This window comes from Bos taurus, chromosome 3 (assembly GCF_002263795.3).
Source record: "Bos taurus isolate L1 Dominette 01449 registration number 42190680 breed Hereford chromosome 3, ARS-UCD2.0, whole genome shotgun sequence".
NCBI classification, from domain to species: Eukaryota; Metazoa; Chordata; class Mammalia; order Artiodactyla; family Bovidae; genus Bos; species Bos taurus.
The window spans coordinates 13486867-13558955 of record NC_037330.1 but is presented as its reverse complement, the minus strand read 5'-3'; the positions used below and the strand labels follow the sequence as shown (position 1 = coordinate 13558955).

General features: G+C 40.1%; 1 protein-coding gene across 3 annotated transcripts; it reads right to left on the bottom strand.

Moving 5' to 3' along the window:
• Nucleotides 1-30360: 30360 nt before the first annotated feature.
• On the bottom strand, nt 30361-58662 carry LOC101906408 (SLAM family member 5). 3 transcript variants are annotated; one of them, XM_024989918.2, is made up of 7 exons: nt 58545-58662; nt 56385-56464; nt 52904-53299; nt 35279-35575; nt 33543-33671; nt 33261-33343; nt 30361-32987 (listed from the first exon to the last, which is right to left on the bottom strand). In XM_024989918.2, exons 2-7 carry the CDS (start codon nt 56413-56415, stop codon nt 32895-32897), a joined length of 1029 nt encoding a protein of 342 aa, XP_024845686.1. In that variant the 5' UTR covers nt 56416-56464; nt 58545-58662; the 3' UTR covers nt 30361-32894. The 3 variants fall into 3 exon arrangements, with proteins under 3 accessions (XP_024845686.1, XP_024845684.1, XP_024845685.1); XM_024989916.2 differs by lacking the exon at nt 56385-56464; XM_024989917.2 differs by lacking the exon at nt 56385-56464 and having other exon boundaries at nt 33543-33635.
• Between the last annotated feature and the right edge of the window lie 13427 nt (nt 58663-72089).

The following is a 72089-nucleotide window of genomic DNA, read 5'->3' as shown; positions in this document are numbered from 1 at the left end:
GGGCTTGATCTCTTTCAGATAGGATATTTCAGAGAAGACCTTTTATTTACCCCAAATCAATGTTTGTTTGTTTGTTTGTTTGTTTTTTAACAGAGAACCTACATCTGTATGTCTGTGTGGTCTGTGAGCTTCTTGAAGTCTACTCTTCCTCTCTCTCTCTCTCATATAAAGAAACTTATTAAACTATTTCTCATAAGCTACAGAAACAATTCTTTACCACGACAGGGAGATGGAGTTCTAATTTACAGCCAAAATGAGAAAACATTTGATGCTGGAATCTGTATAAGATCCAAGTTGTTTCCAATTTTTTTTTCTCTCACTGCACTTATGGAACCCACAAAAGATACAGGAAGAGGACCGAATCTGAGAATGACCGAAAGTCTGGGTAATAGGTAAGGTCATTTCCATCTCTCATGTATACCAGCACATCCTGTGTACCTGCCTTGAGGACACATGCAAATATGTGTCCATAAGATTTTTTCCTTGTAAACTTTTAAGGAACTAAGAGTAAATATAATGATTTAATGCAGTATGCTTTAAAGTTTTAAAACTTGTTCTTTTATAAAAGACAGTTGTATCTCCTTCCCTGAAGGACTTCTGGCCATCACTGGTTGTTGGGTAACCAATAGCACACAGAGAGCTGCTGAAATCAGAGGTGGTTTCCTGGGCACCCTTTGCCCTGCCACCTACACAGCTCTCAGAGAATGATGACAAATGATATAATAGTGGTACTGTGGAAGTGCTCTGGTAGCACAGAGGAGAGCCAGCCTAAATGTAAACAGCAACTCAATGGAAAAAAAAAAAAAAAGAAAACCCATTCAGGTTTCCTGGAACTACTCACCGATCCTTTAAACTCCATGACACTGGCCAGAAAATGATAGCATTTGTTGAGCAGAAAAAGGAACAGGAATACAGATAGGAAAAAGACTCAGGGGGTGGCTGTTTCCCTACTGAGATAATTTTCGTAGAAACTGGGATGGAAAGGGAAGGCCAGAAGTTGTGAGAGGAACTAATTAAAATAATGCACATTCTGACTTCTCTGATATAGGGACACAAATTACTTATGTATGTATTATACTTTTCTGTTTTGATAAAAAAACTTGCAAGTAAAAGATGAAAAATGGGGTTTTCTTGTTTCATAACTGATACTTTTTTCATGATTCACAGTTTAAAAACAGAAAAAGCTTTCTTCTGGGAATAGAATGGATATCAGTAACACACAGATTACACACTTTCCTATGTTCTCTAGCCCCTTCCACCTCCTCTATAATAGTGAACATTGTGGAAACTTCTAGAAAAGTCAGTTCTCCCTCACAAATCAGTAATGTTTATCAGGAGAGGAATCTGAAGCTCAGAGGGGTAAAGCCGCTTGTTTTATGGTATATACGAGTTGCCCAAGACTTTCTAGCCAATAATGGGAGAACCAGAAATTGAGACCCACTGTCTGACTGCAGAGTTCAGTCCTTCTTTCCAACATAAGGAAATTCTGGGGACAAGGACGGGGCAGGGTCACCATGTTGAAGCCTGTTTCACATGAGGCAGCATCTGGAGTATACCAGCCTCCCTCCATAGAGAGTGTGTAAACAGCTTGAAATCACAGAGGTCACCAGCCACAGGCTGCAGGGATCCCAGTGCGCCTTCTCTCCTGTGTCTGCAGGTGGCGCTATAGCTCAGCTGTCCCTGAATGATGGGACAATGGAGGGCTGTTCTGCCTTCATACTCACTCTGCATGTTCTTCTCAGCCTGGGAGTAGAAGAAGGAAGGAGTTTGAGGGGTAAATACTGGGTGGAGAGAAGGGCCTCAGGTTGTGGACACTGTACTCCCAAGAAACAGGAAACTGGAAGATAAGACACCACTCTTAAGACTGAAAACAAGAATTTAAGATGGCAGCTGCAGTAGCTGATAGAGCAGGACAAACATTTGCCTTTTGAAATTTAATGGTGATTTTCCTATTCTGAGGGCTGGAATAGCCTGACCTGTTACTCACCAAACACGAGGCTGATTTAGAACATGAGGGTCTAGGTGGGGAATCAGCTGCTGCAGAAAGAACTATGAAAAGTCTCTCCTTGCTTGATGGGCTAAAGGACAAATATATATATGTATATTCTCGGAGAAGGCAATGGCACCCCACTCCAGTACTCTTGCCTGGAAAATCCCATGGATGGAGGAGCCTGGTGGGCTGCAGTCCATGGGGTCGCTAAGAGTCAGACACGGCTGAGCGACTTCACTTTCACTTTTCACTTTCATGCGTTGGAGAAGGACATGGCAACACAGTGCAGTGTTCTTGCCTGGAGAATCCCAGGGACGGGGGAACCTGGTGGGCTGCCATCTATGGGGTTGCACAAAGTCGGACACGACTGAAGCGACTTAGTAGGAGTAGCAGCATCTATATCTATATCTATATCTATATCTATATCTATATCTATATCTATATCTATATATATCTACACACACACACATACACACACACACACACACACACACACACACACTCTTTGATGATTTGAAAGAGATTTACTTTTCATGGACAGAGGAGCCTGGCAGGCGACAGTCCATGGGGTCACGAAGAGTTGGACATAACTGAGTGACTTTCACTTTCAAGGAGGAGCCCTGTGACACTATTTTTCATAGTTCTGGAGGTTAGAAGTTCAAGAGCATGATGTTGGCAGGTTTGGTTTTTTCTGAGAACTCTCCTCTTGGCTTGCAGATGGCCAACTTCTTGCTAAGTTCTCATATGGTCTTGTGGGCATATATACTTGATGTCTCTTTGAGTATCCAAATTTCCCCTTCTTCTAAGTACACATTCATATTGGATTAGCACAAGCATTAAGGCCTCATTTTCATCTAATTTACTTTAGTACCCTTAAAAGATCAAAAGTTTAGATATAAATCTAACAAAGTAGGTACCAGATCTATATGAGGAAAATTATAGAAGTCTGATGAATTAAAGAAGAACTAAATAAACAGAGAGATATTCCATGTTCATGGATAGGATTCAACACCCCAGGATGTCAGTTCTTCACAACTTGATCTATAGATTCATTGCAATTCCAATTAAAATCCCAGAAAAATACTTTGTGAATACTGATAAACAAATTCTAAAGTTTATTTGGAAAAATAAACACCCAGGATAACCAACACAATATTGAAAGTGAGCAAAGGTGAAGGACTAACACTACTTAACTTGGTGACTTAAACAAAGCTATAGTAATCAAGACAGTACGGCAGTGGCAAAACAATACACAAATGGATCAATGAAAATAGACTAGAGAGCCCAGAAATAGTCAGCTTATCTTTGACAAAGAAGCAAAGGTAACACGGTAGAGCAATGACAATCTTCTCTACAAATAGTGCCAGGACAGGGGGGCGGTCCTAAGATGGTGGAGGAATAGGACGGGGAGACCACTTTCTCCCCCAGAAATTCATCAAAAGGACATTTGAATGCTGAGAAAATTCCAGAAAACAACTTCTGAATGCTGGCAGAGGACATCAGACACCCCAAAAGGCAGCCCGTTGTCTTTGAAAGGAGGTAGGACAAAATATAAAAGATAAAAAGAGAGACAAAAGAGTTAGGGATGGAGACCCGTCCCAGGAAGGGAGTCTTAAAAGAGACGAAGTTTCCAAACACCAGGAAACCTTCTCACCATCGGGTCTGTGGGGAGTTCTGGAATCTCAGAAGGCAACATAACTGTTAGGAAAAATAAATAAATAAATAAAACCCACAGATTACATGCCTAATGGCAACTCCCAGCAGAAAAGTAGCCCAGACGCTTGCATCTGCCACCAGCAAGCGGGGGCTGAACAGGGAGGCGCGGGCTGCATTGCTTAGGGTAAGGACTGGGCCTGAATGCCTTGAGGGCAATCTGAGGGAGCTAAGTGAGAGCAACCCAAACTGTGGGATAGCCAGAGAGGGAGAGAGAGAGAGAGAGAGAGAGAGAGAGAAACTATCCTGCGAAAAGCCCAGTGTCAGACTTTATTTTTTTGGGATCCAAAATCACTGCAGATGGTGACTGCAGCCATGAAATTAAAAGCTGCTTACTCTTTGGAAGAAAAGTTATGATCAACCTAGATAGCATATTCAAAAGCAGAGACATGATTTTGCCAACTAAGGTCCATCTAGTCAAGGCTATGGTTTTTCCTGTGGTCATGTATGGATGTGAGAGTTGGACTGTGAAGAAGGCTGAGCACTGAAGAATTGCTGCTTTTGCAGTGTGGTGTTGGAGAAGACTCTTGAGAGTCCCTTGGACTGCAAGGAGATCCAACCAGTCCATTCTGAAGGAGATCAGCCCTGGGATTTCTTTGGACGGAATGATGCTAAAGCTGAAACTCCAGTACTTTGGCCACCTCATGCGAAGAGTTGACTCATTGGAAAAGACTCTGATGCTGGGAGGGATTGGGGGCAGGAGGAGAAGGAGACGACAGAGGATGAGATGGCTGGATGGCATCACTGACTCGATGGACGTGAGTCTGAGTGAACTCCGGGAGTTTGTGATGGACAGGGAGGCCTGGCGTGCTGCGATTCATGGGATCGCAAAGAGTTGGAAACGACTGAGTGACTGAACTGAAGTGAACTGAAGGCACTGCTGGGCCACTCACAGAACAAAGGACTGAGCAAACACCAGAGGAGAGCTAGCCGGCAGCAGACTGGCCAATCCTCCGCTGGAGGCAGGGAGGTGGGGAGGCAGGTGGGTGGCAGACAGAGCTGGAAAGGGGCAATCTTGGCCCCGGAGACGGCATCCTCTACCAAACTTCAATCAGGCTCCCACTTGCTAACCAAGACTTCCTGGGATTCTGGATGGATTACATCTGCTGGGAGGGTCGCAGCCAGAGATCAGTTTCCCAGAAGAGACATGTGGCACACCTGAGACGGGGCGCCCACCGCACACCCAGGAAACTGAGCAGCTGGCGTAGGGGAGGTGATAAGACACTCCCCCACCTCCAACCTGGGGAGAGTGCCCTTGCCAAGCACCTGGTGGCCTGAGCTGCTTGGACCTGGGAAGGGCACAAAACGCAGGTCCAACCATATCTGTGCCTTTGTGGAGTACCTGAGAACCTGAACCTGAGAGGCTTAGACCTGAGAAGTGCACACAACCCAGGGCCCGCTTTAGATAGTTCCCCTGAAGAGCAACCCGGAGCATGAGTAGTGTAGTGTGGGAAAGCACACACGCTGTGAGTGGGGGAAAACCCATTGTGGCCGAGACACTGAGAGCACTCCTTACACACACCAATGATATTTGTTTGCAGTGTTCCTCCCTCCCCACAGCACGACTGAACAAGTGAGCCTAAATAAGTGACCACCTTTGCCCCATTGTGTCAGGGCAGAAATTAGACACTGAAGAGACCTGCAAACATAAGAACCCCAAATAAACAGAAGGAACCGCTTTGGAAGTGACAGGTGCAAGAGATTAAAACCCTATGGTTAGCACTGACTACATTGGAAGGGACCTATGGATCTTGAGAAGTATAGGCTGGAACAAGGAGCTATCTGAAACTGAACTGACCCCACATTGCCCGCAACAGCTCCAGAGAAATTCCTGGATATATTTTTACCATTATCATTTTATAAAGTTTTAAAATTAAAAAAAATTTTAAGTCCTATATTAGTCCTTTAATTTTCATTTTTATAACCTATTACCTTGCAAAAAAAGACTCTATTTTAAAAGCAAACTTCATATATATTTTTAATAATTTTTGTCATTTTTTTTTAATATTGTATTTTTGAGAGTCTAACCTCTACTCTGGGAGAAGGCAATGGCACCCCACTCCAGTACTCTTGCCTGGAAAATCCCATGGATGGAGGAGCCTGGTAGGCTGCAGTCCATGGGGTCGCTAAGAGTCGGATGCGATTGAGCGACTTCCCTTTCACTTTTCACTTTCATGCATTGGAGAAGGAAATGGCAACCCACTCCAGTGTTCTTGCCTGGAGAATCCCAGGGACAGTGGGGCCTGGTGGGCTGCCGTCTATGGGGTCGCACAGAGTCAGACACGACTGAAGTGACTTAGCAGCAGCAGCTGCAACCTCTACTCTAGATTTTTAATCTTTGCTATTTGGTATTTGTTATCAATTTTGTACCTTTAAGAATCCAATCATCAGTACCCATTTTTACTTAGGAGTGTAATTACTGGCTTGATTACTCTGTCTGCCTTTTGACTCTCCTTTTTCTCCCCCGGGTCACCTCTATCTCCTCCCTCCCCCTTCTCTTCTCTACCCAACTCTGTGAATCTCTTTGTGTGTTCTGGGATGTGGAGAACACTTAGGGAATTGATTACTGGCTAGATCTGTCTCTCTCCTTTTGATTCCCCCCTTTTCTCCTCCTGGTCACCTCTGTCTCCTTCCTCCTTCATCTCTTCTCTATGTAACTCTGTGAAACTCTCTGAGGGTTCCAGACTGTGAAGAGCATATAGGGAATTGATTACTGGCTAGATTGCTCGCTCCATTTTTGATCCCCACTCTTCTCCTCCTGGTCACCTCTGTCTCTCTTCTCCCTCTTCTCTTCTCCATGCCACTCTATGAACCACTCTGGGTGTCCCTCATTGTGGAGAATCTTTTCACTATTAACCTAGATGTTTTATCATCAGCGCTGTATGGATGGAGAAGTCTTGAGGCTACTTTAAGAATAAGATGAAAACCAGAGGCAGGAGGCTTAAATCCAAAACCTGAGAACACCAGAGAACTCCTGACTCCAGGGAGCATTAACTGATAAGAGATCATTCAAAAGTCTCCATAGCTACACGGAAACCAAGCACCACCCAAGAGCCAACAAGTTCCAGAGCAAGACATACAATGCAAATTCTCCAGCAACACAGGAACATAGCCCTGAGCTTTAATATACAGGCTGCCCAAAGTGATACCAAACCCACAGACATCTCAAAACTCACTACTGCACACTTTATTGCACTCCAGAGAGAAGAAATCCAGCTCCACCCACCAGGACATCGACACAAGCTTCCCTAACTAGGAAACATTGACAAGCCACTCATCCAACCCTACCCACAGGGAGGAACCTCCACAATAAAGAGGAACCACAAACTACAGAATACAGAAAGGTCAAACACAGCAATCTAAACAAGATGAAAAGGCAGAGAAATACTCAGCAGGTAAAGGAACATGATAAATGCCCACCAAACAAAAGAGGAGGATGTAGGGAGTCTACTTGAAAAAGAATTCAGAATAATGATAGTAAAAATGATTCAAAATCTTTTTTTAAAATTTTTATTTTATTTTAAAACTTTATATAATTGTATTAGTTTTGCCAAATATCAAAATGAATCCGCCACAGGTATACATGTGTTCCCCATCCTGGACCCTCCTCCCTCCTCCCTCCCCATACCATCCCTCTGGGTCATCCCACTGCACTAGCCCCAAGCATCCAGTATCGTGCATCGAACCTGGACTGGCATCTCATTTCTTACATGATATTTTATGTGTTTCAATGTCATTCTCCCAAATCTTCCCACCCTCTCCCTCTCCCACAGAGTCCATAAGACTGTTCTATACATCAGTGTCTCTTTTGCTGTCTCGTACACCGGGTTATTGTTACCATCTTTCTAAATTCCATATATATGCGTTAGTATACTGTATTGATGTTTTTCCTTCTGGCTTACTTCACTCTGTATAATAGGCTCCAGTTTCATCCACTTCATTAGAACTGATTCAAATGTATTCTTTTTAATGGCTGAGTAATACTCCATTGTGTATATGTACCACTGCTTTCTTATCCATTCATCTGCTGATGGAGATCTAGGTTGCTTCCATGTCCTGGCTATTATAAACAGTGCTGCGATGAACACTGGGGTACACGTGTCTCTTTCCCTTCTGGTTTCCTCAGTGTGTATGCCCAGCAGTGGGATTGCTGGATCATAAGGCAGTTCTATTTCCAGTTTTTTAAGGAATCTCCACACTGTTCTCCATTGTGGCTGTACTAATTTGCATTCCCACCAACAGTGTAAGAGGGTTCCCTTTTCTCCACACCCTCTCCAGCATTTATTATTTGTAGACTTCTGGATCGCAGCCATTCTGACTGGTGTGAAATGGTACCTCATAATGGTTTTGATTTGCATTTCTCTGATAATGAGTGATGTTGAGCATCTTTTCATGTGTTTGTTAGCCATCTGTATGTCTTCTTTGGAGAAATGTCTATTTAGTTCTTTGGCCCATTTTTTGATTGGGTCATTTATTTTTCTGGAGTTGATTTTTTTTTATTTTTTATTTTTTTAATTAATTTTATTTTATTTTTAAACCTTACATAATTGTATTAGTTTTGCCAAATATCAAAATGAATCCACCACAGGTATACATGTGTTCCCCATCCTGACCCCTCCTCCCTCCTCCCTCCCCATACCATCCCTCTGGGTCGTCCCAGTGCACCAGCCCCAAGCATCCAGCATCGTGCATTGAACCTGGACTGGCATCTCGTTTCATACATGACATTTCACATGTTTCAATGCCATTCTCCCAAATCTTCCCACCCTCTCCCTCTCCCACAGAGTCCATAAGACTGTTCTATACATCAGTGTCTCTTTTGCTGTCTCGTATACAGGGTTATCGTTACCATCTTTCTAAATTTCATATATATGCGTTAGTATACTGTATTGGTGTTGAGCTGTAGGAGTTGCTTGTATATTTTTGAGATTAGTTGTTTGTCAGTTGCTTCATTTGCTATTATTTTCTCCCATTCTGAAGGCTGTCTTTTCACCTTGCTAACAGTTTCCTTTGATGTGCAGAAGCTTTTAAGGTTAATTAGGTCCCATTTGTTTATTTTTGCTTTTATTTCCAATATTCTGGGAGGTGGGTCATAGAGGATCCTGCTGTGATGTATGTCAGAGAGTGTTTTGCCTGTGTTCTCCTCTAGGAGTTTTATAGTGTCTGGTCTTATGTTTAGATCTTTAATCCATTTTGAGTTTATTTTTGTGTATGGTGTTAGAAAGTGTTCTAGTTTCATTCTTTTACAAGTGATTGACCAGATTTCCCAGCACCACTTGTTAAAGAGATTGTCTTTAATCCATTGTATATTCTTGCCTCCTTTGTCAAAGATAAGGTGTCCATATGTGGGTGGATTTATCTCTGGACTTTCTATTTTGTTCCATTGATCTATATTTCTGTCTTTGTGCCAGTACCATACTGTCTTGATAACTGTGGCTTTGTAGTAGAGCCTGAAGTCAGGTAGGTTGATTCCTCCAGTTCCATTCTTCTTTCTCAAGATCGCTTTGGCTATTAGAGGTTTTTTGTATTTCCATACAAATTGTGAAATTATTTGTTCTAGCTCTGTGAAGAATACTGTTGGTAGCTTGATAGGGATTGCATTGAATCTATAAATTGCTTTGGGTAGTATACTCCTTTTCACTATATTGATTCTTCCAATCCATGAACATGGTATATTTCTCCATCTATTAGTGTCCTCTTTGATTTCTTTCACCAGTGTTTTATAGTTTTCTATATATAGGTCTTTAGTTTCTTTAGGTAGATATATTCCTAAGTATTTTATTCTTTCCGTTGCAATGGTGAATGGAATTGTTTCCTTAATTTCTCTTTCTGTTTTCTCATTATTAGTGTATAAGAATGCAAGGGATTTCTGTGTGTTGATTTTATATCCTGCAACTTTACTATAGTCATTGATTAGTTCTAGTAATTTTCTGGTGGAGTCTTTAGGGTTTTCTATGTCGAGGATCATGTCATCTGCAAATAGTGAGAGTTTTACTTCTTCTTTTCCAATTTGGATTCCTTTTATTTCTTTTTCTGCTCTGATTGCTGTGGCCAAAACTTCCAAAACTATGTTGAATAGTAATGGTGAAAGTGGGCACCCTTGTCTTGTTCCTGACTTTAGAGGAAATGCTTTCAATTTTTCACCATTGAGGATAATGTTTGCTGTGGGTTTGTCATATATAGCTTTTATTATGTTGAGGTATGTTCCTTCTATTCCTGCTTTTTGGAGAGTTTTTATCATAAATGGGTGTTGAATTTTGTCAAAGGCTTTCTCTGCATCTATTGAGATAATCATATGGTTTTTATTTTTCAATTTGTTAATGTGGTGATTTGTGGATATTGAAGAATCCTTGCATCTCTGGGATAAAGCCAACTTGGTCATGGTGTATGATCTTTTTAATGTGTTGTTGGATTCTGATTGCTAGAATTTTGTTAAGGATTTTTGCATCTATGTTCATCAGTGATATTGGCCTGTAGTATTCTTTTTTTGTGGGATCTTTGTCAGGTTTTGGTATTAGGGTGATGGTGGCCTCATAGAATGAGTTTGGAAGTTTACCTTCCTCTGCAATTTTCTGGAAGAGTTTGAGCGGATAGGTGTTAGTTCTTCTCTAAATTTTTGGTAGAATTCAGCTGTGAAGCCGTCTGGACCTGGGCTTTTGTTTGCTGGAAGATTTTTGATTACAGTTTCAATTTCCGTGCTTGTGATGGGTCTGTTAAGATTTTCTATTTCTTCCTGGTCGAGTTTGGAAAGTTGTACTTTTCTAAGAATTTGTCCATTACTTCCAAGTTGTCCATTTTATTGGCATATAATTGTTGATAATAGTCTCTTATGATCCTTTGTATTTCTGTGTTGTCTGTTGTGATCTCTCCATTTTCGTTTCTAATTTTATTGATTTGATTTTTCTCCCTTTGTTTCTTGATGAGTCTGGCTAATGGTTTGTCAATTTTATTTATCCTTTCAAAGAACCAGCTTTTGGTTTTGTTGATTTTTGCTATGGCCTCTTTTGTTTCTTTTGCATTTATTTCTGCTCTAATTTTTAAGATTTCTTTCCTTCTACTAACCCTGGGGTTCTTCATTTCTTCCTTTTCTAGTTGCTTTAGGTGTAGAGTTAGGTTATTTATTTGACTTTTTTCTTGTTTCTTGAGGTGTGCCTCTATTGCTATGAACTTTCCCCTTAGGACTGCTTTTACCGTGTCCCACAGGTTTTGGGTTGTTGTGTTTTCATTTTCATTCGTTTCTATGCAAATTTTGATTTCTTTTTTGATTTCTTCTGTGATTTGTTGGTTATTCAGCAGTGTGTTGTTCATCCTCCATATGTTGGAATTTTTAATCGTTTTTCTCCTGTAATTGAGATCTAATCTTACTGCATTGTGGTCAGAAAAGATGCTTGGAATGATTTCTATTTTTTTGAATTTACCAAGGCTAGCTTTATGGCCCAGGATGTGATCTATCCTGGAGAAGGTTCCATGTGCGCTTGAGAAAAAGGTGAAATTCATTGTTTTGGGATGAAATGTCCTATAGATATCAATTAGGTCTAACTGGTCTATTGTATCATTTAAAGTTTGTGTTTCCTTGTTAATTTTCTGTTTAGTTGATCTATCCATAGGTGTGAGTGGGGTATTAAGGTCTCCCACTATTATTGTGTTATTGTTAATTTCTCCTTTCATACTTGTTAGCATTTGTCTTACGTACTGTGGTGCTCCCATGTTGGGTGCATATATATTTATAATTGTTATATCTTCTTCTTGGATTGATCCTTTGATCATTATGTAGTGACCTTCTTTGTCTCTTTTCACAGCCTTTGTTTTAAAGTCTATTTTATCTGATATGAGTATTGCTACTCCTGCTTTCTTTTGGTCCCTATTTGCATGGAAAATCTTTTTCCAGCCCTTCACTTTCAGACTGTATGTGTCCCCTGTTTTGACGTGGGTCTCTTATAGACAACATATATAGGGGTCTTGTTTTTGTATCCATTCAGCCAGTCTTTGTCTTTTGGTTGGGGCATTCAACCCATTTACGTTTAAGGTAATTACTGATAAGTATGATCCCGTTGCCATTTACTTTATTGTTTTGGGTTCGAGTTTATACACCGTTTTTGTGTTTCCTGTCTAGAGAATATCCTTTAGTATTTGTTGGAGAGCTGGTTTGGTGGTGCAGAATTCTCTCAGCTTTTGCTTGTCTGAAAAGCTTTTGATTTCTCCTTCATACTTGAATGAAATCCTTGTTGCGTACAATAATCTGGGCTGTAGGTTATTTTCTTTCATCATTTTAAGTATGTCTTGCCATTCCTTCCTGGCTTGAAGAGTTTCTATTGAAAGATCAGCTGTTATCCTTATGGGAATTGCCTTGTGTGTTATTTGTTGTTTTTCCCTTGCTGCTTTTAATATTTGTTCTTTGTGTTTGATCTTTGTTAATTTGATTAATATGTGTCTTGAGGTGTTTCGCCTTGGGTTTATCCTGTTTGGGACTCTCTGGGTTTCTTGGACTTGGGTGATTATTTCCTTCCCCATTTTAGGGAAGTTTTCAACTATTATCTCCTCAAGTATTTTCTCATGGTCTTTCTTTTTGTCTTCTTCTTCTGGAACCCCTATGATTTGAATGTTGTAGCGTTTAATATTGTCCTGGAGGTCTCTGAGATTGTCCTCATTTCTTCTAATTGGTTTTTCTTTTATCCTCCCTGATTCATTTATTTCTACCATTCTATCTTCTGATTCACTAATCCTATATTCTGCCTCTGTTATTCTACTATTTGTTGCCTCCAGAGTGTTTTTAATTTCATTTATTGCATTATTCATTATATATTGACTCTTTTTTATTTCTTCTAGGTCCTTGTTAAACCTTTCTTGCATCTTCTCAATCCTTGTCTCCAGGCTATTTATGTGTGATTCTATTTTAATTTCAAGATTTTGGATCAATTTCACTATCATTATTCGGAATTCTTTATCAGGTAGATTCCCTATCTCTTCCTCTTTTGTTTGGTTTGGTGGGCATTTATCCTGTTCCTTTATCTGCTGGGTATTCCTCTGTCTCTTCATCTTGTTTAAATTGCTGAGTTTGGGAGTCCTTTCTGTATTCTGGCAGTTTGTGGAGTTCTCTTTATTGTGGTGTTTCCTCGCTGTGTGTAGGTTTGTACAGGTGGCTTGTCAAGGTTTCCTGGTTAGGGAAGCTTGTGTCAGTGTTCTGGTGGGTGGAGCTGTATTTCTTCTCTTTGTTCAGTCGCGCTCCTTTCGAAGAGTTGGGGTGCTTTTCTGGGTGCCTGATGTCCTCTGCCGGCATTCAGAAGTAGTTTTGTGGAATTTACTCAACGTTTAAATGCTCTTTTGATGAATTTGTGGGATTTGTGGGGGAGAAAGTGTTCTCCCCGTCCTACTCCTCCGCCATCTTGGCTCCTCCGATTCAAAATCTTGAAAACAAAATGGAGTTACAGATAAATAGCCTGGAGACAAGGATTGAGCAGATGCAAGAAATGTTTAACAAGGACCTATAAGAAATAAAAAAGAGTAGATATATAATGAATATTGCAATAAATGAGACAAAAAAACACTCTGGAAGGAGCCAACAGTAGAATAATGGAAGCAGAAGATAGGATAAGTGAGGTAGAAGGTAGAATGGTAGAAATAAATGAAGCAGAGAGGAAAAAAGAAAAAAAGAATTAAATGAGCACAACCTCAGAGACCTCTGGGACAATGTTAAATGCCCCAATATTCGAATCATGGAGAAGGCAATGGCACCCCACTCCAGAACTCTTGCCTGGAAAATCCCATGGATGGAGGAGCCTGGTAGGCTGCAGTCCATGGAGTCGCTAAGAGTCGGACACGACTGAGCGACTTCACTTTCACTTTTCACTTTCATGCATTGGAGAAGGAAATGGCACCCCAATCTAGTGTTCTTCCTTGGAGAATCCCAGTGGCAGGAGAGCCTGGTGGGCTGACGCCTATGGGGTCACACAGAGTCGGACACGATTAAAGTGACTTAGCAGCAGCAGCAGCAGCAGGAGCCCCAGAAGAAGAACAAAAAGGAAGGCCATGAGAAAATACTTGAAGAGATAATAGTTGAAAATTTCCATAAAATGGGGAAGGAAATAGCCACCCAAGTCCAAGAAACCCAGAGAGTCCCAAACAGGATAAACCCAAGGTGAAACACCCCAAAGACACATGTTAATCAAATGAACAAAGATCAAACACAAAGAACAAATATTAAAAGCAGCAAGGGAAAAACAACAAATAACACACAAGGGGATCCCCATAAGGATAACAGCTGATCTTTCAATAGAAACTCTTCAGGCCAGAAAGGAATGGCAGGACATACTTAAAATAATGAAAGAGAAAAACCTACAGCCCAGATTACTGTACCCAGCAAAGATCTCATTCAAATATGAAGGAGAAATCAAAAGCTTTACAGACAAGCAAAAGCTGAGAGAATTCAGCATCACCAAACCAGCTCTTCAACAAATACAAAAGGATCTTCTCTAGACAGGAAACACAGAAAGGGTGTAGAAACTCGAACCCAAAACAACAAAGTAAATGGCAATGGGATCATACTTATCAATAATTACCTTAAATGTAACTGGGTTGAATGCGCCAACCAAAAGGCAAAGACTGGCTGAATGGATACAAAAACAAGACCCCTATATATGTTGTCTACAAGAGACCCACCTCAAAACAAGGGACACATATAGACTGAAAGTGAAGGGTTGGAAAAAGATATTTCTTGCAAATGGATACCAAAAGAAAGCAGGAGTAGCAATAGTCATATTAGATAAAATAGACTTTAAAAGAAAGGCTGTGAAAAGAGACAAAGAAGGACACTACACAATGACCAAAGGATCAATCCAAGAAGAAGATATAACAATTATATATGCACCCAACATAGGAGCATCGCAACATGTAAGGCAAATGCTAACAAGTATGAAAGGGGAAATTAACAATAACACAAAAATAGTGGGAGACTTTAATACCCCACTCACACCTATGGATAGGTCAACTAAACAGAAAGTTAACAAGGAAACACAAACTTTAAATGATACAATGGACCAGTTAGACCTGATTGATATCTATAGGACATTTCATCCCAAAACAATGAATTTCACCTTTTTCTCAAGTGCACATGGAATCTCCAGGATAGATCACATCATGCGCCATAAATCTTGTCTTGGTAAATTAAAAAAAATGAAATCATTCCAAGCATTTTTTCTGACCACAGTGAAGTAAAATTAGATGTCAATTACTGGGAAAAAAAAAAAAACTATAAAAAATGCCAACATATGAAGCCTGAACAACGTGCTTCTGAATAACCAAAAAATCACATAAGAAATCAAAATGTGCATAGAAATGAATGAAAATGAAAACACAACAACCCAAAACCTATGGGGCACTGTAAAAGCAGTGCTGGGGGAGGGTTCATAGCAATACAGGCTTACCTCAAGAAACAATAAAAAAGTAAAATAAATAACCTAACTCTACACCTAAAGCAACTAGAAAAGGAAGAAATGAAGAACCTCAGGGTTAGTAGAAGGAAAGAAATCTTAAAAATTAGGGGAGAAATAAGTGTAAAAGAAATAAAAGAGACCATATCAAAAATCAACAAAGCTAAAAGCTGGTTCTTTGAGGATATAAATAAAATTGACAAACCATTAGCCAGACTCATCAAGAAACAAAGGGAGAAGAATCAAATCAACAAAATTAGAAATAAAAATGGAGAAATCACAACAGACAACACAATACAAAGTATCATAAAAGACTACTCTCAGCAACTATATGCCAATAAAATGGACAACTTGTAAGAAATGGACAAATTCTTAGAAAAGTATAACTTTCCAAAACTGAACTAGGAAGAAATAGAAAATCTTAACAGACCCATCACAAGCACGGAAATTGTAACTGAAATCAGAAATCTTCCAGCAAACAAATGCCCGGGACCAGATGGCTTCAGAGCTGAATTCTACCGAAAATTTAGAGAACAGCTAACACCTATCCTACTCAAACTCTTCCAGAAATTGCAGAGGAAGGTAAACTTCCAAACTCATTCTATGAGGCCACCATCACCCTAATACCAAAACCAGATATGCCACAAAAAAAGAAAACTACAGGCTAATATCACTGATGAACATAGAAGCAAAAATCCTTAACAAAATTCTAGCAAACAGAACCCAACAACATATTAAAAAGATCATACATAGTGACCAAATGAGCTTTATCCCAGGGATGCAAGGATTCTTCCATATTCTCAAATCAATCAATGTGATATACCACATTAACAAATTGAAAGATAAAAACCATATGATTATCTCAATAGATGCAGAGAAAGCCTTTGACAAAATTCAACATCCATTTATGATAAAAACCCTCCAGAAAGCAGGCACAGAAGGAACATACCCAAACATAATAAAAGCAATATATGATAAACTCACAGCAAACATTATCCTCAATGGTGAAAAATTGAAAGCATTTTCCCTAAACTCAGGAACAAGACAAGGGTGCCCACTCTCACCACTACTATTCAACATAGTTTTGGAAGTTTTAGCCACAACAATCAGAGCAGAAAAAGAAATAAAAGGAATCCAGGTTGGAAAAGAAGAAGTAAAACTCTAACTGTTTGCATATGACATGATCCTCTACATAGAAAACCTTAAAGACGCCATCAGAAAATTACTAGAGCTAATCAATCCGGTCCCACCACTTCATGGGAAATAGATGGGGAAACAGTGGAAACAGTGTCAGACTTTATTTTTCTGGGCTCCAAAATCACTACAGATGGTGACTGCAGCCATGAAATTAAAAGACGCTTACTCCTTGGAAGGAAAGTTATGACCAACCTAGATAGCATATTGAAAAGCAGAGACATTACTTTGCCAACAAAGGTTCGTCTAGTCAAGGCTATGGTTTTTCCTGTGGTCATGTATGCATGTGAGAGTTGGACTGTGAAGAAGGCTGAGTGCCGAAGAATTGCTGCTTTTGCAGTGTGGTGTTGGAGAAGACTCTTGAGAGTCCCTTGGACTGCAAGGAGATCCAACCAGTCCATTCTGAAGGAGATCAGCCCTGGGATATCTTTGGAAGGACTGATGCTAAAGCTGAAACTCCAGTACTTTGGCCACCTCATGCGGGGAGTTGACTCATCGGAAAGGACTTTGATGCTGGGAGGGATTGGGGGCAGGAGGAGAAGGGGACAACAGAGGATGAGATGGCTGGATGGCATCACTGACTCGATGGACGTGAGTTTGAGTGAACTCCGGGAGTTTGTGATGGACAGGGAGGCCTGGTGTGCTGCGATTCATGGGGTCGCAAAGAGTCAGACACGACTGAGCGGCTGATCTGATCTGATCTGAATCAATGAATATAGTAAAGTGGCAAGATATAAAATTAACACACAGAAATCCCTCGCATTCCTATACACTGAGAAAGCAGAAAGAGAAATTAAGGAAACAATTTCATTCACCATTGCAAGGAAAAGAATAAAATACTTAGGCATATATCTACCTAAAGAAACAAAAGACCTATACACGTGTCTTTCCATTCTGGTTTCCTCCGTGTGTATGCCCAGCAGTGGCATTGCTGGGTCATATGGTAGTTCTATTTCCAGTTTTTTAAGGAATCTCCACACTGTTCTCCATAGTGGCTGTACTAGTTTGCATTACCACCAACAGTGGAAGAGGGTTCCCTTTTCTCCACACCCTCTCCAGCATTTATTGCTTGTAGACTTTTGGATAGCAACCATTCTGACTGGAGTGAAATGGTACCTCATTGTGGTTTTGATTTGCATTTCTCTGATAATGAGTGATGTTGAGCATCTTTTCCTGTGTTTGTTAGCCATCTGTATGTCTTCTCTGGAGAAATGTCTGTTTAGTTCTTTGGCCCATTTTTTTATTGGGTCGTTTATTTTTCTGGAATTGAGCTGTAGGAGTTGCTTGTATATTTTTGAGATTAATTCTTTGTCAGTTGCTTCATTTGCTATTGTTTTTTCCCATCTGAAGGCTGTCTTCACCTTACTTACAGTTTCCTTTGTTGTGCAAAAGCTTTTAAGTTTTATTAGGTCCCATTTGTTTATTTTTGCTTTTATTTCCATTACTTTGGGAGGTGGATCATAGAGGATCCTGCTGTGATTTATGTCGGAGAGTGTTTTGCCTATGTTCTCCTCTAGCTGAGTGCCGAAGAATTGATGCTTTTGAACTGTGGTGTTGGAGAAGACTATTGAGAGTCCCTTGGACTGCAAGGAGATCCAACCAGTCCATTCTAAAGAGATCAGTCCTGGGTGTTCTTCAGAAGGAATGATGCTAAAGCTGAAACTCCAGTACTTTGGCCACCTCATGAGAAGAGTTGACTCATTGGAAAAGACTCTGATGCTGGGAGGGATTGGGGGCAGGAGGAGAAGGGGATGATAGAGGATGAGATGGCTGGATGGCATCACTGACCTGATGGACGTGAGTTTGAGTGAACTCCGGGAGTTGGTAATGGACAGGGAGGCCTGGCATGCTGCTATTCATGGGGTCGCAAATAGTCGGACAGGACTGAGCGACTGAACTGAACTGAACGCGTATATATGGAATTTAGAAAGATGGTAATGATAACCTTATATGTGCGACAGCAAAAGAGACACAGATGTATAGAACAGTCTTTTGGACCCTGTGGGAGAAGGCGAAGGTGGGATGATTTAAGAGAATAGCATTGAAACATGCATATTATCATATGTGAAACAGATCGCCAGTCCAGGTTTGATGCATGAGACAGGATCCTCAGGGCTGGTGCACTGAGATGACCCAGAGGGATGGGATAGGGTCTGAGGTGGAAGGAGGGTCCAGGGTGGGGAACACATGTACACCCATGGCTGATTCACGTCAATGTATGGCAAAAACCACTACAATATTGTAAAGTGATTAGCCTCCAATTAAAATAAATAAATTAAAAAAATACTGCCAGAACAGTTGTACATCTACATACAAAAAAATAATCTGGACACAAAATTTACATCCTTCACAAAGCTTAATTCAAAATGGACCATAAACCTATACATAAAATACAGCACTTTAAAACTTCTGGATGACCTAAAGGGGTGGGATGGGAGAGTTGGAGGAAGGCTCAAGAGGGAGGGAATATATGTATACTTATAGCTAATTCATTGGAAAAGACCCTGATGCTGGGAAAGATTGAGGGCAGGAGGAGAAGGGTGCGATAGTGGATGAGATGGTTAGATAGCATTGCTGACTCAATAGACACAAATTTGAGCAAAGTCCAGGAGATAGTGGAGGACAGGGAGGCCTGGCATGATGTAGTGCATGGGATTGCAAAGAGTCAGACATGACTGAGCTCTGAACAACAACATAGCTGATTCACGTTGTTGTACAGCAGGTACTAACACAGCGTTGTAAAGTAATTCTTTTTCATTAAAAAAAAATATGATACTTCCAGAAGATATAATGGGAGAAAACCTTGGGTATGGTGATGACTTTTAAATACATAAAGACATAATTCACGAAAGAAATCATTGATGTGTTGGACTTTATTAAAATTAAAAAGATTGACTCTGTGAAAGACAATGACAAAAGAATGAGAAGTCGAATTATATCCTGGGAGAAATACAAAAAACACATTGAACAAAGGACTTTTATCCAAAATATACAAGAAACTCTAAAAACTCAAGAATAAGAAAACAAATGACACAATAAAAAAATAGGCCAAAGACTCCAACAGACACCTCACCAAAGACTATAAACAGATGACAAATAAACACATGAAAAAAAAATGCTTCACATGATGTGTCCTCAGGGAAATGTAAATCAAAACAATGACATCACTATGCACCAATCAGAATGGCCAAACCCAGAATACTAACAATAAGATGAGATACAACAGGAAGTTGCTGCTGGTGAGTATGCAAAATGGCACAGCAAACTTCGAAGGCCATATGGTAATTTCCTAAAGAACCAAACATACTCTTTCCAAACTACCTGGCAGTTGTATTTCTTAATATTTACTCAAAAGAGTTGAAAACTTCTGTGCAGGTCCACACAAAAACCTGCACGCTGATGTTTATAGAAGCTTTATTCCAAAGACTATACATTCATTTCAAGTGTATAATTGTAATGAAATTTGTATAAATATTTATACAATTGAGCTTTAATCAGTTAGATTTTAGGAAACTATAAAATTATTTTAAAAATATAGTTGGCTTGATTTTCAAACCTGCACATCAATAACATTAAGATATTGATATATTTGAAATATTTATAACAAAAAAACTCTGAGATCATTAGCCTTAAATTCTCTTATAAATCTTATACACTTTGTGACTAAAAAATACATAAATCAAATCTCAACAACCAAGAATCATTAATTATTTGCTAATACAACACACTTTTCCTCTTTTGGCATTAGGACAAACAAATTTTTAAAAGTGAGTCTTTTCCTGATAAGAATAATCCATGGTAATCAATAATCCAGTTTGATTATATAAAATTTGAAAAACATTGAAAAATTATACAGAAGAATAAAAATCACTTGTTATCACATCACAAAGCTAGCTATCAAAATATTCTATTTTTCCAGTCCTATTGAGATATTATTGATTTATAGGACTTGTAAGCTAGTGTTTAAGGTGATTATGAAACATATAATATTGTGAAATAATTAGTACAATGAGGTTATTTAAACTTTCATCCCCACATAATTAGTATTTTTTTTTTTTTTGGTAATAAGAATTAAAATATATCCTCTTAACAACTTGCAAGTATATATAAAGCCTTTCCTTCTCCAGGTTCTTTACTGTCTGAGCCACCAGGGAAGTCCCAAGAATACTGGAAAGAGTAGCCATTCCCTTTTCCAGGGGATCTTTCCAACCCAGGGATTGAACATGGATCTTCCCACACTATAGGCAATTTCTTTACCATCTTTGCCACCAGGGAGACCCATGTATAATACAGTATTGTTAATTATTGTCGCCATGCTGTACATTAGATCCAAAGAGCTTATTCATTTTGTAAGTGGAAATTTGTACATTTTGACCAACATCTCCCAATCTCCTCCATCCTGACTCCTGGTAAGCATCATTCTACCATGTTTCTATGAGTTTGGCTTTTTAAAATTTCACATATAAGCAAGAACATATAGTATCCATTTTTCTCTGCCTGACTCACTAGTATAATGCCCTCAAGGTCCATTTATCTTGTTACAAATAGCAGGATTTTCTTATTTATGGCTGAACAACTTTTCCTTATGTATACTACATTTTTCTTCATCCATTGTTCTGTTGATGGACATTTAGGTTTCCTTCTTGTGGTTACTGCAAATAATGCTGCAATGAACATGGGAGGTGGATATCTCCTCCAGATAGTGCTACCATTTCCTTTGGATACATACCCAGAAATGCGTTTGATAGATCATGTGATAGTTTTATGTCTTCTCTGGTGGTGCTAGTGGTAAAGAACCCGCTTGCCAGCACAGGAGACGTAAGAGACACAGATTCGATCCCTGGGTTGGGAAGATCCCCTGGAGAAGGGCATGGCATCCCACTCCAGTATGCTTGTCTGGAGAATCCAATGGACAGAGGAACCTGAAGGGCTACAGTCCATAGCGTTGCAAAGAGTCAGACACAACCAAAGCAGCTTAGCACATGGTCGTTTTATTTATTTGTTTATTTATTTATTTTTTTGAGGAGCAGTCATAGTTTTTCATGGTGGCTGTACCGATGTACTTTTACACACTCTACATAATGGTTCCTTTTTTCCCCCATAGCTATAAACTCAATAGTTGCTGTCTCTTGTCTTTTTGATAATAGCCATTCTAACAGGTGTGAGGGTCACATGCATGTCTTCTTTGTAAAAATGTTTATTCAGATATTCAATTATTTTTAATTGTATTGTTAGCTTTTTTGCCAATGAGTTGTATGAGTTATACATAAAGGTTGTGTATTAACCCTTTATCAGATATATGTTTAAATTTTTTTTTAAACAATACCATTCAGTAGGTTAGGTTTTCATTTTGCTGGTGATCTCCTTTGCTGTGCACAAGCTTTTAGGTATTATGTGGTCCCACTTATTTATTTTTTCTTTTATTGCTTTTGCCTTTAGCATCAGATTAAAGAAATCGTCACCAAGACCCATGTCAATGGGATTACTGCTTATGTTCTCTTCTAGAAATTTTATGGTTTCAGGCCTGATGTTTAAGTCTTTAACCCATTTTGAGTCAATTTTTGTGTATGGTATGAAATAAAGGTCATTTCACATGTGGCTGTGCAGTTTTCCCAACATCACTTATGGAAGAGACTGTCATTTTCCCACTATATATTCTTGGGTCCCTTGTTAATAATTAATTAACTGTATGTGTATGCATTTATTTTTTGGCTCTCAGTTCTGATTATTGATCTGTGTCTGTCTTTATGTTAACATCATACTGTTTTAGTTCCTATAGCTTTGTAATACATTATGAAATCAGGCAGTGTGGTGTCTCCTGGTTTGTCCTTCTTTCTCAACACTGCTTTTGATCTTTGAGTGTGTGTGTTTCCATAAATTTTAGTATTATCTGCTCTATTTATTTGAAAAAAATCACAGGAATTTTGGTCGGGATTGCATTGAATTTATAGATTGCTTTGGGTAGTGTAGACAATTTAACAATATTGATTCATCCAATATATGAGCCCTGAAAAAATTTTCATTTATTTGTGTCTTCTTCAATGTCTTTCATTAATATCTTATAGTTTGCAATATACAGGTCTTTCACCTCTTTGGTTAAATTTATCCTTAGGTGTTTTATTCTTCTTGACGCAGTTATGTGTGTGTGTGTGTTGGTCGCTCAGATGTGTCCAACTCTTTGCGACCCCATAGACTGTAGCTCGTCAGGCTCCTTGGTCCAAGTGATTCACCAGGTGAGAATACTGGAGTGGGTTGCCACTTCCTTCTCCAGATGCAGTTATATGTGGGATTATTTTCTTAATTTCTCTTTTTGGTAAGTGTTATTAATGTATACAAATACAGCATTTTTGTGTATTGATTTTTAATTCTGCAACTTTACTGAATTTGTTTATCATTTCTAACAGTTTCTTGATGGAGTCATTAGAGTTTCCTATATATAATATTTTGTCATCTGCAAATAGTCATATATATATATGGCCTTTATTATGTTGATATACATTCCATCTATATTTAATTTGCTGAGAGTTTAAAAAATCATAAATGAATATTAGCTTTTACCAGAAGCTTCGATGTATCTACTGAGATGATCCTATAAATATTATTCTTCAATTTTGGTGAAGTGGTATATTTGATTTGCGAATATTGAACCATCCTTGAAATCTTCGGATAAATTCTACTTGATAAAATCTACTTTTAATGTATTGCTGAATTCAGTTTGCTAATATTTTGTTGAGGATTTTTGCATCTATGTTCATCAGTGATATTGACTCGCAATTTTCTTTTTCTGTAATATCTTTGTCTGGTTTTGTTGTCAGGGTGCTGCTTACCCTGTAGAATGAGTTCAGAAGCTTTTCTCCCTCTTTGATTTTTTGGAATAATTTGAGAAGGATAGTTGTTAACTCATCTTTAAATGTTTGGTAGAAGTCACTTGTGAAGCTGTTTGGTCTTGGACTTTTGCTTTTGGGGAGTTTTGTTTTATTACTGGTGTTTGCTCTGTTCATACTTAACATTTCTTCCTGATACAGTCTTGGGAGATTGTACATTTGTAAGAATTTGTTCATTTCTTCTAGACTGTCCATTCTATTAGTGTAAAGTTGTTTGCATTACACTCTTTTGAGCCTTGCTATTTCTGTGGTGTCAGTTGTAACTTCTTTTTCATTTCTTATTGTATCATTTGTGCCTACATTCTTTTCTTGATGAGTCTGGCTAAAATTTACCTATTCTGTTTGTCTTTTTAAAGAACAGCTCTTATTTCATTGATCTTTTATATTGTCTTTTTAGTCTCTATTTTCTGCTCTGCTCTTTATTATTCTTTCATTCTAACTTTGGGTTTTGTATGCTCTTTTTTTTTTTTTTTTTAGTTTCTTCAGGTATAAAGTTAGGTTGTTTATTTGAACTTTTCCTTGTTTCCTGTAGTAGGCTTGTATTGTTATAAACTTCCTTCTTAGAACTGGTTTTGCTGCACCCCATAAATTATGAGTCATTGTATTTTCACTTGTCTCCAAGTAGTTTTTGATTTCTTTTTAAATTTCTTCAGTGACTCTTGTTGATTAGTAGCATGTTGTATAGTCTCCACATATTTGTGTGTGTGTGTTTTATTTTATTTTTTAACTTTACAATATTGTATTGATTTTGCCGTATATCAACATGAATCCGCCACAGGTATACACGTGTTCCCCATCCTGAACCCTCCTCCCTCCTCCCTCCCCGTACCACCCCTCTGGATCGTCCCAGTGCACCAGCCCCAAGCATCCAGTATCGTGCATCTTTGCACGAAATGCATGAAATGTTCCCTTGGTATCTCTGATTTTCTTGAAGAGATCTCTAGTCTTCCCCATTCTATTGTTCTCCTCTATTTCTTTGCACTGATCATGGAGGAAGGCTTTCTTGTCTTTCCTTGCTATTCTTTGGAACTCGGCATTCAAATGGGTATATCTTTCCTTTTCTCCTTTGCTTTTGGCTTCTCTTATTTTCACGGCATTTTATAAGGCCTCCCCAGACAGCCATTTTGCTTTCTTGTGTTTCTTTTTCTTGGAGATGGTCTTGATCCCTGTCCTCTGTACAATGTCATGAAGCTCTGTCCATAGTTCATCAGGTACTCTGTCTATCAGATCTAGTCCCTTAAATCTATTTCTCACTTCCAGTGTATAATCATAAAGAATTTGATTTAGGTCATACCTGAATGGCCTAGTGGCTTCTCCTACTTTCTTCAATTTAAGTCTGAATTTGGCAATAAGGAGTTCATGATCTGAGCCACAGTCAGCTCCTGGTCTTGTTTTTGCTGACTGTATAGAGCTTCTCCATCTTTGGCTGCAAAGAATATAATCAATCTGATTTTGGTGTTGACCGTCTGGTGATGTCCATGTGTAGAGTCATCTCTTGTGTTATTGGAAGAGGGTGTATGCTATGACCAGTGCATTCTCTTGACAGAACTCTATTAGCCTTTGCCCTCCTTCATTCTGTACTCCAAGGCCAAATTTTCCTGTTACTCCAGGTGTTTCTTGAATTCCCACTTTTGCATTCCAGTCCCCTATAATGAAAAGGACATCTTTTTTGGGTGTTAATTATAGAAGGTCTTGTAGGTCTTCATAGAACCGTTCAGCTTCAGCTTCTTCAGCATTACTGGTAGGGGCATAGACTCGGATTACTGTGATATTGAATGGCTTGCCTTGGAAACAAACAGAAACCATTCTGTCATTTTGGAGGTTGCCTTGAAGTACTGCATTTTGGACTCTTTTGTTGACTGTGATGGCTACTCCGCTTTTCTAAGGGATTCTTGCCCACAGTAGTAGATATAATGGTCATCTGAGTTAAATTCACCCATTCCAGTCCATTTTAGTTCACTAGTTCCTAAAATGCCGATGTTTACTCTTGCCATCTACTGTTTGATCACTTCCAATTTGCCTTGATTCATGGACCTAACATCCCAGGTTCCCATGCAATATTGTTATTTACAGCATCAGACTTTACTTCCATCACCAGTCACATCCACAACTGGGTGTTGTTTTTGCTTTGGCTCTGTCTCTTCATTCTTTCTGGAGTTACTTCTCCACTGATCTCCAGTAGCATACTGGGCACCTACCTACCTAGGCAGTTCACCTTTCAGTGTCCTATCTTTTTGCCTTTTCATACTGTTCATGGGGTTCTCAAGGCAGTAATACTGAAGTGGTTTGCCATTACCTTCTCCAGTGGACCACATTTTGTCAGAACTCTCCGCCATGACCCGTCCATTTTGGGTGGCCCTACACCACATGGCTCATAGTTTCATTGAGTTAGACAAGGCTGTGGTCCATGGCTTAGATCAGATGGGTTAGTTTTCTGTGATTGTGATTTTCAGCCTATCTGCCCTCTGATGGAGAAGGGTAAGAGGCTTATGAAGGCTTCCTGATGGGACAGACTGACTGAGGGGGATACTGGGTCTTGTTCTGATGGGCGCAGCCATGCTCAGTAAATCTTTAATCCAATTTTCTGTTGATGGGTGGAGCTGTCTTCCCTCCCTGCTGTCTACCTGGGGCCAAACTATGGTGGGGTATATCCTCTTGGCCACCGCCCCTGACCTCGGACATGGAGTAGCTCCTCTTGGCTGCCGCCCCTGAAATTGGGTGAGGGGTAGCTCCTCTTGGCCACAATTCTTCTCGGTCCATTGCAGCTGGTGCGCTTCTGTGTGGTCTGTTGCAGCCAAGATAATCACGATGGTGTGATCACTCACCTAGAGACAGACATCCTGGAATGTGAAGTCAAGTGGACCTTAGAAAGCATTACTATGAACAAAGCTAGTGGAGGTGATGGAATTCCAGTTGAGCCATTTCATATCCTAAAAGATGATGCTGTGAAAGTGCTGCACTCAATATGCCAGCAAATTTGGAAAACTCAGCAGTGGCCACAGGACTGGAAAATTTCAGTTTTCATTCCAATCCCAAAGAAAGGCAATGCCAAAGAATGCTCAAACTACCACTCAATTGCACTCATCTCTCATGCTAGTACAGTAATGCTCAAAATTCTCCAAGCCAGGCTTCAGCAATATGTGAACCGTGAACTTCCTGATATTCAAGCTGGTTTTAGAAAAGGCAGAGGAACCAGAGATCAAATTGCCAACATCCGCTGGATCATCGAAAAAGCAAGAGAGTTCCAGAAAAACATCTATTTCTGCTTTATTGACTATGCCAAAGCCTTTGATTGTGTGGATCACAAGAAACTGGAAAATTCTGAAAGAGATGGGAATACCATACCACCTGACCTGCCTCTTGAGAAACCTGTATGCAGGTCGGGAAGCAACAGTTAGAACTGGACATGGAACAACAGACTGGTTCCAAATAGGAAAAGGAGTACATCAAGGCTGTATATTGTCATCCTGCTTATTTAACTTCTATGCAGAATACATCATGAGAAACGCTGGGCTGGAAGAAGCACAAGCTGGAACCAAGATTGCTGGGAGAAATATCAATAACCTCAGATATGCAGATGACACCACCCTTATGGCAGAAAGTGAAGAGGAACTCAAAAGCCTCTTGATGAAAGTGAAAGTGGAGAGTTAGAAAGTTGGCTTAAAGCTCAACATTCAGAAAATGAAGATCATGACATCTGGTCCCATCACTTCATGGGAAATATATGGGGAAACAGTGGAAATAGTGGCAGACTTGATTTTTTTTTTGGCTCCCAAATCACTGCAGATGGTGACTGCAGCCATGAAATTAAAAGACGCTTACTCCTTGGAAGGAAAGTGATGACCAGCTTAGATAGCATATTGAAAAGTAGAGACATTACTTTGCCAACAAAGGTCCATCTAATCAAGGCTATGGTTTTTCCAGTGGTCATGTATGGATGTGAGAATTGGACTGTGAAGAAAGCTGAGCACCGAAGAATTGATGCTTTTGCAGTGTGGTGTTGGAGAAGACTCTTGAGAGTCCCTTGGACTGCAAGGAGATCCAACCAGTCCATTCTAAAGAAGATCAGTCCTGGGTGTTCTTCAAAAGGACTGATACTAAAGCTGAAATTCCAATACTTTGGCCACCTGATGGGAAGAATTGACTCATTGGAAAAGACTCTGATGCTGGGAGGGATTGGGGGCAGGAGGAGAAGGGGATGACAGAGGATGAGATGGCTGGATGGCATCACCGACTCGATGGACATGAGTTTGAGTGAACTCCTGGAGTAGGTGATGGACAGGGAGGCCTGGCGTGCTGTGATTCATGGGGTCGCAAAGAGTCGGACGCGACTGAGTGACTGAACTGAACTGAACTCCTTGGAAGGAAAGTTATGACCAACCCAGACAGCATAGTAAAAAGCAGAGACATTACTTTGCCAACAAATGTTCATCTAGTCAAAGCCACGGTTTTTGCAGTTGTCATGTATTGTTGTGAGAGTTGGACTCTAAAGAAAGCTGAGCACTGAAGTATTGATGCTTTTGAACTGTGGTGTTGGAGAAGACTCTTGAGAGTCCATCGGACTGCAAGGAGATCCAGCCAGTTCATCCTAAAGGAAGTCAGTCCTGAATGTTCATTGGAAGGACTGATGTTGAAGCTGAAACTCCAATACTTTGGCCTTCTGATGCGAAGAGATGACTAATTGAAAAGACACTGATACCGGAAAAGATTGAAGGCAAGAGGAGAAGGGGACAACAGAGGATGAGAAGGTTGGATGGCATCACTGACTCAATGGACATGAGTTTGAGTAAACTCCAGGAGTTGGTGATGGACAGGGAGGTTGGAGTGCTGCAGTCCATGGGGTCACAGAGAGTTGGACATGACTGAGTGACTTAACTGAACTGAACTAACTTCTTATTGTGAATATAGATAATTTTTTTTTACTACTTTTCTCTTTTAACCTTCTTCATAGCTTTGTGTCTGGACGATTTCCTATCTTTTCTATATATCTGCCTTTGCTCATTAGCTTTTTCCTTTCGTAGTTTTTATATTTGTAGTTGTGGTCTTTTCTTATTTTACTTAAAGAGGGTCCTTTAACATTTGTTGTAAAGCTGGTTTGTTGGTGCTGAACTCTTTTAGAACTTGCTTGCTTATAAAACTTTTGATTTCTCCATCAAATCTGAGCGAGAGCCTTGCCAGGTAATGTGTTCTTGGTTTTAGGCTTTCCCCTTTCATCACTTTATCATGCCACACCCTCTGACTGACAATTTCTCCTGAAAAATCAGCTGATGGTCTTATGTGATTTCCTCTGCATGTAACTTGTTGCCTTTTCCTTTTTGCTTTTAATAGTCCCTCTTTATCTTTAATTTTCCCTGTTTTAATTACAGTATGTCTCAGTGTAATTCTCTTTGGTTTATCATCCTTGGTACTCTGTTCTTTCTAGAACTGAATGCATGACCTTTTTCAGATTATGGAACTTTTCAGCTACTATGTCTTCAAATATATTCTATAACCCTTTCTCTTTCTTTTACTCTTTTGGGACCCCCTGTAATGTGAATCCTAGTATGCTTGATGTTGTCTCAGAAGTCTCTTAAATGGTCTCTAATTTAAATATTTTTCTTTTGTCTATTAAGCTTGAGTGATTTCCATTCTTCTCTTTTCCAGTTTGCTGATTTTTTTTTTTTGTAGCATCTAATCTATTATTGACTCCTTATAGTGTAATTCTTAGTTCAGTTATTATGTTTTTCAGTTCTGTTTGGTTCTTTTTTTAAAAAAAATTATTTGGTCAACATCTCACTGTGTTCATGCATTTTTTCTTCTGAACTAAAAATTACACTATAAAGAATCAACAATAGATTAGAACATTTAATGTTCATAGACTCTGTTCAGTTTAAATATATAAAGATGTGCTTTACTATTTTTATTCCTAAGTAGTATCCCTTCATGTAGATAGATTATAATTTATTTAGTCAATATAATATAGTGGTCAAGATCAGGGACCTTAGAATCTGACTCCAACATTTAAATCATAGTTTTGCCCACTTAATAGCTATGTGACCTGGGGAAAGTTTATTAACTTATCAGTGTTGTAATTTCCTGGGAATAATAATGATATTTGTATATTAGCATTTGCAGGTTACTTTTTGAAACTTGATTTGCACATTTGTTTTAGAGGAAAGCCTAGATTAAGTACATATTGCCTCAATCTTATGATGAGTGCTATAGATAAAACAGAGCAGGGAGGAGTGAGGAGGTGCCAGAAGGGTGTGGTATTAAAAAGGGGGTGAGGAAGACAAAATTTGTGCAAAGACCTGAAGAAGGTAAGGGAATGAGACATATAGATGCTGGAATAAGAGAATTCTAGGCAGAAATAAAGACTCTGAGGCAGGAGCATGACTGTTGTGTTAAAGGTATAGCAAAAAGCCCAATGTCCTAGAGGGGATTAAGGAAAGAAGGGCGTGTGGGAGATGGGGTCAGGTGGTGTAGGGCTTGCGGGAAAAGTGGGAGTGAAAGAAGAATACTCAGCTCAGGAGTAATGAAATGAAGCATGTTTGAAGGGATCACTCTTGATGGTATCTTGTGAATAATCTTTAAGGGACTGGGAACAGAAACAGAGAGACTCTGAGACTATTGCAGTAGTGCAGATGAGAGATGATTGTCATATTGGATCAAGTAGGTAGTGACAGGTAGTTATGTGTATGTGTTTATATATATAAAATGAAAAGATAATCAGTATTTGCTGAGAGTTTGGGGTATAAAAAAAGAATGAAGTCAAGGGTGACACCAAGGTTGGGTACCCAGAACAAAAGGGAGAAAGATAACATTTACTGAATGGATGCATATGGAAAGTATGTTTAGCAAGTTCAAATTTAAACATTTTACACATCCAAATGAAGATGTCATGTAAGCAGTAGATATTTTAGGTAGACAATGTGGTTAAAAGAATAAGAGAATGGAATACAAGAAACTTAATGAGGATTATCTCAAAGGGACATGGTGATTGGTTGGTTGTCTGGGATGAGGGAGACGGAGTCAAAATGAATGAAATTATGATTCCCTGTGACCCAAATAATTTACACTCAGGACACTTTGTGGAAGTACTTAATATCTTTGGATTATATGTCTTCATTTGTATGATAGAGATCTTTGCTCACAGAATTGTTAAAGGCATAAATGAGAGACTTACAGAAAGTTTATCGAATGTTGAATGATTTTATGAATAACATTGCAAAAGGGAAGCTGGTTTGAAGATGAGGTGATGACATCCACACATACCTTACAAGGAAAGACAGAGACCCAAGGGGAAGAAACATCTTCCCTTAAAATGTCTCATCTGCATCAGAAATCAAGGTCTCTCATTCTATGTTTCCCATCCACCAAGGCCACATTGGCCACTTCAGGAGTAATTCCTTTTTAACCACCAGCCGCTCCATATCAATGAGGATACTAAAGCACCTCAGTCAGAGTCTGGGATCCTTGGGAGAGAAAAAGCTGGAGGATATTCCCACCTGAATACTTGAGAATTCCAAGGTCTTCAGTGACTAATGTGAAGGGGTAAGCTATGAACTTTGTTAGATTCAGGTTTTGCGGTACCACCAACTAGTTTGAGACACTGGTTTTCTGTTCTGCAAAATGGGAATAATAATATCAACCTTAGAGTGTCATTGTTAGAATTAGAAGAATAATATTTCTAAAATGCATGGAACAAACCCTGGTTCATTACAGGTTCAGAAAAAACCAGGCCCCTTCATTTTATTTTTTTCTAAGTTTGGTGGGGGTGGGAATGGCTACCAGATGGTCCCATCTTACAATGCTCTTGGGCTTATGGGCACTGATGCCCAACCATGATCAGTTACCTGAGAAGTTCATGAGGAGATGGAGCCTATCTTTCCTTCAGTTTTCTGCTCCACCTGAAGGACAGGAGATCAGAAGTGGTGTCCTATTACAGATCCCCTGCCTCCTCCCTCACCTGTTCACCATCCAGCAGGCTCTTAGTATTGCTTCACAATGCTCAAGCCCTGAGCAGGGACGATGTTTAGACAGTCTGAAGGCAGATATGAGGCAGCTGAACTGAGGTGAGCACGGAGGAGAACCAAGTGACCCAGGAATCTGGGTCAGTTTAGAAATCACAGCAACTCACACTACTAGATTGAGCCCACTTCTGACCCAAGAGCTGGGACCCAAGGCAGGAAGCAGGGACTTCCAAGAGGTGAGGACCTCCAGAGAAAGGAGAAGCTCCACCACACCACAGTGCAGCTGAAACAGGTCTTCGGGTAGTATGAGGCTGTCGGTGGAGTGGGGATGTCCCCACCTCAAACCTCTGGGACAGGTGGGGTTGCTGGAGGTCATCATGTCCATCTTTAATTCCCTTTTAGACTCACTACCAGAAAAATCTTCAGCAACCTCTTCTTTGTGTCTCAGTCTGCTGAGTCCCCCTGGGAGTTCGGAAGAATGGTTGATCAAATCTTTCACAGACAGAGGGGCTTGTCCTTGTCTCCTTGGCACTGGTTTCCTGTGGCCCCAACACCCTTGAGGAAGCCCTAGGTGAGTCTAGCAGGGAAGACTCATGACCAATCTCATGGCAGACTGTGACAGAGCCTCAGTTATGTGTTTGAAAAGATCAGTATAGGAGAGACCATGTCTAAACCTCTGTGAACCAGACAGGCTTCATGGAACATGTGGTTAGGAAGAGGGCTTTGGGCAGGATGGTAGGGTTCCAGTAGTCAGGGGTGGGAGCAAGGAGCATGGAAAGGGAACTATAATTCCCGACAGAGGGATGTGAGTGAGCCAAAAAGAGGCTGACCTAGAGACTGAGGCCAGCAGGACTCTTCAATAGAAGCAACTGGAGAGGTCTAGTTCAGATCTTCCCACAAAATTCACTCTTCCTATCCCCTGGAAGCCTCATCAAGGATGGTCGGCGGATACTGACATCCATCTTCATGACCAAGTACTCTTATTCCAGAAAGGGACAGGCTAGAGCTGTTTTTCTAAGAATGAAACTCCTGACTTTGAGGTTCTAGGATTATTTTCTGAGAAAAATAAGTCTTGGAAGGGGGTGAAGTGGCACAGATTCCTCTTTCAACTTTAAAGGAAGCTGGGTTTGGGGCCCTTGGGCAGAGTTGAGGCCGAAGTCCAGGTTAACACAAGTAGCCAAGAATAAGATATATAATGTACAGTAGACACTCTTCCCAAGACTTCGCCCTGTGTGAGGCACAAAGAAAGCCTCAGGCCAGTCCTCTGTGGGCTCCTGCCTATATGTGTTGCCTCCATGGACCCCCAGCTCAGCATCCAACACCAAAGTCTTAACTCCTTCCTCTGTGGCATGGACCATCTCCACACAGTCTCCATGCCTGGAGTCATGTTCTCAGAAAGACATACACCAACCACACATCAGAGGCTATGGGGATTAACACAGTCAGGAAGGTCCTTTTTGGGAAGCTTCAGGAGGAGAGGGGTCAGAAGTTGAGTCAATGGCAGAGGAGGAGTGCTTGCTCTGCAGCTGTGAGGATCCTTAGTGGGAGGACAGCTTGGAGAGGCATCAGAGGAAGTGGTAGGACCACATAGGCCCAGGGAATGGTGGCCAGGAGGATCAGAGTACAGCAAACCAAAGGCAGCTGGAACTGGACCAGAGGTGAGAGGCAGGTGTCTGCAGGGATCAAGCTCCTGGTGGAGTTGTCCTGGGAATGTCAGTTCTTCTGTTTCCTCCAATTAAATTATCTGCACGGCATGACCTGGCTTACAGACTTCACTGTAGATAGTAATGAGAGGTACCCTTTCTTTCAGATGCTGTTCTCTGATAACCTGGGAATGCAAGACAAAAGGTTCCTGAAACAGCTGAGGGATAGAGGAGCCCTAGAAGGATCAGAAAAGAACCAGTGGATGACATGCAATACTTATGAATTCCCCTAAGTGCCCAGCATTATATTGGTCCCAAGCGCAAATTTTCTTAGTTAACATTGTTGACTGTCTGAAAAGTGTTAAAGAGGCAGTAGGAACAGAAACATCAGTGACAAGATTTGACAAACTCAGGCCAGGCAGTGAGAGACCTGGGAGAGCACACAGCCCAGCTCTCACCTTGTTTGAGCTCTCTTGAGATTTCTGCTGGCTCAGCTCTACATACTGGATGCTATCATCATCAGCATCTTGTGATCTTGCACCTGAGAGACAGGCAGAGTGGAGGTTGAATCTGAGCCTTGGAAATCTGCACTCTCACCCACTGCTATGGACACAGACCATGGCCAGACCTACTAAACCCTCTGCAGGGACATTTCAAGGGAACAAACTGTAGGAGAAAGGATATCAAGAATGCAATGAGAAAGAGAGGTTTGTGGGCATGGAAGGAGAAGGGAAACCTGCCTTTTCCAGTCTCCATCTTCTTCCTACGTATCTTCCAAAGGTACAGTCCGCCTCCGAGGATCAATAACACAGCCGCAACTGCCCCAAGGATGCCTGGCAAGAGTTCAGCAATGACCAGATTGGCTGAATCTGTTTTCCTCAAACATAGAGGGCAAATAAGTTAAAGTCAAGAGAGAGCTTGAGATATTCATTGCCAAAGGAAGATAGACAGCAGGTGGAGAAGTCTAAACAGTCCTGGTTCAGAAGCTGAAGAGGGAAGAGTATAGCAGTTTCTTTCCTTCAACCAGGTCCTAAGCTCCTGCTTGGTGACAAGGGTACTAAGATGAGTAAGATGGGGTGGAGATGACTGAGAAAGTATCTAAGTCTGCTAGCCAGAGGGATTGCAGTAAAACAGAGCTTTACCCCTTGCAAAGAGGTCCTCAGGGAGGGCCTCCCAGAGGAGGTGATGCATAAACCGACCTTGAGGGATGAGCAGCAGTTTCCCAGATATTCACGGTGGGCACAGTATTCCAGGAAGGAGGGGTACCACATTTGGGAAATGGCAGTATCTAAAGCCAGCCCCTGGGAGTTGCCAGCACTTTATTGCAGCAGGCAGGACTGGGCAGGGAATGAGATGTAGGTGAGAGGGATTAGTGAGGGCTTGTGGGTAATGCTGAGTATTGAAAATCACCTGACACTCTAGTCTTAGGGTAGAGAGGTCCAATTAACAGATGTTTTAAGTGATCCTGACATTTCAGACCCCTGCACCAGCTCATGGAGGATGGTTTACAGAGGGTGAGACTGCACACAGGATAAGGTTATTCATTCATTCAGTGCAACTTTGATTACATAAACTTTGGCCAGAAGCTTGTGCTTGCACAGGGATTCAAAGAATAAAACATGGCTCCTGCCTTCATAGTGTTCCTGCCCATGGAGGAGACAAATCCATAAACAGATAATCAGCACTCAGTGTAGGAGTTGCCACAGACACCCTGAGGGAGTCAATGCCTGAAGGCAGGATGGCTATATCATGGCAGGACTCTGTGCAAAATGAAAAGGCAGACTCCTTGTTAAAAAATTATGAAAATTTCAAGACATCAGTAGATTTTTAGACAAATTATCAGATTTTTAGACCAATCATGGGGCCTATCTTAGGGCAGGGCCATGTGTGAATGCATTTTCACATGCCCACATATCTGCAGTGGCTGAGGAGAATCCTCCATGAAGAATGAGACAGGGAGTCAAGGACATAGGGTGAAGAAGGGCTGATGGTCAAGGAAACAACATGTCCAGAGGTGCAAAAACTTGCAAAAGCAGGGCACATTCTGGAATGACAAACAAGGAATTCAGTGGTAAGTGTATAAATAAGGTCAGAAATGTGGACAGAGGAGCGTCTGAGCCCGTCCATGACATCCCACTGGAAGTCATGGAGGTTAGACTTGAAGAAAAGCCACAAATGACCCAGTGTGATTACTTTCCTGAAGACCATGCTGAATGCACAATGGATGTTGGATAGTGGTGGAGAGAGGCACTGAAAAACGACTACCTGGGCTAGCAGGGGCAAGCAGTTTAGAGCAGGTCATGGATGTGAGACACACTGAAAAGCAAAGGTAAGTTGGATGTTTTTCCTACACTCCTGTATGAAGTGGTCAGAAAGCAGTGCTAAGAAAATGGTGGGAAGAAAAGCCCTGAACCCCCAGACCTCAGTGCTATCTGAGCTCTGAAAGTGCTCCTCCCCTCTGGCAGATTGCACTCACCATGGACGCAGACTCCCCCAAGGTTGAAGAAGGCAGTTTTATATCCCACCGGGTTGCTGACCACACAGACGAGGCTGGCATTGGGCTGGCCTCTTGGCACACTCACAGCCAGAATGTATGGGCTGGAAGCTGGTTCTAATGTCCTTCTCTGCTCCCATTCTCCGGGGATGCCCTTGTTCTCCCAGGTCACGTTCAGATCGTCTGTGGCCCCAGAGGCTCTGCACTCCACGGTGACGTTGCACCAGTCTGGTGTGATGGATGTTGATCCCACCAGAATCTGGGGAGAGGGCACGGGCTCTGGGGTAGGAGGCAACAAAAGAATTAAACTTCACATATGTGGAAAACTTTACATGCCACAGTTTAATATCTATTACCTCATTGAAGCCAAGGTGTATAAGGAAGCCTTATAAAGAAAGTGAAGGAGTGAGTGATAGTTGCTCAGTCGTGTCTGACTCTCTGCGATCCCATGGACTGTAGCCTGCCAATCACCTCTGTCCATGGAATTTTCCAGGCAAAAACATTGGTTTGGGTTGCCATTTCCTTCTCCTATAAAGCAAGTGGGTGCATTTTATACTTAAAACATAATTTTCCTAAAGCTGAATATTCACCAAGAGCTTGGAATGGGGCTATTGGGTTAGGCCCTATGTAATTTCAGTAAGTTTCACAAGCCTTAAGAGTCATCCACAAGAAAATAAAATTTGCATTCCATTTTCTTAGGGCTTATTATTTTTTTAAAATTGGATTTTTCCCAGAAGAGCAAGAAGCTTGGGAGCTTGGGACAGAAGGGCTTGTCCTGGTTCATGGCCTGTGTCTCCAGCTGAGATGAAGCATGGGACAGCACAGCTTTTATGGAAAAGGACATCTGGTTAGTTCTGGAAGGCCGGAGAAAGGCACTAGGCTCCCAAAAGTAGAGAGGCATTTGTGGGAGATGCTGTGGTAGTAACTAGGAATGACAATTCCAAGTGTGGTTAGAACATTCCACTGAACTTGTGGTATAGACAGGAAGAAAAGTGACAGATTTACAAGCTGCCTTAGAAATCCCGTGGGGACTTATGAATTGTCTTCTCCATAGAAGGATATTTCCCTATGCAGGGAGGATATTTAGGAAAAGACAGAAGACAGTGTTCACTAAATGGTTTCCTTAATAAGCATTACAGTGTAAACTTTCTCTATACTTATGTAGCATTTAAGAGCTAAACTGTGGTGTCTTTTCTTAGTGAGGCCATTAATGGATTGGCTCTGAGCGAGAAGACAGTGTACAGGGGATTCTAACTACACTTGGATTTCCAAATCATGGTAGAATAATGGGCCCTCAAAGATGGTCCATGTCTTAATCCATTGAACCTGTGGTTATGTTACATTACATGAAAAAGGGGAATTAAGGTAACAGATAGAATGAAGGCTGCTAATCAGTTGACCTTAAAATTGTGAGATTATTCTGGATTATCTGGATGGGCAAAATGCAACCATAAGTTTCCTTGAACGAGAAAGAAGGCACGGATGCGAGCAAGACACTAGGATATATGACTTAACAACTATCCATGGTCAGAAATACCTCTATTAGATCTTCAGAGTTCAGGTGGGGGGCTCCAACACTTTGATGGACCAAAAATCCTAGGTCAGCCACGGGGAAAGGGTAAGAAGAGTTTTGCTTTACCTCATCACCTTGATCCCAGGCCAGCATGACTCAGTGCTGAGAGAGATACCTCTAGACTGTGACTTTTCCCACAGGAGAAAGAGGGAATGAAGTGATAGTCTAGCTTCCCCATAATTTGTGAGGCATTGCCTGGGAAGCTGGCTTCTGTCTGACGGTACCCAGAACAGTGAGGACATTATCTGAGGTTTCATGCACACGTGCTAAGTCACTTCAGTTGTGTCCAACTCTTTGCAAACCTATGGACTGTAGCCCACCAGGCTGCTCTGTCCATAGGATTCTCCAGGCAAGAATACTGGAATGGATTGCCACGCCCTTCTCGAGGGGATCTTCTCAACCCAGGGATCGAACCCACATCTTTTATGTCTCCTGCATTGGCAGGTGGGTTCCTTACCAAACAAATGTAAGTGGAAGGGCATCTCAGCAACTGGGACACATGGCCCGGAAAACCATTTCTCACATATACCTACAGATGGTGGTCAATGCAACCCTATACCCAGAACCTCACATACTCCTGCAGCCAGCATCCCACATGCCTCTACAGCTGAAGCCTCACATTTGTTGAACTTTACAGTAAATGTCTTTTTTTCCCCCTTAAAGCCAGCCCTAAAATACTAGAAGAAGAGACTGCTTACTAAAATACACAGACACCAATGCAAGGCTACAAAATGGAGAATCAGGGAAACATGACAATACCAAAGGAACAAAACTAACTCCAATAACCAACCTCAAAGAAATAGAGATCTATAAAATGCCTAACAAATAATTCAATATAGTAATGTTAAATAAGCTCAGCAAGATACCAAAGAACACAGACAGACCATTAAGAAAAATTTGGAAAACAATTTGTGACCAAAATGAGAAGAACCATTCAGAAGAACCAAACAGAAATTCTGGAACTAAAAATATGACTGCATTAAAAATTCAATAAAGGGTCTCATCAGCAGACTTGATCAAGCAGAAGAAACAACCAGCAAAATCAAAGACAGAGCATTTGAAATTATACAGTCAGAGTAGGAAAAGAAAAAAGAGTGAAAAAAATCTATGGGATACCACAGGAAAATCAATACACACATTATGGGAGTTCCAAAGAGAAGACAAAGAAAAAAAGTAGAAAGCTTATTTAAAGAAATTATGGCTGAAAAATTCCTAAGTCTGGGCAAGTAAATGTACATTCAGATTCACAAAGCCCAAAGGTTCCACGATGGTATAATCAAAGAAGTATAAATCAAGACCTGTAATAACTGAATATTCAAAAGTCAAAGAGAAAGACAGACTTTTGAAAATAGTAAGAGAAGAGCATCATATACAAGGGAATCTCTTCAAGAATATCATCAAAGGGAGAGGAGGAAAGGAAGGAGGAGGGGAGACAGGAGGAGGAGGGAGAAGGGCGAAGAGAAGAAACAGCAGCACCACCAAAATCCATGGGCATCAATCCTCCAGGGTTGCTTTAAGTGCTTTACATTAGCTTATTACAAAACTTCTAGAGAAAGATACTGTTTTTATTCACATAATACAAGAGGACACTTAGGCACACCAAAATTGAGTTAACAGAGATCCCATGGCCAATACCAATAAGACACTGTTCATGTCCTTCGATGATTTGTTAATGTCTCTTGGTACTATTATTGAGTTCTCGAGCATGGTCACCTCTAGAAGTGGTGCCTTACTCAACACAATGCAATGGCTATAACCATTAAGGCTGGAGTGGAGAGATGCAGAAGGACCTTCATTCAGAATGGGCAAAGAAAGTGAGACCACCATAAAAATTTGTTGACAATAGCTTTAAGCAACATGACATGGCTTGGAGAATTTGGTAATTAGCATTGACAAAAGTATCCCTTTATTATGAGAGATACTTTTGACTGAGTAAGGGATGTGGTCAGTGTTCTTTTCTACACTCATAGTTACAGCCGCCAGCCACCAGAAGTCTTTGCAGGTGACAAAAAAGCATGGGGAAGATGTCATTTGTTCAGCCTCTCTATATACTTGACTGACAGCTTCAACATCAGAACTTTTGTAGCTATAGTGCAAGCTCTTGGAAGGGCGGGGCCATTTAATCTTCGCCTGCACAGTGTCTAGAACTCAGCAGTCATTTAGATATATGACCTAATATTCATTTAGGAAGAATGATTATTAAAAGCCCATAAACCACAATGGATACAAGAAATAACATAAACCTCTGGCCTTTAGGCTTTGGGAAAGCTTGTGCTGTGGGTCCAGGCTCTGCCACCTCCTGGCTGGGTGATTAAAGAAATCACTTAAGCATTCTAAACCTCAATTTCCTTACTTATAGAAAGAGAGAATTACAACATATATTTCTTGGAGATATTTTGAAGATGCGATTATGAGGTAAGAATTGAGAGTATGAACTGTGGAACAGACTTGCAAAGATTTTGAACTTTTGCCCTTTCTTAATTAGATACATGATCCTATAGAAATTGTCTAAACTCAGTGCATCTCAGTTTCCTCATCTGAAAAATGTGATAATAATAGTACTTATCTCATGGGGTTTTTGTGAGGACTAAGTTAATACGTATAAAGTGCTGAGAACAATGTCTGGCACACAGGAAGTTCTGTTTAAATGTTCAGTCATAGAATGCGTTTAAAGTTCATGGCACACTGAAAATGCTCAATTAATGGTTGCTATAGTGTATTTGGAGAAGGCAATGGCACCCCACTCTAGTACTCTTGCCTGGAAAACCCCATGGATGGAGGAGCCTGGTAGGCTGCAGTCCATGGGATCGCTGAGGGTGGGAAACGACTGAGAGACTTCACTTTCACTTTTCACTTTCATGCATTGGAGAAGGAAATGGCAACCCACTCCAGTGTTCTTGCCTGGAGAATCCCAGGGACAGGGGAGCCTGGTGGGCTGCCATCTGTGGGGTCGCACAGAGTCGGACCTGACTGAAGTGACTTAGCAGCAGCAGTATAGTGTATTTTACTGGTAATAGTCAACATAAGCTGAAAGGAGGGGGCATCTACTGTGAAATGTGAATGAATTGCAAATTGCTACAAGTTATGATTTTAATTTAGCGCTATTGTCTGTTTCCTGTTAATGACACTCTAAACTTCGCACATCAAAAAAAAAAAAGAATATCATCAAATTTCTCAGCAAAAACCTTATAGACCAAGAGAGAATGGAATGATGTATTCTAAAGTACTGAAAAAACCCCACTGGTAACCAAAATTTTTATACCTGGTAAGAATGTCTTTTAAAAAAGGAGAAGAGATAAAGACTCTCCAAGACAAGCAAAAATTGAGAGAGTTTTTCATCATTAAACCTGCCTTATAAGATATGCCAAAGGGAGCTCTTAATGTTGAAATTAAAAAATGCTAAAAATATACAAAATCATATGAAAGTATAAGTCTCATTGACAATATAGATAAATATAATATGCAATGTTGCAATAATATGTAATTGTGGTGCATAAGTCATTTTTTAACTTTGATATAACAGTTAAAGACAAAAGTATTCAGAATAACTATAATAGAAACATATATTAATGAGTACAAAATATAAAAAAATTTAAATTGTGACATAATAACATAAAATATGTGTGTGTGGGTAAAAGTAAAAGTGCAGAGTTTTTATATGTGATTGAAATTAAATTAGTTGTTCAAAATAGGGTGTTATAAATATGTTTTATCTAAGCTTCACGGTAACCACAAAAAAGTATACCTATAAAAGATACATGCAAGAAAAAGAAAGAAATCAAAACATATTAATATAGAAAAACCATCAAGTTGCAAGGGAAGACAGTAAGGGAGGAAGAATGGAACAAAAGAACTACAAAACAGATTAAACAAAATGACAATTACAAATAAAAAAAATGGGGCCTAATTAAACTTAAAAGCTTTTGCACAGCAAAGGAAACCATAAACAAGATGAAAAAAGGCCTCAGAATGGGAGAAAATATTTGCAAATGAAGCAATAAAAGACTAATCTTCAAAATATACAAGCAGCGCATGCAGCTGAAAAAAAAATCAGTCAAAAAATGACAGAACCTAAATAGATATTTCTCCAAAGAAAACATACACATGACCAACAAACACATGAAAAGATGCTGAACATTGCTCATTACTAGAGAAATACAAATTAAAACTATAATGAGGTATCACCTCACACAGGTCAGAAGGGCCATCACCAAAAATTCTACAGAAAATAAATTCTGGAGAGGGTGTGGAGAACTTGCACAGTTGGTGGGAATGTAAATTGACACAACTACTATGGAGAACAGTATGGGGATTCCCTAAAAACTAAAAATATAACTATCATATGACCCAGCAATTCCACTACTGGGCATACACCTGAGAAAACCATAATTCAAAAAGACACAAGTCTTTTAGATGTGGCTTTCTTCACTTGTAAAAATACATTTATGAAAAAATATATTTATGATTCATCCACCTGTTGCATGCATCAAGTAGGTTACTTGTATTGCCAACTAGAATTCCATTGTATAGATATAACATAGCTTTAAAAATTTTTGTTTGTTTTTGACAGTTGTCTTTTACATCTTGGTTGTTGCTAGTTTGGAGTGATTATGAATAAAGCTACCCTAAACATTAAAAAATAATTAAACTTTAAAAAAAGACACATGTACCCCAATGTTCATAGTAGCACTATTTCCAATAGCCAGGGCATGGAAGAAATCTAGCTGTCCATCAACAGATGAATGGATAAAGAAGTTGTGGTACATATATACAATAGAATACTACTCAGCCATAAAAGGAAATGAACCTAAGTTAGTTATAGTGAGGTGGATGAACCTAGAGCCTGTTATACAAAGTGAAGTAAGCCAGAAAGAGAAAAAGAAATATTATATAGTAACACACATATATGGAATCTAGAAATATGGTACTGATGAATTTATTTGCAGGGTGGGGATAGAGATAAAGAATGTAAGGAATAAACTTATAGACACAGTTGGGGAAGAAGAGGGTGGGATGAATTGAGAGAGTAGCATTGATATATATACCCTGCAATGTGTAAAATAGATAGGTAGTGAGAAGCAGCTGTAGAACACAGGGAACTCAGCTGTAGGTCAGTGATGACCTACTGCACTGGGATAGGGGGTGGGGTGGGAGGGAGGATCAAGATGGAGGGGATATATGTATACGTATAGCTGATTCATATTTTTTATGGCAGATACCAACACAACATTGTAAAGCAATTATACTCCAGTAAAAAAATATCCCCCAAAACAAAAAATGAAATTGTAAATTCTTATACTTAAAATATAGATTAAGCTCCCCAATAAAAGACATAGAGTGACTGAATGAATAAAACAAGACTTAACTTTATATATATATGATATACAATATCAATATATGATATCTACAAGAGACTCATTTTAGTTTTAAGGGCACACATAGGCTAAATGTGAGGGATGGGAAAAGATATTCCATGCAAATGGGAACCAAAAGAGAGTATGGGTGGCTACACTGATGGCAAACAAAATAGACATGAAATCAAAAGCTGTCATGAAGACGAAGGAAGTCCTTACATAATGATAGAGGGTCAATTCAATAGGAAGATATAACAATGATAAATATTTATGCATCCAACATCAGAACACCTATAATATATAGAGCATACAGTGACATAAGAAATAGATAGCAATAGAATGATTGTGGACTTGAATACCCTGCTTTCAAGAATGGGTAGAAAATTTAGACAGGAAGTCAAGAAGGAAACAGCAGACTTGAATGATACTATAGACCAAATGGAGCTAACAAACATATACTGTATGTATGTATGTATTTTGTATGAAAGTCACTCAGTTGCATCTGATGCTTTGCAACCCCATGGACTATACATTCCATGGAATTTTCCAGGCCAGAATTCTGAAGTGGGTAGCCTTTCCCTTCTCCATGGGATCTTCCCAACCCAGGGACTGAACCCAGGTGTCCCCCATTGCAGGGAGGTTCTTTACCAGCTGAGTCACAAGGGAAGCCCAAGAATACTGGAGTGGGTAGTCTATCCCTTCTCCAGGGGATCTTCCTGACTCAGGAATCAAACTGGGGTTTCCTGCACTGCAGGCAATTTTTAAAAATTTAATTATTATTATTATATTTTATACTTTACAATATTATATTGGATTTGCCATACATAAACATGCATCCATCACAGATGTACACGTGTTCCCATCCTGAACCCCCCTCCCACCTCCCTCCCCATACCATCCCTCTGCGTCATTCCAGTGCACAAGCCCCAAGCTTCCTATATCTGCAGGCAATACTTTACCAACTATAACGAACCAAACGGATGTACCAAACAGAATATTATACCCAAAGCAGTAGAATTCATATTCTTCTCAAGTGCATACAGTACATTCTCCAGGATACATCATATGTTAGGCCATGAAACAATACTTAAAATTTAAGAAATTATATCAAATATCTTTTCCATCACAATGGAATGAAATTAGGAAACAATAAATGAAGAAAAATAGGAAAATTTACAAACACATGGAAATTACTAGCACATTTTTGAATAACCATTGAGTCAAAGAAGAAATCTTAAGGGAAATAAGAAAATATCTTGAGTAAAAGAAAAGGAAAAAAATACCCAACCCAGGGATTGAACTTAGGTCTCCCACATTGCAGGCGGATTCTTTACCATCCAAGCCATAAGGGAAGCCCATAAAACCTATAGAAGGAAGCACAAGCAGCACTAAACCAACAAACACATGAAAAGACGTTCAGCATTGCTCATTATTAGAGAAATGCAAATCAAAGCTACAATGAGGTATCACCTCACACAGGTCAGAATCAGCTCAGTTCAGTTCAGTCTCTCAGTCATGTCCAACTCTTTGCAACCCCATGGACTGCAACACACCAGTCCTCCCCGTTCCTCATCTTTTCCCAAAGTTTGCCTAAATTCAAGTCTATTGTGTCAGTGATGCCATCCAGTCTTCTCATCCTCTGATGCCCTCTTCTCCTTCTGCCCTCAGTCTTTCCCAGGATCAGGGACTTTTCCAATTAATTGGCTGTTCACATCAGATGACCAAAATACTGGAGCTTCAGCTTCAGCATCAGTCATTCCAATGAGTATTCAGGGTTGATATCCTCTAGGATGGACTGGTTTGATCTCCTTGCTGTCCAAGCGACTTTCAGGAGTCTTCTCCAGCACCACAGTTTGAAGGCATCAATTATTTTGTGTTCTGCTTTCTTTACTGTCCAGCTTTCACAACCATACGTGACCACTGGGAAGACCATAGCCTTTACTATATGGACCTTTGTCGGCAAAGTAATGTCTCTGCTTTTCAACACACTCCAGGTTTGTCATAGCTTTCCTGCCAAGAAGCACTTGTCTTCTGATTTCATGGCTGCAATAACTATCCACAGTGATTTTGGAGCCCAGGAAGAGGAAATCTACCACTACTTCCACATTTTCCCTTTCTATTTGTCATGAAGTAATGGGGCCAGATGCCATGATCTTAATTTTTTTAATGTTTAGTTTAAAGTCAGCTCTTTCACTCTCCTCCTTCACCCTCATCAAGAGGCTCTTTAGTTCCTCTTCACTTTCTAGAGTGGTATCATCCACATAACTGAGGTTGTTGATATTTCTCTAACCTATTTTGATTCCAGTTGTATCTCATCCAGCCTAGCATTTCTCATGATGTGCTCAGTGTATAGGTTAAACAAACAGGGTGACAGCAGGCAGCCTTGTCATACTCCTTTCACAAAAGCTACCATCAGTTCAGTTCAGTTCAGTTCAGTTGCTGAGTAGTGTCTAACTCTTTGTGACCCCATGAATCACAGCATGGAGCTACTATATGACCCAGCAATTCCACTACTGGGCATATACTCGGAGAAAAAAATAGTTCAAAAAGGCATATGCCCCACTGTGCACTACAGCACAATTTACAATAGCCAGGACATGGAAGCAATCTAGATGTCTATAAGCAGATAAAATTGTTACCTATACAATGGAATATTACTCAGCCATGAAAAGGAACTAATTTAAGTCAGTTGTAGTGAAGTGGATGAACCTAGAACCTGTTATGCAGAGTGAAGTAAGTCATAAGGAGAAAAACAAATATCACGTATTAGCACATATATATGGAATCTAGAAAAATGGCACTGATGAACCTAATTTCAGGGCAGGATAGAGATTTGGAAGTACAGAACAAACTTGTGGACACAGTCAGGAAAGAGGAGGGTGGGATGAATTAAGAGAGTAACTTTGCAATATATGCATTATTATGTGTGAAATAGCTAGTGGGAAGTTAACACAGCCAGCTCAGCCCAGTATTCTGTGATGACCTAGAGGGGTGGGCTAGCTGGAGTGGGAGGGAGGATTAAGAAGGAGGGAACATATTTTTACTTATGGCTGATTCACGTTGTTGTAAGGTAGAAACCAACACAATATTGTAAAGCAATTATCCTCCAATTAAAAAATAAATTAAAAAAGCAGTATTAAGAAAGAATGTTATAGTGATAAACATATTAAAGAATAAAGTTCTCAAGCTACTTAAGTTTACATCTCAAGGAACTAAAATAAAAAAAAAAACCTAAGCCAGAAGTTGGCAGAAGTAAGGAAGTCATAAGCATTACAGCAGAAATGAATGAAATAGATACTAGAAAGACAATAAAAAACTCAGTGAACCTAAGAGTGTGTTGGAAAGATAAGTAAAATTGACTTAGCAAGACAAGAAAAAAACAAGGAAGAATCAATTAATATCAGAAAATGAGATTACTGGTGCACAGAAATAAAGAGATCATAAGAAACCATTATGAACAATTATATACCATCAAACTACAAAATCCTGAAAAAAAAAAAGGATAAATTCTTGGAAACATACAGCCTATACAGTTTGAATCAATAGAAAATACACAACTAGAACAGATCAATAATAATAAATAAGGAGTTTTAATTAGCAGCCAAAAACTTCCCAACAAAGAAAATTTCATGACTGAATGGAGTCACAGGTGAATTTTATAAAATCACATACCAAAGAATTAATCTAATCCCTCTTAAACACTTTCAAAAAAAACAGTAGTATAGGGAACAAACACATTTAAAGATGTTGGCATATCCTAAGCCAAACTAACATACCACACAAAAAATTATAGGCCAATGACCCTGATGAACATAAATGCAAAATCTCCACCAAAGTACTAGTAAATGGAATTCAACAAAATATTAAAAGGATCAAACACCATGGCCAACTGGGATTTAATCTAAAGATGCAACGATGTTTCAGAATATGCAAATCAAAGGATGGGGAACACGTGTACACCCGTGGCGGATGCATGTTGATGTATGGCAAAACCAATATAATATTGTAAAGTAAAAAAAAATAATAAAAAAAGAAAAAAAAATAATGTGATATACCACATTAAAACAATGAAGGATAAAAATCACACAATAATTCAACAGATGTGGAAAAAGCATATGACAAAAAACAATATTCTTTCATGATTTAAAACTCTCAAATTAAGAATAGAAGGAAGCTATTTTAACACAATAAAGGCCATATATGAAAGCCTACAACTAACATCAAACTAAATGGTGAATGATTTAAAGCTTTTCCTCTAACATTAGGAACAAGGCGAGTGTGTCTGCTTGCTGTTTCTATTCAACTTAGGACTGGAAGTTCTAGCAACAGCAAGCAGGCAAGCAAAAGAAATAAAAGGCACCCAAATTGGAAAGGAAGAAGTAAAATTATTTTTATTGCAAATGACATGATCTTGTATGTAGAGAAATCTAAAGATTCCACAGAAAAATTATTTTAGAACTAATTAGTGATTTCAACAAAATTGTAGGACACAAAATCAACATATAAAAATCTTTTGCACATCTATATACTAACAATGAACTATCTGAAAATGAAATCAAGAAAACAATCCCACTTACATTACAATCAAAATGAATAAAATATTTAGGAATACTCTTAACTAAGGATTGAAAGATCTGTGCACCAAAAACTATAAATATTGATGATAGACATATACACACAAATATACAGAAAGACATTACACGTTCATGAATTTGAGGAACTAATATTGTTGAAATGTTCACAGTAGCAAAGCAATCTATAGATTCTGTCCAAACTGTGTAAATATAATTAGGGAGTTTTTACAAAAAGAGAAAAAAATCTTGAAATTCATCAGTTGAGTTCAGTTCAGTCACTCAGTTGTGTCTGACTCTTTGTGACCCCATGAACCGCAGCAAGCCAGGCCTCCCTGTCCATCACCAACTCCGGGAGTCCACCCAAACTCATGTCCATCGAGTCAGTGATGCCGTCCAGCCATCTCATCCTCTGTCATCATTTTCTCCTCCTGGCCCCAATCCCTCCCAGCATCAGAGTCTTTTCCAATAAGTCAACTCTTTGCATGAGGTGGCCAAAGTATTGGAGTTTCAGCTTTAGCATCAGTCCTTCCAAAGAACACCCAGGACTGATCTCCTTTAGAATGGACTGGTTGTATGGAACCACAAAAGATCCCAAATAGTAGAAGCAGCTTAGAGCAAGAAGTACTAAACTGGAGGCATCACATTTCCTTATTTCAAAGTATACAGTGCTACTTAAAACAGACATAAAAACAGACATATAAACTAATGGAACAGAATAAAAATCCCAGAAATAAGCCCATGCATATCTGATCAACTGATCTTTGACAAGGAAACCAGGAATACACAATGGGGAAAGGGAAGTCTTCTCAAAAAATGGTGCTTTGGAAACCGGATATCCACATGCAAAAGAATGAAATTGGACCCTTACACCATATAAAAAATAAACTAAAAATGGATTAACAACTTAAAAGTAATACCAGAGATTGTAAAACTCTAAGAAGAAAGCAAAGGGAAAAATCTTCCTGACACTGGCCTCGACAACAATTGTTTGAATATGACAACAAAAGCATAGACAATAAAGCAAAAATAGACAAATGGGATTATGATAAACTGAAAAGTTTTTCCACAGCACAGGAAACATTCAACAGAGTGAAAAGGAAACCTACAGAAATGGGAGAAAATAGCTGCAAACTATATATCTGATAAATGGTTAGTATTCAAATTTTATAAGGGACCCATACAACTCAATAGGAAAAAACCTAAATAATCCAGTTAAAAATGGGGAAATGAACTGAATAGACATTTGTCAATGGAAGATATAAAAATGGCCAACAGGTATATGAAAAATCACTCAACATTATTAATCACCAGGGAAGTGAAAATCAAAACCACAGTGTGTGCAAGAATACTGGAGCAGGGTGTTATTTCCTCCTCCAGGGGATATTCCTGACCCAGGGATCAAATCTGCATCTCCTGTGTTTCCTGCACTGCAGGCAGATTATTTACTGCTGAGCCACACGGGAAGTCCAAAACCACAGTGAGTATACTCTTATGCCAGTTGTAATGGCTACTACCAAAAAGAAAAAAAAAGATATGTTGCTGATGGGCTGGAGAAAAAGAGATATTCATACACTGTTGGTGGGATTGTAAACTGGTGCAGCCATTCTGGAAAATAGTATAGAGTTTCTCAAAAATTAAAAATATAACTACTCGCTGTTGTTCTGTTGCTCAGTTGTGTGTCCAGCTCTTTGCAACCCCATGGACTGCAGCATGCCAGGCTTCCCTGTCTTTCACCAACTCCCGGACCTTGCTCAAACTCATGCCTATTGAGTTGGTGATGCCATCCAACCATCTCATCCTCAGTTCAGTTCAGTCACTCTGAACTGTCATGTTCAGAGTGTCCAACTGTTTGCGATCCCATGGATCAAAGAATGCCAGGCTTCCCTGTCCATCAACTCCCAGAGCTTGCTCAAACTCACGTCCATCGAGTCGTTGATGCCACCCAACCGTCTCATCCTCTGTCGTCCCCTTCTCCTCCCTCCTTCAATCTTTCCCAGCATCAGGGTCTTTTCCATTGAGCCAGTTCTTCTCATCAGGTGGCCAGAGTATTGGAGTTTTAGCTTCAGCATCAGTCCTTCCAATGAATATTTAGGACTGATTTCCTTTAGGATTGACTGTTGGATCTCTTTACAGTCCAAGGGACTCTGAAGAGTCTTCTCCAACCCCACAGTTCAAAAGCATCAATTCTTCGATGCTCAGCCTTCTTTAGGGTCCTACTCTCACATCCATACCTGATGACTACTGGAAAAACCATAACTTTGTCTATGACTTACAACTACTCTATGATTCAGCAATTATGCTTTGGGTATATATCTAAAGGGACAGAAATCAGGATTTCAAAAATATATCTGCACTTCCATGTTCACTGCAAATTTTTTACAATATACAAGACATGGAAGCAACCTAAATGTCCATTACCAGATGAGTTGATAAACATGTGGTATATACATACAAAGGAATATTGTTGTTGGTCAATCACTAAGTCATGTCCAACTCTTTGCAACCCCCTGGATTGCAGCATGCCAGAATTTCCTGTCCTTCACTGTCTTCTGGAGTTTGCTCAAACTCATGTCCATTGACTTGGTGATGCCATCCAACAATCTCATCCTCTGTCTCTCCCCTCTCCTCTTGCCCTCAATCTTTCCCAGCATCAGGATCATTTCCAAAGAGCTGGCTCTTTGTATCAGGTGGCCAAAGTATTGAAGCTTCAGCTTCAGCATCGGTCCTTCCAATGACTATTCAGGATTGATTTCCTTTAGGATTGACTGGTTTGATCTCCTCGCTGTCCAAGAGACTTTCAAGACTTTTCTCTACCACTATTTGAAAGCATCAATTCTTCGATGTTCAGCATTCTTTATGTTCCAACTGTTCTCACATCTGTACATGACTACTATAAAAACCATAGCTTTGACAAGATGGACGTTTGTTGGCAAAGTGATGTCTCTGCTTTTTAATACACTGTCTAGGTTTGTCATAGCTTCTCTTCCAAGGAGCAAGTGTCTTTTAATTTCATGGCTGCAGTCACTGTGTGCGGTGATTTTGGAAACCAAACAAATAAAGCCTGTCACTGTTTCTATTTTTTCCCTGTCCATTTGTGATGAAGTGATGGAACCAGATGCCATGATCTTAGTTTTTAGAATATTGAGTTTTAAGCCAGCTTTTCCACTCTCCTTTCACTTCACTTTCATCTAGAGGAATATTATTCAAACTTAAAGAAGAAGGAAATTTGGTCTTTTGTGACAAACATAGATGAAACAGTAGGACATTACACTAAGTAAAGTAAGCCAGAGAGAGAAGAACAAATAAATACTACATGAAACCACTTATATGATGAGTCTTATATTTTAAATCTTATAGAAGCAGAGAGTGGAAGGGTTCTTGCACAGATCTGGGATGAGGGTGAAATGAGTAGGTATTAGTCAAAAGGTACAAAGGTTCAATTATAAAAGATGAATAAATCCTAGAGATCTACTGTATGGCATAGTGCCTAAAGTTAGCAATACTAAAAAATAATTATAATGGCTATAATTAATAACACTGTAGACTACACTTAAATTTTGTGCTGTTACATAAGCAACAACAACAATCAAATGAAGAAGGCAGAAGGAAACTTTTGGAGGGGATGAATCTGATTTTTTGGCATAAGTTATGGTGACAGTTTCACTAGTATATGTGCTTGCTCAGTCACTTCAGTCATGTCTGACTCTTCATAACCCTACGGACCATAGTCTGCCAGGCTCCTCTGTCCATGGGATTCTCCAGGTAAGAATATTGAAGTGGAGAATATCCCACGCCCTTCTCCAGGGGATCTTCCCAACCCAGGGATTGAAACTATGTGTTCTGAGGCTCCTGCATTGCAGGCGTATTTTTTTTTTACTGCTGAGCCTCTGGGGAAGTCCATACACACACACACACACACACACATATGAAAATTACCTATGGACTTTATTTTTTTGGGCTCCAAAATCACTGCAGATGGTGACTGCAGCCATGAAATTAAAAGACGCTTACTCCTAGGAAGGAAAGTTATGACCAACTATATAGCAATATTCAAAAGCAGAGATATTGCTTTGCCAACAAAGGTCCGTCTAGTTGAGGCTATGGTTTTTCCAGTGGTCATGTATGGATGTGAGAGTTGGACTGTAAAGAAAGCTGAGTGCTGAAGAATTGATGGTTTTGAACTGTGGTGCTGGAGAAGACTCTTGAGAGTCCCTTGGACTGCAAGGAGATCCAACCAGTCCATACTAAAGGAGATCAGTCCTGGGTGTTCATTGGAAGGACTGATGTTGAAGCTGAAACTCCAATACTTTGGCCACCTCATGGGAAGAGTTGACTCATTAGAAAAGACCCTGATGCTGGGAGGGATTGGGGGCAGGAGGAGAAGGTGATGACAGAGGATGAGATGGCTGGATGGCATCACTGACTCAATGGACGTGAGTTTGAGTGAACTCCGGGAGTTGGTGATGGACAGGGAGGCCTGGCGTGCTGTGATTCATGGGTTCGCAGAGTTGGATGTGACTGAGCGACTAAACTGAACTGAAGTGAACTGAATATAAACTTTATTATAATTTATGAGCCCATCTGGTATATCTGATAATGGCTTAAAATTGTTGAGGGAACATCTTCTTGGGACATTCCCCTAAAATAATTAACAGATTCAATCTCTCTTAGAACTGGAAGGAATTTTAAGCAATCGCCTGGTTCATTGACTGCCTTAATAAAGAATTACTGTCATGTTTTCTTTTATTTTTTTGAAAAGCAGTATTTTATTTTTTTCTTTTTTTTAAAATATAAATTTATTTATTTTAATTGGAGGCTAATTACTTTACAATATTGTATTGGTTTTGCCATACATCAACATGAATCCACCACGGGTGTACACGTGTTCCCCATCCTGAACCCCCCTCCCACCTCCCTCCCCATACCATCCCTCTGGGTCATCCCAGTGCACCAGCCCCAAGCATCCTGTATCATGCATCGAACCTAGTACTATCACTTTTTAGATCAAGTTACATAATGTTAAATGACTCACCCAAGGCTACCTAACTATTATTTCTTTTCTCAACTATTTCTTTTTTCTAGCCAAACAGATCTCAATACCTATTTCATCTGCAACTATAAAATATTCAAGTGCAAAATAATTCACTGAGAAATCCTATTACAAAGTTGGATACATTAAATATGCACAGCTCTTTGTATGTCAATCAAACCTCAATAAAGTGCTTTCTTAAAAAAAAAAATTAACTTCATACCTAGTTTGAATTGTTGACCCTGTTACCATTGTTTATTGGCCTAAACATTTGGTATCTTAATTTTCCTTTCTCAAGTGGCCTCTTGCTTAGTATCTGTGTATTTTGGCAACTGCAAATATTCAAGGACTTCTTAATTTTTTTAATAAAAAATTTGCTTGTTGCTATCAAGCTGTTGTTGTTGCTGTTATTGTTAACTACAATACTGAATCTAATTGATTTGTCACAGATCACAGTAAAAGGCATACTGTAAAAAAATTAGATACTTCTCATCAAAAATGAAGTGAAAAAGACAGGCAGAAGAACAGATCAGATGGATGCAATGTGAGATGAATTTGATGATTTGAAAATGAATGAAGGGGGGACACCAGCCAAGGAAATCAGGTATCCACTTGAAGTTGAGAAAGGCAAGAAATGGATTCTCCCCTGAGTCACCAGGTAGGAATACAGGCCTGCCAACACCTTGATTTTGCCCCATGAGACCCAAGGCTGACTTATGACCTACAAAATGGCAAGATAATCAATTTGAGAGGTTTTAATGCCATAAGTTTTTTCTGGTAGTTTGTTACAGTAGTAATAGAAAACAAACAGAGAAATTAAGCAACTCAGTTTTGGAAAGAACAATTAATCTTACAGTATAAATTCCCATTTTCCTCCCTCAAAATACTGAAGGGATCTTCTGCCTTTGGTGAATCTCAAGTCTGCTCTCCTTTTGTGGCTATCATGCGCACCTTATTGTTGGGTGAGAAGACAGAGTCTGAAGGTTGGGGTCTAAATAAAATCTTACAAAATGGGGTCTATGTGACCCTCCTAGGACAAAAGCAGGAGGGAAGCCATGGTGAGGAGGGGTCACTTACCATAGACAGTGAGGAGGAAAACCTGGGTAAGTTCGACTCCTCCAGGGAAGCTGACTCGAGCCCGGTACTGTCCACTGTCCTCACAGGTCAGATTCTCAATCTTCAGGGACAAGATGTTGAGCACATGGACCTTCTGCTGGTACTTGTCCTGGAGGCTGACCCAGGTTGGAGTGTCTGCCCCACGATGGACTCGCAGCAGGACACTGTAGTTTGAGTCAGGGCCAAAGGCCCATGAGACCTCCTCTGGTTCAGCTTCTTGCTTCTTGATCACGTGAAACAACACAGAACCTCCTCGGATCCCCTGCCGGGGAACACGGGCTGCAGGATCCTGAACTCCAGAACCATGTGCACCAGGACTCTTGGCCCCAGTGCTGCAGATGCCTAAAGGATTGGAAACTGGACATACGTTTTTTTCATCAATAATAAAGGAAAGAACCCACACAAACCTCTTTTTAAAGAAATCCACCCAGGATAATTCCTTGATTCTAGTAAGACAACCAAGTACAATTAATTGAAACAACTTTTGGAATCAAGTCCTCTTTCTAATGAAGTTTAACATTGAATAGGTTACATATATTTGCTAACCTGACATTTCCTTACCGACCTCATAAGGTCAGTATAAGTTAAGTGACATCACAAGTGAAAAGCACGAGCACATTTTCAGGCACAAATTAGGTGCAAAACTGTAGAAGGTGCTTCTAAACTGTCTCCTTACATCCCTGCCTCCTTATGTTCGCACATTTGTTTAACCCCTTTCCCTGCAGTGTGGACTGCACCTAGTGACTTGCTCTCAGGAATGGACCGCAGCAGACACGATGGATGCCGCTCGGTGATTTCAGAGTACATGAGACTGCGACTTTCCTCTTGCTTATACTCACACACACTCTTTCTCTCTCACTCTCTCCCTTGCTTGCTCTGAGGAATCCAGCTGCCATATTGTCAGTTGCCCTACTGGGGTGACCCATGTAACAAGGAACTGAGGTAGCCTCCGGTCAACATCCAGGGAGGAGCTGAGGCCCTCAGTCCAACAGCCACAGGAGCTGCCTGCTAGCAGATCTTTCCCAGATGACCCGGAGCATCAGGGTCTAGCCTAGCCTCAGTCAAGACCTTGATTTCAGTCTGAGAGACCCTGAGCCAGAGGACTCAGCTGACCCACCCCTGGGCCCTGACCTAGAGAAAATGTGACACTCTACCTGACGGTGTTTAAGGCATTAACTTTTGGGGTGACAGGTTACACAACAGTAAATACCTAATACAAATATGAATGCTGTTCTCCTTCTTGCTTCTAGGCAGTGTGGTAGTCAGGAGAGGCTAGGCTGTGCTGTGTAATAAGCAGTTAATACCTCAAGGTCTTAGAACAAGAGGAGTTTATGTCCCCCATCACAGGTCCCCACAAGAGAGCAAGGGAGGGTTCCCGTCACAAAGAGTGGAGGCTCCACCACCTCCATGGAGCCCACAGAGTCCTCACAGGGTCCCAGCCCCACAGCAGGGAGGGGAAACGGGAGAATCACATTTCTGTCCAGAAGTAGGATGCTGTCTGCTCTTGCTTTCTGGCCAGCACAGGTCACAAGGGCCTGGCTAACTGCCAGGGACTAGAATATGAGAGTGAGCAAGTGATCATTTAGTGAGCTCTGCTGGCCCTGCCACCGAGTCAGCACTTCCCTAGCCAGTGCCCAAGAGGTTGCAGTGGGCCTTCCCGGATCACTTTCCTGCGGAGCTGAGACCAGTGGGCACATTCCCCTTAGGGCCACCCCATCCTGAGCCCACCTTCCTTCTTCAGATACAGGCCCCAGGGACCGGATACCCTCTGCCCTTTTTGGGGACAGGGTAGGACAGAACAGGACCAGAGAAAGTAATGCAGAACAGCCTTATCCTGAAGGGAACATTAATTTGCTTTTTCCAGGAGGTCAGGATCCGCCTGGGTTGGCCTCTGCCTGTCAGGAAAAAATGTTCTCTCTCCAAATGAGTAAGTTCTCCTCATATCAAGCCTGCCTCCTCTATTGTACTTATACCCATTCCTGGCTCTCATTAGAAGCAGAGAATGACTCAGGCCAGTATTCATATATATGTGTATTTTGGATATTTCTTTGTATTTATTTAATCACTTATTCACTGAATCTCCCTGGGGTCAGGCCTCCATCCCAGTCCCTTCAGCTTCCCTCACAGGCCTGGAGTCTTACATTAGGCTTAATACTGCTTTACTATACTTTCAGAGCATGGTGTGCAAACAAAGTTTCCATAGACTCTGAAGGGTGATGTCTTTCAGGAGGTGGTCTAAACACCCTTCTCAGGAGCAGAGGCAGAGAAAACAGAGGGCCAGACTGGATTCCAAAGGGAATGCTTGAAGAAGAGCATCCCTCATTCTACACAGGGCCTAGAAGTGACCACAGTGATGGTCCGGGGTCTCCTCTTTGAAGGAACCCTAGACAGGTTCACTGCTGTCAGTCCCTGGCGTGACACAGGGCTAGGACAACATGGGATGAAGAGACAGAGCAGAGGCCTTGATGTACACACAGGAGAGTCCTCTCAGGGGACAGAAGCTGGGAAGGGCTTCAGGGGGGAATCTGCCCAGGCCCCTCCTGTCACAGAGGAGGAGGCCCCCCAGCGGGTGAACCTCTCCTGGGTCACACAGGGCAGAGCCACACCTGGCACTGGGGCTTCCCTCTCCAGCCCAGGGCTTCTCCCGTGCAGGAGCTCCCACCAGCCCCCCACCCTGTCCCTGCCCTCCCCAGGGGCTCCCCTCCCAGCACTGCTGTCTCATCACCAGGATCTGAGCAGCTTCTGGAGGCTAATCCTCCAACTTTCTCTCCTGGGAAAAGGGAAGCAAGTAATTACAGAGCTTTAGCAGAGCAGGGCCCACTCCAGTACTCTTGCCTGGAAACTCCCATAGACGGAGGAGCCTGGTAGGCTGCAGTCCATGGAGTCGCTAAGGGTCAGTCGTGTCTGAGTGACTTCACTTTCACTTTTCACTTTCATGCATTGGAGAAGCAAATGGCAATCCACTCCAGTGTTCTTGTCTAGAGAATATCATGGACAAGGGAGCCTGGCGGGCTACGGTCCATGGGGTTGCAGAGTCAGACATAGAGCAGACCAGGGACTTCTGGCCAGCAGGGAGTTAAACAGCAGATCCACCAGACCCTACACTTGCTGGAAATGAGAGAACCAGGGAGAGAGGAGGCTCATCTCTCAGGCTGCAGGGAGGATGGACTCAAGCTGGTGGTGAGCACCAGCTGTGAAGAAGATGAAAGAAGACATAGAAAAAGAAGGCAGACAGTAAGAGCATTGTGAACTACAAAAGGGCTAATCCTGAAGAAGAAAATTAAGCCAGAAAGGCTGTGGTTATAAAGAAGAGAGTAAAGTTTATTTAAATGATATAAAATTAAAAAATCAACATAAAATTTTGTTCCCGTTTCTGACCCTTCTTTCGTCATCACACCAGGAAATCAATCGCCGTTTTCTCTCAACTCGTAATCAAACCCACCTGTGCCTTTGCACATCTCCTCCGTCTCCATGACTCTCTCTAGATGCCAGTGATGGTAGGGACCCTTTCTTCTTTGTGTTCTGCCAGTAGACACAGGGACACACTGAGGGCATGAAGGAGACTATTGCTATGGTGAGTGCATCTCCCCAACCTCTCCAGTAGCTTCTGTGTCTCTGGGAAATTACAGCGCGAACTGAACTCACCTTCAAGCTTCCTTTCCCACTACTTCCAAACTCATGTCCAGAAAAGGGTTAAAGATGTTAAGAATGATAAAGAAAAAGATACTTCACCCACAGCATCACCCCTCACCACCCACCCCTCCAAATGTATAGAGCAGTTTAACATTCCTTCCAATGATGCCTCTTCCAGTTCACCCAGGGTGCCCAACCTCCACTGGGAAGTGTCCATCTCACTCAGTACCATGGAGGTTGGGGCTAAGGGGGCAACAAGTTCCACTCCTTCCCAGATCCCGGGGGACCCCGAGGAAGTCATGTTCCTTCTCTGTGTGCAGATTGTCTCATCTCTAACATAAGAAATTCAAACCATTTCTCTCTCTTTTTTTCTCCCTTTATCTCACTTTGTGTCCATCTCTTTATTTTTTATTTGTGAATTTCTAGTCCCAGACTTTGGATAAGACTATAATTTTGAACATATTTTTGCAGTTAAATAACACTGGAAAAGCGAAGACAGTCTATATTTTACTGTAGACAGAAGCAATCTAGTTAAATGGGATATAGTCCTTATTTCAATGCCCTTCAGTAATATAAGTTGGCCCGGTTTTACAAATGCTCTCTAATTTGTTTAATTTTATCCAGAACTGAACTGAACTGATCCAGAAATCACAATCCACAATATTTTCTTCTTTTCTTCATTAGTTTGTATTTAATTTTTATATATACAATTGTCTAATCTTTCATAAATTTATAGATGTATCTACATTATTCCTGTGAATTTTCTAAATTAATTTATTTTTAATTGAAGGATAATTGCTTGGTACACATCCTTCTTTAGGACATTCTCTTTTTCTTTCAGTTCCTCATTTTTGCTCAACTCCTTATTCTCTCCACTTTTTCTTCTCCCACCTCCAAACTTTCCCCCCATTTTAATCCCCTGTTAGTCATCTATTAAATTTTCTTCTGCATTTTCTCCTACTTTTATAAGTACGTGGGTGTATAGATGATTTTAAATATCGAAGATTACTGTTTCATTTACAAGTTTAAGATTTTATTATATATAGTTTTCTGCATCTTACTGATGGAAATCCATGCATCTGACACTATCAAAAATTAGAAATACCTCCCAGCCAATTGGTAGACTGTTTTTTTTTTTTTTTAAGGCTTCATAATACTCTACTGTACAGAAACTTCCCATCTTGTTCAATCATTTCCAAATTGATGTAAAGATTCATTGTTTCTAGAATTTTGCCCTAAAACAGTGCTTTGCATTATAGAGGGCATCCTCCCAGAGAACTTGTTTTACTGGGAGGTAATTTTTCAACTTTTCAAAATGAAAACTAACACTGAGGTGGAATGCAAAATTTATAAACTCTTGTGAGATAAACTGGAGACTGCAAGGACCCTCTCCTTTTGAAGATCTTCTAGGATCTGCACCCCAAACCCTGGTGGAGAGTGTGTGTTCACTATCCCTTTCTAGTAGAGAAGCCCAAGGAGCCTGACCATAGTTGTTTTCTCTGGCTCAGACCTGGGGCTCTAGTCGGCCTCTTCCTCCCTGATGTCTTGTATAAGCTTCCAGGGCCTCTCTGAGTCTAGACCAGGAGAACCTCAATCCCTTGCCCTCTGCCCCAAGGAGCCATGTTCTTTGATTCACTCCCTCTCCCCAGGACCCTGGGCAGGCTCTCTTGGCTTCCCTGTTACCGTAGCAGAAGCAACCTTACCTCCTTAGAAATGGTTCTCTTAATGCAGACAAGGCTGCCTAAGCTCAGGGGTCCCAGACTTGCAACAACCAAAAAGGCCATATTATTCTTTCCTTGCACTCTGAGGCTCTAAACCAAGTACACTGCATTTGAAAACTTATAACAGAGTTGTTGTCCCTTTTTGTTCAACAGAGACGTCAAAACCTAAAGAGCACTCCAAGTGGTAGGGTCCTGCCTTGCTGGCTTTATCTGACATCCCTCCCTCCCCAGGAGCCCAGGCCACTCACTGAGAAGGAGACTGATGAATCCCAGGAGCCAGGAGGTCCAGCAGAGGTGGGGGTCTTCTGAGCAGGGCCTCATTGCAGGTTGCCTGCCAGCCCGTTCAGCTGCAGAGGAAATATTGATGAAAGTAGCTGCAAGAGAAGAGAAAAGCTTGGGCCCCAGCTTCCCACCCTCAGGGTGGAGCTAGCAAATTTGTTTCTAGTGGACCCTGGCCAGCAGGTTAGTTCTCTGTCAGTCTATGTCTCCTGCATTGGCAGGCGGGTTCTTTACCACTAGCGCCACCTGGGAAGCCCGAGCTCTGTCAGTCTAGAGAAAGGCCTTTTATCTTATCCCCAGCACATACAGTACACACTCAATAAGTAATTCTAAAATGAAGGTATAAATAATCTCACTCTGTGATGTGCCTGGCATACTGTTGGACAGACCCCACTCAGTGAAGCTAGCTTGGAGTTCTCACATACTCTTCCGTGATTCCCTGGGGTAGCAGCTCTGTCCCAGGCAGCCCAGCTCACCAGTGCCAGGCTGTGGTCAGGCACAGAAGTCATGCTCTGCAAAAAGCCTAGGCTAAGCCCCATCTTGGGCTTCCCAGGTGCTCAGGGGTAAAGAATCTGCTTACCAATGCAGAAGATGTAGGAGATATGGGTTCGATTCTTGGGTTGGGAAAATCCCCTGGAGAAGTAAATGGCAGGCCACTGCAGTATTCTTGCCTGGAAAATTCCATGGACAGAGGAGGCTGGAAGTTTACTGTCCATGGTGTTGCAAAAGAGTTAGACATGATTTAGAGACTAAACAACAACAAGGCCCCATCTGGGCTGGTGGCTGCTCTGTCTCTCTTCCATTTAATGAGTAAAATTTTCTTTGCAATTTTTCAGAAACTTCAACTCTCAGTTTCCTATGTAAGAAGCTGTGGGCAAGGAACAAAGTTCTTTGTGGAAGTGTCAACTTCCCACATCCCAACACAAATATTTGCATTCACCTGTTGCTTGCATCTGTAAGGCCTTCCCAGCTGTCACCAGGGCTCCCTGTATACACAGGCAAATCCAGACCCCGCATAGAAATTGTGCCACAACTAAGTGTTTCCCTTTAGTCTCTGCCAGCTCCATTCCTGCTCTCACAGAGGGGAAGAGATAGACATCTACACACTCCTCCTGGCCACAGCCTCAGCTATGTCAGCCTCCACACAACTGGCTGAGGGTCAGGCCCTGGCTTCTTCTCCCCATGCTGGATACCCCACATTATCTGAGACTTTCACCTCCCATGTTCTGGACGAGCAGCACCATCCTCTTAACGTACCTCCTTCTCCTTCCCATTGCAGCTTCTCCCTCAGCTGCTCAGGCAGAAATCCCCTAAGCTAGGTCCACAGGACTGGCCCCATGACCATACACTTAAGGCAGTCAGGTACTGCATATTAAATCTTTTATGGATGTAAAACCCTCCTCCAAGAGGGATTTTATTACCTGTAAAAGGTCATAGAGCTAATCAAAGGGCAAGACCTGGACTCTTGACAGCAAGCTGAAGACACATCCCCCCAATCACAGCCCCTTTCCTATTCTAAGCAAGTCTTCTGAAGTCTAGTCTGTGTTCCTTCCAAAACTTGCTGTGCAGTATCCCAGACAAAAGAATATTCAAAATTAGTATTATTTTCCCCTACTCCACCTAATAGCACACAAATCAGCTTAAAATGTGGTTCATGCATCCTGTGGTCAAAAACTATTTATATTGATTGAAAATATGGGCTGCTCATTCACTGGTTGCCTTTAAGGCAATGGAGAGCAAGCCACAATCCCCTCCTCCACTGGTCCTCACAATTCTCATGAGAGAAATCCTAGTGTGGGAACATTTTAGTTATGAAAACTATGTGGGTCATGGGCTGTGGGAAGGAGGACCCTGGAGAGGGGAAACCAGCAATGTCACTGGAGACCAGGGACACTGGGAGGAGAGTCAGCCAACAGATAATCCATCTTGGTAAAACATCAGTGATTTTAAAAGTATCCAGAGGTCTGATCTCATTTTCAGCATCCCAGCCATCCTGTTCTAAGGCATAGCACATACACATGCACACATTCCCTGACAGAAACTTTGGTAAGAGTTTATTACATGAACCTACTTGGTACTGGTAATGTTTTGGGGAATTAAAGGAAGGCACACTTGGCTCTGCTGCAGCCAAGTATATACATGTGTATATACGGGGTACAGGATAATAAAGAAGAGTAGAGCTGAGTGAGATGGGGAGCCCTGGAAAACCAGTCAGAGAAGTGACCATGAGAGTAAAAATCCCTAGGAAATGCCAGAAATTATAGGAAGGCTCTGGACCTCTAGAAAACATCACAAGTGGTCATGTCTTTCTTCTTTGAATTGCACAGGACAGTACACCCGACCTAAGGACTGCATTACATGAAGAACTTGTTGTTGTTCAGTCGCTAAGTCATGTCCAACTCTTTGTGACTTTATGGACAGCAGCATGCCAGGCTTCCCTGACCTTCACTATCTCCCAGAGTTTGCTCAAGCTCTTATCCATTGAGTCTGTGATGCCATCCAACCATCTTGTCCTCTGTTGTCCCCTTCTCCTGCCCTCAGTTTTTCCCAACATCAGGGTCTTTTCCAATGGGTCAGCTCTTCACACAGGTGACCAAAGTATTGATTCAATATCTACTCTTTACCAGAAGATTTATACGTGTCATTTCGGCTAATCAAAATTATTTGCTGAATTAAATCCTCAAAACAACCCTATTACCTAATCATTACATGCATCTTATAGAAGAGTATCCAGAATGTCCAAAGCTATTACATAACTTGTCCAAGGTTATATTTCAAGTAAGCAGCAAGGTGTTTACATACTGTCAACATCAGCCGGGCAATGGACATGACCAGGAGAGAGAGAAGAGTGTAGATTTTGAGAAAGTCAAGTTTTAACTGAGAGAGAAAGGACCTCAGTATGGAAAGGATGATTGCTGCCTGATGTAGAAGGAAACTTCAGCCCCAGGAGTAAGAAGGGCTAGGTGCTTAGATAAAAGATGTTGGTAGAGAGGATCTGAGTTATGATCTTCTCCCTGACCACTCTGCCTGGCTTGAGAGAGAAAAGCCACCATTCCAGCCTGTAGTATTTGCAGCAGAGCACCAGGGCATTTCAGAACTGGGTGGGGAGGAGAACAGATGGCAGCAGTTGCAGGGTGACAACTTGCCTTCATTGTCCATTTTTTCCTCCTTACCTCCTGCTCTATAATCAGGTATCTATTTGCTGCTAAAAATTATCAAATAAAACAAATTAACATATATAGCAAAGCAGAAACAGACTCACAGATATAGAAAAAGGACTAGTGGTTACCAGTGGGGAGAGGGAAGAGGAGGGAAAAATAGGGGAATGGGATTAAGAGATACAAGCTACTATATAAAAGAGGTAAGCAGCAAGAATATATTGCACAGCACAAGAAATTATAGCCTTTATTTTGCAATAACATTTTTGTTTTGGCTGTGCATGGGCTTTCTCTCTAGTCGTGGTGAGCGGAGCCTACTCTTTAGTTGTGGTGTGGAGGCTTCTCAATTCTCTTATTGTAGAGCATGGGCTCTAGAGTGTGCAGGCTTCAGTAGTTTGTGGCAGATCAGCTCAGTTGCCCTGCAGCATGTGGAATCTTCCCAGACCAGGAATGGAACCCATGACCCTTGCACTGGCAGGCAGATTCCTAACCACTGGATTAACAGGGAAGTCCTCTAATAACTTTTAATGGAGTATAAGCTGTCAGTATATTGACTCACTATGCTGTACACCTGATAATAACATAATACTGTATATCAACTATACATCAATAAAAATTATAATAAAAATCATAAACAGGATGAAGGATGGTTTCAATGGGCCAAATATTCATTGGATCATGGAGAAAGCAAGGGAGTTCCATAAAAACATTTACTTCTGCTTTATTGACTATACTAAATCCTTTGACTGTGTGGATCACAACAAACTGGAAAATTCTTCAATTTATAGGAGTACCAGACTTCTTTACCTGTCTTCTGAGAAACTTGTATGCAGGTTAAGAAGCAACAGTTAGAACCAGACTTGGGACAACTGGCTGGTTCAAAATTGGGAAATGAGTACAACAAGGCTGTATATTGTCAAATCCCTGTTTATTTAACTTATATGCAGAGTACATTATGAGAAATGCTGGGATGAATGAGTTTCAAGCTGGAAAAAAGATTTATGGGGAAAATAACAACAACCTCAGATATGCTGGTGAAACCACTCTAATGGGAGTAAGTGAAGAGGAACTCAAAGAGTCTCTTGATGAGGGTGAAAGAGGACAGTGAAAAAGCTAGCTTAAAATTCAACATTCAAAAAACTAAGATCATGGCATCTGGTCCCATCACATCATGGCAAATAGATGGGGAAATAGTGGAAGCAGTGACAGACTTTATTTTCTTGGGCTCCAAAATCACTGCAGATGGTGACTGCAGCCATGAAATTAGAAGGCGCTTGCTTCTTGGAAGGAACGCTAAGACAAACCTAGACAGCATATTAAAAACCAGAGACATCACTTTGCCGACAAAAGTCTATCTAGTCAAAACTATGTTTTTTTCAGTAGTCATGCATGGATGTGAGAATTGGACCATAAAGAAGGCTGAGCACTGACGAACTGATGCTTTCAGACTGTGGTGCTTGAGAAGACTCTTGACAGTCCCTTGGACAGCAAGGAGATCCAACCAGTCAATCCTAAGGGAAATCAACCCTGAATATTCGTTGGAAGGACTGATGCTCAAGCTGAAGCTCTAATACTTTGGCTACCTAATGTGAAGAGCTGACTCAGGAAAAACCCTGATGCTGGGAAAGACTGAAGGCAAAAGGAGAAGGGAATGAAGAAGATAAGATATTTAGATAGCATCACCGACTCAATGGACATGAATTTGAGCAAACTCTGGGAAATGGTGGAGGACAGAAAAGACTGGTGTGCTTCATTCCATGGGCTTGTAAAGAGTCAGACATGACTTAGTGACTGAACACATAATATACACAGCACACACTGAAAAACTTTAGATATGATTAGGAAACAATGAGTATTTTAACATGTGTATTTAAATGTGGAGGGTAGAAAATTTAGGATCATACAAAATTCTCTCCTTCATAGAAGAAGTGAGAAAACCAACTACACTTTTGGATATCTTTTTCAGAATGCTGGAAATTATCCAATGGTTTGCAGCAACCTGAGGAGCATGTAGTAAAGAAAAATGGCTGAATCACATTCAGAACAGTAATATGAACCAAATGTTTGTTTTCTCCCAAAATTCTTATGTTGAATCACTAACCTCCAATATTATGTTATTTGGAGACAGGTCAATTGGGAGGTAATGAGGTGGATGAGGTCAAGAAGGTGGGGCCCTCATGATGGGATTATTGTCTTTCTAAGAAGGGATACTAGAGAGCTCTTTCTGTCTCTTCCTTGTGAGATACAGCAAAAACTGGTCATCTGCAAGGCAAGAGGAGAACCCTCACCAGGAACTGATTCAGTCAGTACCTTGATTTTGAACAAGCCCCATAACTGTGAGAAATAAATGTTGTGTTTAAAACCATTCAATGGTATTTTGCTATAGCATCTCAAGATGACAGAGACAAACAAGGAGCTTTAACAAAGACGAACAGAAGCATTGCCAATAAATTGTCATGATATCAAGTATTTGGTGATAAATTGGAAGACTTTATTTGCAAGGAAGTCTGTATTTGGCCTAACTCAGAGCTCTTCCATTGTGAAATGGCTTTACCCAGTGGCATTCATCAAAGCAATTATGAGCAAGTTTTCATTTTGTGGATACCTGAGGAGTTGGATAACTGGTAATGCAAACAAGACACTAACTAATATCTTAAAAGGAAAATCTTGGTAATGATATGTTCATAGACACATTGAAAAGTTCTGACATATCCCAGGAATCTATAAGTCCAAGAAAATGCATAACAGTCCAAGAAAATGCCACTGTGTACAATTTTCAGAAAAAGCCTGAGATGGTCTTATTCTCTAACTTGCAGCTGACCTTGGAGATCATCATCACAAGTAGAAACTGAAGCCTAAGGTAGAGTTGTGAACTGTATGAATGAGTGTTGAAGACAAGCCCAAAATTCAAACAGAGATCTTCACCAAAGACTAAAAGATGTATTAGTTCCAGACATTTAAGGAGATTTCCTTTCAACACTAGTTGCCTATTAAGCCAACCAATCAGAAACTCCACTGGACACACACAACAAAATTCAGAATATTTTCAGAAAAGTCAAAGGAAAAGTCAACTTTTAAATAAAAATGACAAAAATTTACAAACAGAAGTAGCAGCAGCAACAAAGAAATTAGAATCATATCATGATAGAAATGTTAGCTAATGCTGTTGTAGTAATTTTATTGCAATCACTGTATATATTGACTTGACATATTGTACACTTTAAACTTACACAATATTACATGTCAATTATAATTGAAAAGGACTTTTCAATTTTTAAAAGTCCCTTTAGGGATGAGATCCTGATCTCCAGAGTTGCTGCATTTTATCATTTTAAATGTATAATTTCCAATAAAACATACAAGACAAGGAAGCAGAATATATGATCCATACACAAAGAAAAAAACAATCAGTAGAAAACATCCCTGAGGAAAACCAAATATGGAACTTACTTGGCAAAGACTCTAGGTTAGCTGTTTAAATAAGTTCAAAGAACTAAAGGAAATTAAATATGAAGAACAGAAGGAAAACATAAGATCAAAGTATCATCAATAGTAAATGTCATCAAAGAAATAGAAATTAAGATAAAGGACCAAGTAGAAATTCTGGAGTTGAAAAATATGATAACTTGTAGAAAAAATCACTAGAGGAACTCAATAACATTTATGAACAGGCAGAAAAAACCCCAACAAATCAAAGATATGTCAATTTGGATAATTCAGCCTGAAGAATAGAAAGAAAAAATAATGAAAAATAAACAGATTATCAGAGACCCAAGGGACACCATGACAATATCAGCACACATGTAATGGATTCTCAGAAAGAGAGGCAAAAGAAAAAGGACCACACAGAATGTTAAAAGCAATAAATGGTGGTAAATTTCCCAAAGTTAATAATAATAATAAAAAATCTGCAGAGTCAAAAACTCAATATGTCAAAACAGGATAAATTCAAAGAGGTCTACACCTAGGCATATCATAACCAAGTTATCAAAAGACAGAGAACCTTGAAAGTAGAAATAAAGAAGTGATTCGTCATATTAAAAAGGATTACCCAATAAGATTAACAGTTTATTTCAGAAACCAAGGCGGTGAGAAGATGCAGGGATGACAAATGCAGGTGTTGAGAGAAAAAAGTCAACCAAGATCTTGAAAACAGCAAGCTATTCTTTAAGTACCAGTAGTTAAGATACACTCAGATAAACAAAAACTAATAGTTTTTTACTTGCAGACCTGCTTTATCAGCCTAAAATAGAATATACTGTACAATAAATAAAATCATATAAACTAAGGAAGAGTACCAGTAGAGAAAATAAGAAAAGGCAAATATAAAAAGGAATGTGAAGTAAGTCAGAAAGGGAAACATCAATACAATATATTAATGCATATATATGGAATTTAGAAAGATGGTAACGATGACCCTATATGCAAGACAGGAAAAGAGATACAGCTGTAAAGAACAGACTTTTGGACTCTGTGGGAGAAAGCGAGGGTGGGATGACTTGAGAGAATAGCATTGAAACATGTATATTACCATATGTAAAATAGATGACGAGTGCAAGTTTGATGAATGAAGTAGGGCATGAGTTTGAGCAAGCTCTGGGAATTGGTGATGGACAGGGAAATGTGGCGTGCTGCAGTCCACGGGGTTGCTAAAAGTCAGACATAACTGAGTGACTGAACTGACTGAGAATCTAAAACAATTCACAGAGTAACTTTAACTGTTACACTCCCAACTATTTATTTTATTATTATTATTATTATTTTTTTACTTTACAATATTATATTGGTTTTGCCATACATCAACATGCATCTGCCACGGGTGTACACGTGTTCCCCATCCTGAACCCCTCTCCCTCTTCCCTCCCCATATCATCCCTCTGGGTCATCCCAGTGCACCAGCCCCAAGCTTCCTGTATCCTGCATCAAACCTGGACTGGCGATTCATTTCTTATATGATATTATACATGTTTTAATGCCATTCTCCCAAATCATTCCACCCTCTCCCTCTCCCACAGAGTCCAAAAGACTGTTCTATACATCTGTGTCTCTTTTGCTGTCTCGCATACAGGGTTGTCATTACCATCTTTCTAAATTCCATATACATGTGTTAGTATACAGTATTGGTGTTTTTCTTTCTGGCTTACTTCACTCTGTATAATCGGCTCCAGTTTCATCCAACTCTTTAGAACTGATTCAAATGTATTTTTTTTTTAATGGCTGAATAATACTCCATTGTGTATATGTACAACAGCTTTCTTATCCATTCATCTGCTGATGGACATCTAGGTTGCTTCCATGTCCTGGCTGTTATAAACAGTGCTGCGATGAACATTGGGGTACACGTGTCTCTTTCAATTCTGGTTTCCTTGGTGTGCATGCCCAGCAGTGGGATTGCTGGGTCGTATGGAAGTTCTATTTCCAGTTTTTTAAGGAATCTCCACACTGTTCTCCATAGTGGCTATACTAGTTTGAATTCTCACCATCAGTGTAAGAGGGTTCCCTTTTCTCCACACCCTCTCCAGCATTTATTGCTTTTGGATCCCAGCCATTCTGACTGGCATGAAATGGTACCTCATTGTGGTTTTGAGTTGCATTTCTCTGGTAATGAGTGATGTTGAGCATCTTTTCCTGTGTTTGTTAGCTATCTGTATGTCTTCTTTGGAGAAACGTCTATTTAGTTCTTTGGCCCATTTTTTGATTGGGTCATTTATTTTTCTGTAATTGAGCCGTAGGAGTTGCTTGTATATTTTTGAGATTAGTTGTTTTTCAGTTGCTTCATTTGCTATTATTTTCTCCCATTCTGAAGGCTGTCTTTTCACCTTGCTTATAGTTTCTTTTGTTGCTCAGAAGCTTTTAATTTAAATTAGATCCCGTTTTTTAATTTTTGCTTTTATTTCCAATATTCTGGGAGGTGGGTCATAGAGGATCCTGCTGTGATGTTGGAGAGTGTTTTGCCTATGTTCTCCTCTAAGAGTTTTATAGTTTCTGGTCTAATGTTTAGATCTTTAATCCATTTTGAGTTTATTTTTGTGTATGGTGTTAGAAAGTGTTCTAGTTTCATTCTTTTACAAGTGGTTGAACACCACTTGTAAAAGAGATTGTCTTTTCTCCATTGTATATTCTTGCCTCCTTTGTCAAAGATAAGGTGTCCATAGGTGCGTGGGTTTATCTCTGGGCTCTCTATTTTGTTCCATTGATCTATATTTCTGTCTTTGTGCCAGTACCATACTGTCTGATGACTATGGCTTTGTAGTAGAGCCTAAAGTCAGGCAGGTTGATTCCTCCAGTTCCATTCTTCTTTCTCAAGATAGCTTTGGCTATTCAAGATTTTTTGTATTTCCACACAAATTGTGAAATTATTTGTTCTAGCTCTGTGAAATATACCGTTGGTAGCTTGATAGGGATTGCATTGAATCTATAAACTGCTTTGGGTAGTATACTCATTTTCACTATATTGATTCTTCCAATCCATGATCATGGTATATTTCTCCATCTATTAGTGTCCTCTTTGACTTCTTTCACCAGTGTTTTATAGTTTTCTATATATAGGTCTGTAGTTTCTTTAGGTAGATATATTCCTAAGTATTTTATTCTTTTTGTTGCAATGGTGAATGGGATTGTTTCCTTAATTTCTCTTTCTATTTTCTCATTATTAGTGTATAGGAATGCAAGGGATTCCAGTGTGTTGATTTTATACCCTGCAACCTTACTATATTCATTGATTAGCTCTAGTAATTTTCTGGTGGAGTCTTTAGGGTTTTCTATGTAGAGGCTCATGTCATCTGCAAACAGTGAGAGTTTTACTTCTTTTCCAAGTTGGATTCCTTTTATTTCTTTTTCTGCTCTGATTGCTGTGGCCAAAACTTCCAAAACTATGTTGAATAGTAGTGGTGAAAGTGGGCACCCTTGTCTTGTTCCTGACTTTAGGGGAAATGCTTTCAATTTTTCACCATTGAGGATAATGTTTGCTGTGGGTTTGTCATATATAGCTTTTATTACGTTGAGGAATGTTCCTTCCATTCCTGCTTTCTGGAGAGTTTTTTTTTTTTAAATCATAAATGAATGTTGAATTTTATCAAAGGCTTTTTCTGCATCTATTGAGATAATCATATGGTTTTTATTTTTCAACTTGTTGATATGGTGTATTACATTGATTGGTTTGTGGATATTGAAGAATCCTTGCATCTCTGGGATAAAGCCAACTTGGTCATGGTGTATGATCTTTTTAATGTGTTGTTGGATTCTGATTGCTAAAATTTTGTTAAGGATTTTTGCATCTATGTTCATCAGTGATATTGGCCTGTAGTTTTCTTTTTTTGTGGGATCTTTGTCAGGTGTTGGTATTAGGGTGATGGTGGCCTCATAGAATGAGTTTGGAAGTTTACCTTCCTCTGCAATTTTCTGGAAGAGTTTGAGCAGGATAGGTGTTAGCTCTTCTCTAAATTTTTGGTAGAATTCAGCTGTGAAGCTGTCTGGACCTGGGCTTTTGTTTGCAGGCAGATTTTTGATTACAGTTTCAATTTCTGTGCTTGTGATGGGTCTGTTAAGATTTTCTATTTCTTCCTCGTTCAGTTTTGGAAAGTTGTACTTTTCTAAGAATTTGTCCATTTCTTCCAAGTTGTCCATTTTATTGGCATATAATTGTTGATAGTAGTCTCTTATGATCCTTTGTATTTCTGTGTTGTCTTTTGTGATCTCTCCATTTTCATTTCTAATTTTATTGATTTGATTTTTCTCCCTTTGTTTCTTGATGAGTCTGGCTAATGGTTTGTCAATTTTATTTATCCTTTCAAAGAACCAGCTTTTGGCTTTGTTGATTTTTGCTATGGTCTCTTTTGTTTCTTTTGCATTTATTTCTCCCCTAGTTTTTAGGATTTCTTTCCTTCTACTAACCCTGGGGTTCTTCATTTCTTCCTTTTCTAGTTGCTTTAGGTGTAGAGTTAGGTTATTTATTTGACTTTTTTCTTGTTTCTTGAGATATGCCTGTATTGCTGTGAACTTTCCCCTTAGCACTGCTTTTACAGTGTCCCACAGGTTTTGGGTTGTTGTGTTTTCATTTTCATTCATTTCTATGCAAATTTTGATTTCTTTTTTGATTTCTTCTGTGATTTGTTGGTTATTCAGCAGCGTATTGTTCAGCCTCCATATGTTGGAATTTTTAATAGTTTTTCTCCTGTAATTGAGATCTAATCTTACTGCATTGTGATCAGAAAAGATGCTTGGAATGATTTCTATTTTTTTGAATTTACCAAGGCTAGCTTTATGGCCCAGGATGTGATCTATCCTGGAGAAGGTTCCATGTGTGCTTGAGAAAAAGGTGAAATTCATTGTTTTGGGTTGAAATGTCCTACAGATATCAATTAGGTCTAACTGGTCTATTGTTTCATTTAAAGTTTGTGTTTCTTTGTTAATTTTCTGTTCAGTTGATCTATCCATAGGTGTGAGTGGGGTATTAAAGTCTCCCAATATTATTGTGTTATTGTTCATTTTCCCTTTCATGCTTGTTAGCATTTTTCTTACATACTGCAGTGCTCCTATGTTGGGTGCATATATATTTATAATTGTTATATCTTCTTCTTGGATTGATCCTTGGTCATTATGTAGTGTCCTTCTTTGTCTCTTTTTACAGCCTTTGTTTTAAAGTTTATTTTATCTGATATGAGTATTGCTACTCCTGCTTTCTTTTGATCTCTATTTTCATGGAATATCTTTTTCCAGCCCTTCACTTTCAGTCTGTATGTGTCCTCTGTTTTGAGGTGGGTCTCTTGTAGACAACATATATAGGGGTCTTGTTTTTGTATCCATTCAGCCAGTCTATGTCTTTTGGTTTGGGCATTCAACCCATTTACGTTTAAGGTAATTATTGATAAGTATGATCCCATTGCCATTTACTTTATTGTTTTGGATTTGAGTTTATACACCGTTTTTGTGTCTCCTGTCTAGAGAATATCCTTTAGCATTTGTTGGAGAGCTGGTTTGGTGGTGCTGAATTCTCTCAGCTTTTGCTTGTCTGTAAAGCTTTTGATTTCTCCTTCATATTTGAATGAGATCCTTGCTGGGTACAGTAATCTTGGCTGTAGGTTATTTTCTTTCATCACTTTAAGTATGTCTTCCCATTCCCTCCTGGCCTGAAGAGTTTCTATTGAAAGATCAGCTGTTATCTTTATGGGAATCCCCTTGTGTGTTATTTGTTGTTTTTCCCTTGCTGCTTTTAGTATTTGTTCTTTGTTAATTTGATTAATATGTGTCTTCGGGTGTTTTGCCTTGGTTTTATCCTGTTTGGGACTCTCTGGGTTTCTTGGACTTGGGTGATTATTTCCTTCCCCATTTTAGGGAAGTTTTCAACTATTATCTCCTCAAGTATTTTCTCATGGTCTTTCTTTTTGTCTTCTTCTTCTGGGACTCCTATGATTCGAATGTTGTGGCATTTAATATTGTCCTGGAGGTCTCTGAGATTGTCCTCATTTCTTTTAATTCGTTTTTCTTTTTTCCTCTCTGATTCATTTATTTCTACCATTCTCTCTTCTATTTCACTAATCCTATCTTCTGCCTCCATTATTCTACTATTTGTTGCCTCCAGAGTGTTTTTGATCTCATTTATTGCAATATTCATTATATATTGACTCTGTTTTATTTCTTCTAGGTCCTTGTTAAACCTTTCTTGCATCTTCTCAATCCTTGCCTCCAGGCTATTTATCTGTGATTCCATTTTTATTTCAAGATTTTGGATCATTTTCACTATCAGCATTTGGAATTGTTTATCAGGTAGATTCCCTATCTCTTCCTCTTTTGTTTGGTTTGGTGGGCATTTATCCTGTTCCTTTACCTGCTGGGTATTCCTCTGTCTCTTCATCTTGTTTATATTTCTGAGTTTGAGGTGGCTTTTCTGTATTCTGGCAGTTTGTGGAGTTCTCTTTATTATGGAGTTTCCTCGCTGTGGGTGGGGTTATATTGGTGGCTTGTCAAGGTTTCTTGGTTAGGGAAGCTTGTGTCGGTGTTCTGGTGGGTGGAGCTGGATTTCTTTTCTCTGGAGTGCAATGAAGTGTCTAGTAATGAGTTATGAGATGTCAGTGGATTTGGAGTAACTTTGGGCAGCTTGTATATTGAAGCTCAGGGCTGTGTTCCTGTGTTGCTGGAGAATTTGCGTGGTATGTCTTGCTCTGGAACTTGTTGGCCCTTGGGTGGTGTTTGGTTTCAGTGTAGGTATGGAGGCGTTTGATGAACTCCTATTGCTTAATGTTCCCTGGAGTCAGGTGTTCTATGATGTTCTCAGGATTTGAACTTAAGCCTCCTGCTTCTGATTTTCAGTCTTATTTTTACAGTTGTCTCAAGACTTCTCCTTCCATACAGTGCCAT

Excerpts from the sequence above, each read along its gene's own strand:
- LOC101906408 (XM_024989916.2), bottom strand. The coding sequence starts at position 58,617 with ATGAGGCCCTGCTCAGAAGACCCCCACCTCTGCTGGACCTCCTGGCTC. Across the intron at positions 35,576-52,903 it reads TTTCCTCCTCACTGTCTATG|AGCCCGTGCCCTCTCCCCAG; the intron begins GTAAGTGACCCC and ends CTCCTACCCCAG. Across the intron at positions 33,344-33,542 it reads GAAGATGGAGACTGGAAAAG|GTGCAAGATCACAAGATGCT; the intron begins GCAGGTTTCCCT and ends CCTGTCTCTCAG.